At 51.6% G+C, this 70673-nt stretch overlaps 2 protein-coding genes, 1 long non-coding RNA gene and 1 pseudogene across 6 annotated transcripts; 3 read left to right on the plus strand and 1 right to left on the minus strand.

Moving 5' to 3' along the window:
- Window positions 1–2515: 2515 nt before the first annotated feature.
- LOC129198437 (uncharacterized) lies at window positions 2516–5518 on the minus strand. Of its 3 annotated transcripts, none has more exons than XR_008574477.1 (4): window positions 5445–5518; window positions 4792–4931; window positions 4424–4536; window positions 2516–3606 (listed from the first exon to the last, which is right to left on the minus strand). It is a non-coding gene; the product is annotated as an uncharacterized LOC129198437 (long non-coding RNA). The 3 variants fall into 3 exon arrangements; XR_008574476.1 differs by having other exon boundaries at window positions 4649–4931; XR_008574478.1 differs by having other exon boundaries at window positions 2516–4187; window positions 4649–4931.
- A 3211-nt stretch (window positions 5519–8729) lies between these two features.
- On the plus strand, window positions 8730–15363 carry LOC129198435 (ADP-ribosylhydrolase ARH1-like). 2 transcript variants are annotated; one of them, XM_054807747.1, is made up of 7 exons: window positions 8730–8777; window positions 8857–9080; window positions 9882–9980; window positions 10063–10168; window positions 11122–11201; window positions 11273–11456; window positions 12204–12920. In XM_054807747.1, exons 1-7 carry the CDS (start codon window positions 8767–8769, stop codon window positions 12574–12576), a joined length of 1077 nt encoding a protein of 358 aa, XP_054663722.1. In that variant the 5' UTR covers window positions 8730–8766; the 3' UTR covers window positions 12577–12920. The 2 variants fall into 2 exon arrangements, with proteins under 2 accessions (XP_054663722.1, XP_054663721.1); XM_054807746.1 differs by lacking the exon at window positions 11273–11456 and having other exon boundaries at window positions 12204–15363.
- Window positions 15364–37498: 22135 nt separating this feature from the next.
- Window positions 37499–38120, plus strand: LOC129198285 (class II histocompatibility antigen, M alpha chain-like). The gene is given in 4 exon segments (XM_054807433.1): window positions 37499–37736; window positions 37739–37804; window positions 37888–38013; window positions 38116–38120. Coding segments are annotated over 4 exon segments (435 nt in total).
- Window positions 38121–38872: 752 nt separating this feature from the next.
- Window positions 38873–40367, plus strand: LOC129198286 (class II histocompatibility antigen, M beta 1 chain-like; annotated as a pseudogene).
- Window positions 40368–70673: the final 30306 nt, after the last annotated feature.

The following is a 70673-nucleotide window of genomic DNA, read 5'->3' on the forward strand; positions in this document are numbered from 1 at the left end:
TATGGAAATGGCTTCTAAGAAATGATTATCATAGGACTGCCCTTTCTGAGATAAACGATGACTATGTATGTTTTGATCCTACATAACCTGTGTGTTGGTGATCACCTGGCATGCACGTTGGGTGGAGCTATCCCCCGTGCATCCAGCGCTGCAATAAAGAATGCCTGCCTTTTAACACTACATTGGTGTTACGAGCTTTAGTCCCAGCTTTCGGTGACAATAGGATATGTTCATTAAATGGCCCGTTTGACTATACAAGATTTACATGCGTAACTCCTCGAAGCAGGAGGTACGGTTAGTATAAAACAAGGTACGTAACACTGCTCACAGGAACCTGCAGAAAGGAAAGAGCTTTGAGGGATTTGAGGGAAAGTAACCGGATGGAAAATATTTTCCCCAACAACTAATAATAATCATTATAATTATAACTATAATTATAATTATGATTTTGATAACAAGGTGGAACCCCCATCTCCTCAGGCCATGGTCGGGGTTTTACTCCCCCTTTTCGGCAGCCCTTTAGCAATGTGCAGGACACCCCGTAAGCGTGGCTGAGACTGCTCGGGCTCCAGCAGCCGGGGACTCATTTACACCGAGGCCGGCAAACGCTGTCACCCACACACCCACAGACCCTCCAAGACCCTCCCTCATACCCACAGCTCCCCACAGCTCCCCACAGCTCCCCACAGCTCCCCACAGGCCCTGCCCTTCTCCCTCCCCACAGCCCCACGCTTTGGCTGCCGAGGGGAAAGGCCCTGTCGCATGGAGGCCGGAGCGATGCGGCCTGCCAACTCCGGAATGCGGCGCCGCTGCACGCAGCCGCTCGAGGGGCCAGGCCTGAAGCACGGCGGTCACTGCCTGCCTGCCCCCGCGTGCCCCCACCCCTTCCTCCTGCTGTCCCCCCGCCTGCGGCAGCCGCGGCTCTCTCAGCACGGGACAGACCGCCTTCCTCCTGGGACTCAGAGAATCATAGAATCTTTAAGCTTAGAAAAGACCTCTAAGATCATCGAGCCCACCTGTCAACCCAACACCACCATGTCTACTAAACCATGTCCCAAAGTGCCACGTCCACGTCTCTTTTGAACACCTCCAGGGATGGTGACTCCACCACCTCTCTGGGCAGCCTGTTCCAATGCCTGAACACTCTTTTGGTGAAGAAAGTTTTCCCAGCAGCCAATCTAAACCTCCCCTGACACAACTGGAGATCATTTCCTCTCAACCTTTTGCTAGTTACTTGGGAGAAGAGACCAATAGCCATCTCACTACAACCTCCTTTGAGGCAGCTGTAGAGAGTGATCAGGTCTCCCCGCAGCCTCCTCTTCTCCAGGCTAAACAACCCCAGTTCCCTCAGCCACTCCTCACAGGAGTTGTGCTCCAGACTCTTCACCAGCTTCGTTGCCCTTCTCTGGACTCGCTCCAGCACCTCAGTGTCCTTCTTGGAGTGAGGGGCCCAAAACTGAACACAGTAGTCCAGGCGCGGCCTCGCCACAGCAGAGTGCAGGGGCACAATCACCTCCCTGCTCCTGCTGGCCACACTATTCCTGATCCAAGCCAGGATGCTGTTGGCCGCCTCGGCCACCTGGGCACACTGCTGGCTCACGTTCAGCCGCTTGGCAACCAGCACCCCCAGGTCCTTTCCCTCCAGGCAGCTTTCACGCCACTCTGCCCCAAGGCTGTAGCCTTGCCTGCGGTTGGTGTGACCCAAGGGCAGGACCCGGCACTTGGCCTTCTTAAACCTCATCCAGCTGGCCTCGGCCCAGCCATCCAGCCTGTCCAGATCCCTCTGCAGAGCTTTCCTACCCTCGAGCAGATCGACACTCTCACCCAATATGGTGTCATCTGCAAACTTACTGAGGGCGCGCTCGATCCCCTCGTCCAGATCATTGATACAGATATTAAACAAGACTGGCCCCCAAGACGGAGCCCTGGGGAACACCGCTTGTGACCGCCCACCAACTGCATTGAACTCCGTTCACCACAACTCTCTGGGCTCGGCCTTCCAGCCAGTTTTTTCACCCAGCAAGACTCTGCAAGCACGCTGTCTGCAAGGCCTGGAGCTCTGTCGCCCCTCCCCGACTAGCCCCCTTCTATGCTCAGCATGACGTCATAGAATCAGAGAATCCCAGAATGGTTTGGGTTGGAAGGGACCTCACAGCCCATCTAGTTCCAACCCCCCTGCCATGGGCAGGGACACCCTCCACTAGCCCAGCTTGCCCAAAGCCCCATCCAACCTGGCCTTGAACACTGCCAGGGAGCCAGGGGCAGCCACAGCTTCTCTGGGCAACCTGTGCCAGGGCCTCAGCACCCTCACAGGGAAGAATTTCTGCCTCACATCTCATCTCCATCTCCCGTCCTGCAGCTCAAACCCATTCCCCCTTCTCCTGTCACCACGCCCCCTGATAAACAGTCCCTCCCCACCTCTCCTGTAGGCCCCTTCAGGTACTGGAAGGCCGCAATTAGGTCTCCCCGGAGCCTTTGTCACCAAACATGGGATAATGAAGACTCCAATACTCCGTTTTAGTATTAGAAAGCAGGCATTGCTTTATTAGGCACCGGATGCATGGGGTGTAGCTCCGCCTATCGTGCATACCCTAAAGCAAAAGTTCACCCTTTATATACCTTACGACATGAATTGTCATACATTTTCCGAGAAATCTCCACCTCTCTGCTCAGCTACTGCATTTACATAACGCTGGCCTTGCAAAACTACACTATGCATGCGCGGGGGTCTCGCGTGGTCGTCGGTGGTCATTTGGGGAGTTAGCCCCCCACTCCTTTTTCCCTTTTATGGTCTTGAGGACAATTTCTTGTCCTTGCATGTTCCCCAACTCTGTTGTCCGGCCAAGCTGTTCTTCCTCATCAACCCTGTTTGGGCAATCCTGCCAGGAGGTTTCTGTTCTCAAGGTTAGGATATCTTCTCCGTACACACTAATTACTCATAGGCCTTGTTACATTCAAAGCTAATCGTTGCCCAAAGCCCCATCCAACCTGGCCTTGAACACTGCCAGGGAGCCAGGGGCAGCCACAACCTCTCTGGGCAACCTGTGCCAGGGCCTCACCACCCTCACAGGGAAGAATTTCTGCCTCACATCTCATCTCCATCTCCCCTCCGTCAGCTTAAACCCATTCCCCCTTCTCCTGCCACCACGCCCCCTGATAAACAGCCCCTCCCCATCTTTCCTCTAGGCCCCTTCGGGTACTGGAAGGCCGCAATTAGGTCTCCCCGGAGCCTTCTCTTCTCCACGCTGAACAATCCCAACTCTCTCAGCCTGTCCTCATAGCACAGGTGCTCCAGCCCTCGGATCAACTTCGTGGCCTCCTCTGGACTTAATGTCTGTCTTGTACTGTTCACAGAACAACTGCACCATTACCTAAGCGATGTTCTCCGCTAACTGGCAGCCACTGACATCTGGAAAACAGCACAAGGTCTCTTGTTCATTGGTGCCGAGCATGGAGGTCGGAATTGGAGTTGGGAAGAAAACCATACACAGTCAGTCTGGTTTCATTCAAGTCCTTCAAGTCCATCAAGTCCAGTTCACATTCATAAGCAATTGCAGCAGGTCCCACCTGTCCCTGCAGATCCCAACACCATTTCTGTGCAGTGTACTGAGGGACAACAAGCATAACAGTACAGTAGGAGAGAGAAAGAAAAATAAGGGCAGGGGGCAGGGTAGAGACTGCAAAAAAAGCCTAGGGTGGGCAGCAAGGCGAGGGAGTAAAAAAGAATAGGGGCAGCAATAGGGACGGGGAGCAGGACAGAGGGATACTGCGAGAAACAATGGGGCAGGGAGCAGGACAAGAATAACACAGAGAAAAACAGGGACAGCGAACAGCACAGAGGGATGGGGGGAGAGAGAGAGAGAGACAGAGGTATCAGGACTCCTGCAGATAGATGGAGGAAGAGGTGAGTAACAGTCAGGGAGCAGCAGAGAGGGATAAAGAAGAGATGAACAGGAAGAAGAATAGGGACAGTGGGATACAGATTGAAAAAAACACAGTGACAGTTAACAGGACAGAGTGAGAGAGAAAGAGAAGCAGAAGGAAGGAGGGAGAGGGGAAGACAAGGATGGGGGGGGACACACATACAGGCAGAGAGAGACAAAGGAACAGGCCAGAGAGACTGTGAAAAACAGAGAGGGATGGAAATCAGGACAAAGAGATGGAGAAGAAAAAAAACCTGTGATGGGCTGCAGGACAGAGAGACACAGAAAAAAAGAGGCAGAGGGAGCAGGAAAGGAATGACAAGGAAAGTCAAGGGAGAGGTAGGAAGACAGAGAAAGAGAGGCTTGGAGAAAAGAGAAAGGGGGGACAGGGAGCAGAGGTCAATAATCAAGAGAGAAAGAGAGGTTCAGGGAAGTGAAAAAAATTACACAGAGGGAAAGGGGAGGGGGCAGGGAGGTACAGAGATGCAGAAGGGACTCACTGGAGCTCCAACTATCTGCGCTGCCAGGCAATTGTACAGTTCAGGCGCTTCTTTATCCATCTGTCTGTCCTTTCCTCCCTTCCTCTTCTGTAGCTCCAGTCGCTTGACTCCACCTAAAAGAATACATTGGCGTCTTACAGCTTTTGGAACATGAGATTTCCTAATACACAGCCACACACACACACCCTACATGGTCAGACTGTACTTTTCCTTACATATACAGACCCGATAGTGCATGTTGGAGATCTGGTCTGCTGAGGACGCGTCAGAGGGATCCTCTCTCGCCCAGAGAGGCCAGCTGCCTCTTGTCTGCAGCTGAGGGCAGCAGCTGGCAGAATCCCCTTCACTTCATCCTCCTCCTGCTTTACCTTTTTCTGGTGTCTTCAGCTGCGGCAGCTCCTCTCCAAAGCCAGTAAGTGTCTGCCTGCCCCTTCTCACCCATGCTGCCAGGAAAACGAGACCAGAGAGAGCCCACGCAAACCTAAGCTAGATGTAGTCAGTGACATCCCTGAGGGAGGAAACAGACCACGAGCTCTCAGCATGGCCTCCGGGAGAGGAAAAGCAACCGTGATCACCGCAGCCGGCCTCAGGCTGGAGCCCCTCCTGCTGCAGGAGCTCCTGCAGACACTGCTCCTTCCCTGCTGACACGCTGACGGAACCTGCATTAACAGAGGATCCAGCGTGCCTGAGGCCCAGCTGGCTGCTGCCAGGACAGGCCTCAGGGGAGGTGCTGGGGCCAGGGCAGCTGCAGGGTGTGACCAGGGCTGAGGTGGCTCAAGGGGGCTGTGGGAGTCGGGCTGCCCAGTGCCTGTGCCCAGGAAGGTCTGTCTGTGTCCCTATCTCTGTCTCCTTCCCCTCCCCAGCTCTGGGGTCCCCTGGGGCTACTCCAACCAGGCCCAACTCCAGCTGACCAGGAGCCCATTGCAACAGCTCCCTGCCACCACCCCGGGTGGCCAGCAGCAGGAGACACCCCCGAACCTGCCCAAGGGCCTCGCTCCTCGCGAGCAGCCCCAGCCCTCACCTCAGCCGAGCCGCAGATGGAGCAGAGACTGCGCCTGCCGAGACAACATGGCCGCCCGGCACCCTGTGCCCCAGGACTACAGCTCCCGGCATGCCCTGGGAACAACATGGCCGCCCGGCACACTGTGCCCCAGGACTACAGCTCCCGACATGCCCCGGGGCGCGCCTTCCTGCTGCCTGGCCCCGCGGGGACACCGTACCCTGCACGGCCCCACCCCCGCAGCCCGCATGGCCGCCCCGGCCCTGGAGCCCCGGTGGAGCTGGGGGGGGGGGGAGAGAAAGAGGAGGCGGGGGGGGCGGGGGGGGCAGGGCGGAAGGGTGGCCGGAGAGCGGCGGGAGGTGGCCAGAGGGACGAGCAGAACCGGGGGGGCGGGGTTGACCCTGACTGGAGGCCGGGTGCCCTCTGAGGCCGGTCCATCGGCTGAGCAGGGGGCAGAAAATCCAGCGAGAGGGTGGAGATAGGGACGGGGAGATCACTCCGCAGTTGCTGTCCCGGGCAAAACAGACTCGACTCGGGGAATTTAAGGTAATTTATTGCCAATCAAATCAGAGCAGGGTAATGGAAGATAAAACCAAATTTTTAAACCCCTCCCCACGCCCCTCCCTTCTTCCTGGGCCCAACTCCCCCCCCCCCCCCCGTTTCTCTCCCTCTGGGGAATGGGGGCTGTGGTCACTTCATCACCCCTTGTCTCTGCTGCTCCTTCCTCCTCAGGGCAGGACTCCTCACACTCCTCCCTGCTCCAGCGTGGGGTCCCCTCCCACGGGAGACAGTCCTCCACCAACTTCTCCAACGTGAGTCCTTCCCACGGGCTGCAGTTCTTCACCAACTGCTCCAGCGTGGATCCCCCACGGGGTCACAAGTCCTGCCAGCAAACCTGCTCTGGCGTGGGCTCCTCTCTCCATGGGGCCACAGGTCCTGCCAGGAGCCTGCTCCAGTGTGGGCTTCCCACGGGGTCGCAGCCTCCTTCAGGTGTCTCCACCTGCTCCAGAGTGGGGTCCTCCAGGGGCTGCAGGGGGAATCTCTGCTCCAACATCATCCTTCCTCCAGGGGCTGCAGGGGGAATCTCTGCTCCAACATCATCCTTCCTCCAGGGGCTGCAGGGGGACAGCCTGCCTCACCACGGGCTGCACCACAGGCTGCGGGGGAATCTCTGCTCCTGCGCCTCCATCGCCTCTTCCCCCTCCTTCTGCACTGACCTGGGTGCCTGCAGAGTTTCTCACATCTTCTCACTCCTCTCTCTGGCTGTTCTTGCACAGCAGGGTTTTCCCCTTCTGAAATACCTTAGAGGTGCTGCCACCATTGCTGATGGGCTCAGCCTTGGCCAGTGGTGGGTCCATCCTGGAGCCAGCTGGTGTTGGCTCTGGCGGACATGGGGGAAGCTCCTGGCACCTCCTGGCAGAAGCCACCCCCGTATCCCTCCCTGCTACGAAATCCTTGCCACGCAAACCCAAAGACCCTTTCAGCTCTTTCTGTCACAGAAAGTGACAGTCACAGACGTCAAACGCACCTGCACGGGTCAGGGGCCTGACCCCGCCATTGTCACCCGCTCAGCCACACGTGACGTCACACAGGCCAGGTTCTTGGTTCTGCCTTATCAACTGCACATGACATCACTACAACTTTACCAAGCCGGGGGCCTGACCCTGCCCTATCAGTTGCTCTAACTCAAGTGACATCAAAAGTACTACCAGATGTGAGGTGCTTGGTTCTGCCCTATCAGCCACTGAGCCTCGCGTGACATCGCACGCAAGTCAGGGGCCTCATCCTGCCTTATCAGTTACCCAGCCTCACGGACGTCACAAGCACCTGCAAAAATCAAGGTTCTGATCCTGCCAAAGCTGCGGCTCAGCCAGCACCAAAGTCACAAGTGCCTGCACAAGCCAGGGGCCCAATCCTGCAATATCAGCCACTCATGACATCACAAGCACCTGCAAACGTCCAAAGCCTGGTCCTGCTACATCACACACTAAACCACCAGTGACATCGAAAGGGTTGGTAGTGCCCTTCCTTGCTCTGGCTGGCACCCATGGGGTCTGGGGGCTCCTGCCCCTTCCCCTGTCCAGGGAATGACCTGCACAGTTTGGGGTTCTCCCACTCCTGCCCTGGCCCCAGGATCGGTGGGATTTGGCAGTTCCCTTCACCTGCCCTGGGGGTGATTTCTGGGGTTTGGGGGTGCCCTGCCCTGTGCCAGCCAAGAACCTCGGGGTTTGGAGGTGCCCTGGCCCTGACTCCTGGGGTTTTGGGGTGCCCTGGCCTTTCCTGTAGGGTTTGGGGGTTCCTTTTCCCTGCTGCCACCAAGACTCACTGGATTTGGGGTGCCCTGGCCCTGTCTGGTCTTGGACCCGCAGGGTTTGGGGGTGCCCTGACCCTTTCCTGACCCTGAACCACAGGGTCCGTAGCTTCTTGTTCAGGGCATGACCACGCTCTTTCAAGCGTGGCAGGATGAAACCTCAAGTTCTGTATGTCCAAAAAAAAAATTGTCCAAAAAATTGTGAGGTTTTGTGCCCCAATTGTATTTTTTTTAATTTTTCCAAATTGATGATGAATTTTAAACCTGATTATTCACCTATTTTACTACCACCCGCCCCCCGCACCCCTCACCCCAACATGATTTTTACCAACAGATCAAAGATTTGTGTCTTGTTTGGTGTAATTTGGCCCAAAAAAAGGATGAAAAGTGAGTGCTGGGGAGCCAAGAGTTCCACTTTTCTGGGACTGGCAGGGGGCCTGTGTGAGGCTTTGCTGCTTCGCTCCGTAATTAAGGCTCTGAAATTTAAGGACGATCTTCTAATTGCTCACTGCCGACAACCAAACATTAATTATACTAGGTCCCTCAGGCCCCTTTGGGTGCCCCCCATGTGCCTCCATGCCCCTTTGGGTGACCTCCAGCCCCTTTAGGTGCCCCCCATGTGCCTCCACACCCCCCTGGGTGCCCCCCATCTCCCTCTTGGGTGTCCCCCAGTTCCCTTTGGTTGCTCCCCAGGATCCTCCATGCCCCTTTGGGTACCCCCAGCCCTTTCTGGCTACAACCCCCTCCCTGCCCCTTTGGGTGCCCCTCTGGGTGCCCCCCGGAGCACCCCCAGTCCCCTCTCAGTGCGTTTTGGGGCCCCCCCTAGAGCCTTTCCCCACCCTGACACCCCACAGGGACAGAGGGCCTGGGGTCCCCCACCACTCATCCCCATTGCCGTGGGGGCAGTGCCCCTGTGCCCCCCCCCAATCCCCGGGATGTCTTCATCCTCCTCCTCCTCCTCCTCCTTAAGGGCCCCCGGCCAGCACTGGCCCCATGCCCGGATCCTGATGGGCATCCCCAGCTGCCACCGCAATGGAGGAGACGTGAGTGCCCCCAGGGTGGGGGGGGTCCCGCCATACCCCCCACTGCTGGCACCCCCCCGACCCCCACCATTTCCCCCAGGGCGCCCTCGGTGGAAGCCTACGAAGCGGCCATGGTGCTGAGTGGGGTGGGGGACGCGCTTGGCTACCGGGGGGGCCGCTGGGAGTACTGCACCTCGGGACCCCAGATCCACGCCGAGCTGGCCGAGCTGGGGGGGCTGGAAGCCATCACCCTGCAGCCCCCTGAGTGGCCCGTCAGCGATGACACCATCCTCCACCTTGCGACCGCCGAGGGCCTGGCCACAGGTCGGGGTGGGGGGGGCAGCAGGGGACCCCATTGCACCCCACAAACACAGGGGAGGGTCCCCAGGGGGTGGCATCCCCATTGTACACTCCAGTGTTGGGGGGGGTGGTCCCTGTTATACCCCTGGGCTGTATGGGGGGGTCCCTGGGGAGGTTGGGGGGTCCCCGTTATACCTCTGAGCTAGCTCTGAGGTTTGGGGGTCCCCACTATACCCCTGACCCAAACCAGAGGGTCCCTGGGGGGGGCTTTTGGGTGTCTCCAGCCACCCCCAGGGGGAGGGAGGACACTCCAGGGAGGCTCTATATTTCTCCCCCCAAAAAAAACCAGGGGGGTGTCCCCATTTCCCCTCGGGGGGGGGTCCTATTTTTCCCCACAGTTTGTGGGAATTTGTGTTCCCTTTCCTCCCATATTGGGTGCTGGGGGGGGGGGGCTCATTTGCCCCTCCCAGTTTGGGGGAGCCCACCCAATTTGTGGTACTCGGGACGATTCCCCATTTCTCCTGAGTTTTGGAGTGTTTGTGGATGTTGTCCCAGTTCCCCTCCCATTGCGGGGGGGTGCATGTGGAATGTTACCCTTCCCCTCCAGTTTGGGAGCCCGTTGGTGGTGTCCCCTTTTCCCTCCATTTTTGGGGGTCCATGGGGGGGGTCCTCCTTCTCCTTCAGTTTTGGGTTGTCTGTGGGGCAGTGTTCCCTCTCCCCGCCATGGGGGTCTTCCCCTTCAGTTCTGGGGGGTGTGTGGGGCCTCCTCCTCTCCTCCAGTTTGGGTGGCCCGGAGGGGTGGTCCTCACTGCCCCCCCCACCCAGGGCTGGAGGGGGAACCCCTCCTGCAGGAGCTGGCTCACCGCTATGTGGCTGCCATGAGTGACATGGAGGGCCGCAAGCCGGGGCCCACCAGCATCCTGGGTGAGTGGGGTCTGATGGTCTGGGGGACTCGGGGGGTGTCAGGGGGTGTCAGGGGGTCTCACACCCCCAACCTCCCTGCCAGGCACCTCGCAGCTGCGGCCTGGGGAGCCCGGGGGCTATCGCATCCCCTTCAACCCTACCGGCACCGGCTGCGGAGCCGCCATGCGCAGCCTGGCCATCGGCCTCAGGTAGGGATGGGGACACAGGAAAGGAGAGCAGCCGGGTTGGGGGGGGACATGGGGGGGGACATGGCAGGTACTGGGGTATCAGGGCTGGGGAGGGGGGCAAGGACAGGATGGGGACATGGGGGTGTCAGGGATGGGGCAATGGGGACACGGGGGTGTCAGAGCTGGGGGGCATGGGGCACGGCGAGGAGGGGGACACAGGGGGACAGGGACACTGGAGTGTCAGAGGTGGGGATGGGGACATGGGGCTGCTGGGTGACGGGGTGTCGGGGCCGTAGGGGAGTCAGGGACAGACACATGGGGGTGTCGGAGCTGGGGGGATGGGGACATGGGGGACAGGGACAAGGGGGTGTCAGGGCTGGGGCAATGGGGACATGAGGGTGTTGGGGCTGGGGACATGGGAGTGTCAGAGCTGGAAGGGACAGGGACACAGATAGGACGGGGTGGGGGACACACAAGGATGTCAGACCTGGGGGGGGGATTGGGACATGGGGGACGGGGACACATGGGGATGGGGGCACAGGGTGTCAGAGCTTGTGGAAGAGGGACGTGAGGGTGTCAGAGCTGGAGGGAAGGGAACATGAGGTGATGGGGACGGGGCACCAGGGACATGGGGGTGGAAAAGGTGGCGGGGAGGACACACAGAGGAGGATGGGAACGTGCGGGAAGACCAGGACCAGGGACTGGGGACATGGTGGTGCTGGAGCCGGGAGGCAGGGGACAGTGGGGATGGGGCGGGGAGCCCGAGGGGACAGAGAATGGGAGGACAGAGACAGGGAGGGGGGACAGAGGGGTCATGGAGCAGATGGGAGGGGGACATGGAGGTGGGGGCGTGGGGACAGCAGGGACAAGGACAGTGGGGACAAGGGGTGTGGGATGCAGATAGGGACAAGGCTGGGGATACAGGGACAGGGAGGGGACAGGGGAGGATGGGGACAGGGCTGATGCCAATGTAGGTACCCGCATGCCTGGGAGCTGCCAACACTGATCCGGGTGAGCATCGAGAGCGGGCGCATGACCCATCACCACCCCACAGGTGGGTGCCGGGCAGGAGGGGACAGGCGAGGAGGGGACACTGGAGCCCCTCTGAATCCCCTGTCCCCGCAGGGTACCTCGGGGCACTGGCAGTGGCCCTCTTTGGGGCGCTGGGGGCTCGGGGGGAGCCCCCAGAGCGCTGGGGGGCTGAGCTGCTGCGGGTCCTGCCCCTCGCGTGGGACTACGTGGAAGGTGCCGGGGTGGCCGTGGGGGACAACGCTGCCGCCTGGCCCTTCTTTGGGGATGCCTGGCACCGGTGAGGGGGTACTGGGAGGGTTCTGTGGGGTCACTGGGAGCACTGGAAGGGGTTGGGGAGGATACTGGGAGGTGCTCAGGGGGTCACTGATGTCACTGACATCCGCAAGGCTCTCTCCCAGTCCTGGCAGTGCAGCACACCAGTGTCACTGGTGTCGCTGCTCTGCGCCAGCGCCTCGATGTCCCCAAGTGTCCCTGCCCCACTGCTACTGGTGTCACGGCTGACCCCGGTGCCCAGTCTGCCCACAGGGTCACCATTGCCCATCCTGTCCCTGCTGCCCCCAGTGTCCCCATGTCCCCAGTGTCCCCACCAGTGCTGCCATCCTCAGCTGTAGAACTGTGGCCCAGGGCCACTGAACACCCTACTGACCTCAGGGTCCTTGATGTCCCTGCTGCTCTTGCTTTCCCTGGTGTTACTGGTGTCCCCACTGCATCCACTGCCATGGTGCCCACAGGTGTCCCAATTGTCCCCAGTGTCCCCACAGGTACCTGGTGTCACAGGGGCCACTGGAGAGCCACAGCCCAGTGACCCCCAGTGTCACCGGTTACCCCGTTGTCACTGGTGACACCAATGACCCCAATGTCCGCAGTGACACCAATGTCCCTGGTGACTCCAATGTACCCATGTCTCCAGCATCACTGATCCTGGTGTCCCTGCTGACCCCAATATTCCCAGTGACCCTAGTGTCCCCATGTCCTCAGTGACTCCAGTGTTCACAGTGACCTCAATGTCCCCATGTCCCTGCAGGTACCTGGAATCCCGGGGGCTTCTGGAGGGTCGTGGCCCACCACAGGTGCCATCCCTTCCATCACCGGCCGAGCGGGATGCAGCATACCTTGGCTGGGCACTGGAGGGGTGGCCAGGGCGCAGCGGCCATGATGCACCTATGGTGGCCTTGGAGGCCCTGCTGGCAGCCGGTGGATGCTGGGAGGACCTGTGTGCCAGGGGGGTCCTGCATGGCGGGGACAACGATTCGACAGGGACCATCGCCGCTGGGTGCTGGGGGCTGCGGGGGGGGCTGGCACCCGTCCCCCCCGGGCTGCACTGCTGCCTTGAGCACCGTGGGCGACTGCGCGATGCTGCCCACCGCCTCTATGCGCTGGCCTGGGGGAGATGCTGAGCCCCCCTGCACTGCATCCTGGGTGTCACCTGCTGTCCCCTTCCCAGGAACACCCCTGTGGGTCCCCAGGGTGAAGCAGAGACCTTCATGGGGTCCTGGAGGGGCTTGGGAAGGTCATTGGGGGTCAGCAGAGACCTTCATAGGGTGCTGGGGGGCTCAGGAGGGTCCCTGGGAGACCCTGGGGGGAGACAGGGCCCTTCAAGGGGTGCTGGGGGGCTCAGGCAAGCCCCAGGGAGACCACCACAGCCACATCCAGCTGGCCTTTTATCCTGTCACAGTTAGAGACCCCAAGACCTCCCCAAGGAGCCTCAGTCACACCCACAGTAAAAAAGTGTCTTCCAATATCACTCTGTATCTAGGTTTGTGCCATGCGCCTCTCGTCCTGTCACTGCCACTACTGAGGTTTCACCTGGGTGGACCCCCTACAGCCAAATCTTCTCCAGACTGAACAGTTCTGGCTCACACTGCCCCTCCAAGAAACTCCCAGCCATGGAGCATCTCAAGGGCCCTTTACTGGATTCTCTCACAGTCGCTCCATCTCTCTTGTACTGGTAGCCCAGGACTTGGACCCAGTGTTCAAAGGGTGGGCTCATCAGTGCTGAGTGGAGAAGAAGGAGCACAGAACCCCTCCGAGTGCCACCCAGGATGGTAACAGCCTTCTTCACATGTTGCTACTTATGGCCACCTTAGTGGGCACCACAGCCTCAAGGTCCTTCCAAGCAAAAAGTGATGGGCACCCAGGGTGATGGGCCCCCAGGGTCAACAACCCCAAGGGTGATTGGCCCTGGATGTGACAGGCCCAAAGGGTAAACCACCACAGCTCTGATGGGTCCAGAGTTAATCACCTCAGGGATGATGGGACCAAGGACTAATGGGCCCCAAGGGTAAAAAACACCAGGGGTGATGGGCCCCAGGGTTAACCATCCTGAGGGTGATGCACCCAAAGGGTGTTGGGCCTTGGCTTTAACCACCCCAAGGATGATAGGCCTCCAGGATTAACCGCCTCCAAGGTTAACCACTCCAAGGTTGGTGGGCCAAAGGTACAACGGGCGCTCAGGGTTAACAACTCCAAGGGTGATGTGCCCCTGCGGTTGGTGGGGGTTGACAACCCGAAGGGTGATAGGCCCAAGAGGTGATTGGAAAGCAAGTTTCACTACCCCTTGGGCAACAGGCCCCCACAGTGATGGGCATCCAAGGTTAAGAAAACTATGTGTGCTGTGCCCAATAGTAAACCACCCCAAGGGTGATGCGTGCCTTGGCTGATGGGCCCCAGGAGTTAACCACTCCAAGAGGTATGGGCCCTTGGGGTGATGGCCACCTGGGGTTTACCACCTTAAGGGTGATGGGGCTAAAGAGGTGATGGGAACCCCAGTGTTAACTAGCCCAGTGGTGATAGGTCCATGCACTGAGGGGTCCTCAAGTTTAATGACAACAAGAATGACAGACCCCCAGGGTTAACCACCCCAAGGGGGATGGTCACAAGGGTTCACCACTGAGAGAATAATGGGCCCTAGGCCTGATAAGCCGTCAGTATTAATCAACCCATGGGTGATGGGCCGCTGAGGTGGTGGGCCCATAGGGTTAACCACCCTAAAAGTGATAGGCTGAAATGGTGTTGGGTCCCTAGGGTTATCAACCCCAAGGGTGATATCCCCTGAGGTGAATCCCACCAGAGGTGATGGACCCCAGGGCAGTGGGACTCCAGGGTTAACAACGTAAAAGGTGATTAGCCCAAGGGTTGGTGGGCCCCCACGGTTAACCACCTCAAGAGGTGATGGGAAGCCAGGTTTCACCACCTCAAGTGTGATGAGTTCCCAGGCTGATGGGCCTCCAGGGTTAACCACCCCAAAAGTAATGTGCCCAAGAGGTGATGGGCCTCCAAGTGTTGAACCGTCCTAAGGGTGATAGGCCCAATAAGTGATGGCCACCCAGGGTTAAGTCACCGAGGATAACTGACCCAAGGGGTGACAGGTCCCCAGCCCACCGCAAGGGTGATGGGCCCCTGAGGTGATGGGTCCCCAGCATTAATCACCCCAAAATAGATTGGTCCAGGAGGAGATGTCTCACCATGCCTATCCCCCAAGGGTGATTGGGCTGTAGGGTACTGGGCTGTCAGAGTTAAGCACACCCCATGTGATGGCCCCCCTCCTCAATGTTGATAGCTATAAGGGTGATTGGCCAAAGGAGTGATGGACCCACAGGGTTAACCACCCCAAAGGTTATGGCCCTAAGGCACGAAGGACCCCAGGGTTAACCACCCCAAGGGTGACAGACCCCAGGGCTGATGGGCCCCCAGCATTAACCACTCCAAATGTGATGGGCCCCTGTGCTGATGGCCCCCCAGTGTTAACCACCCCAACAGTGTTGGGCCTAATGTTTGATGTGCTTTAACCACCCCAAGGGTGATGGGCCCCCGGAGTGATGGAGTCCCAGGGTTATCTACCCCAAGTTTGATGGGAACCCAGAGTTAAGTACCCCAAGATTGATGGGCCCAAGGAGTGATGGGCACCTGGGGTTAGCCACCCCAAAGAGTGACTGGCACAAGGGGTGATGGACCCCCATGGTTAATCACCCCAAAGGTGATGGATCCAAGGGGTTATGAGGTTCCAGGGTTAAGCACCCTCAGGGTCATGGGCCAAAAACATCATGGCCCAACACTGTTAAACACCCCAGGGGTGATGGGCCCCTCTGGAGACTGGATGCTGGGGTTTACCAACACATGGTTGCTTGATCCCCAGGTTTAACTACCCCAGGGGTGATGGGCCTAAGGGGTGATGGAAAACCAGAGTTGACCACCTGTACTGGTTTTGTCTGGGATAGAGTTAAATTTCTTCATAGTAGCTTGCATGGGGCTGTGTTTTGGATTTGTTCTGATGTGTTGATAACACACTGATGGTTTAGTTATCGCTGAGCAGTGCTTTCACAGCATTAAGGCCTTTTCTGCTCCTCACGCTGCCCTGCCAGTGAGTAGGTTAGGATCCACAAGAAGCTGGGAGGTGACACAGCTGGGACAGCTGACCCTAACTGATGAAAGGGATATCCATACCATATAACGTCATGCTCAGGAACTAGCTGGGCATTCGAGGGTGCCCGGCTGGGAATTGGAAGATCTTGTTGCAGAGCCAAAATGGAGAGATCTACCCAGAACCAGGAGCTCAGTGTTGAGGTGAGATGTGTCTCATCAGGGAATCTGTAGTGTCACCCTGTCCAGCTCAGCTTGTCAAATTGGGTCTTTCTACAGAGGGAAATTCTAAAATCATGGGATAATTCTGGTCAGAGGGGACATCATGAGGTCTCCAGCCCAATCCCATGCTCAGAGCAGGTCCAGTCAGGCTGCTCAAGGACATGCTCAACTGAGGTATAAACACCACCAAAGTCTTGCCCCTGCGGCTACAAGATCTGCGCATGCTTTTGGCAAAAAAGCCCTCCTTTTTAACATCCAACTCCTAATTTTTGAAGTCCCAACCCTCATGCTTAGATAAAAAAATCTCATTCTTGGAGTTGAAACCTAAATCTTAGTAATAAAAAAAAACTATTTAAAGGCCCAAAAGAAAAAAAATGTAGAGCCTACACCATAATTTACAAGGTCAAACCCCTGATTTTTAAGATCCAACCCTGAGTTTTTAAGGTGCAAACCATTACTTTATAATGCAAGACTCAATAGTAGGGCAAAAAGCATAGGTTTTAATTCATCAAAGCCAACTTTGAGGAGTCCAAATATGAATTATTAAAGACCACACCAACGTTTTTAGAGCACAAGACCTCATTTATAACTTCCAAGGCCCGCTTTTAAGATTCAAAGACTCATTTTTAAGGGTCCAGAAAATGATTTCAAAGAACCAAAGCCTGTTTTTGAAGGTCCAAAGCCTCACTGAAAGAGCCCAAAGGCTCATTTATAGGGTCCGAAGGCCGAATCTTGGAAAAAAATCCTTATTTTTATATTCCAAAGCCTCATTAATAGGGACCAAAGCATTGTTTTAAGAAACCATAGCTAAATTTTAGGATCCAGTCTCAAATTTTGAAGGACAAAGCCTCATTTTGACAGTTAGAATATGAATCTTGAGGGTACAAAGCCTGAATAAAGCATCCAAACTGCTCATTTAAGGATTAAAGTCTATATTTCCTACTGTCCAAAGACTCATTTTGAGCATTGAAGGACTCATTTTTAGGGTGCAAAGCCTTAGTTTTGGTATCAGAGTATTATTTTAAAGCACAATTTCAGGCTTCAAAACATTGGTTTTGTTTCCAAACCCCCATTTTAAGGGCCTAAAGATCCATGTTGAAGGCCCCAGCCTTCAGTTTCCAGGTCATAAACTCTCATTTCTATGGTCCAAACCCTCTTTTACAGCGCTAAGCCTCAACTGTACTGCCCAAAGCCCTGTATTAGGGACCAAAGCTTCATTTCTTGCATCCTGAGAGGTACCAATAGGTTCCCCTCTTTTTCAGGGTCCAAAGCCTCATTTTTAGCATCTAGCCCATCATTTCTAGGGCCCAAAGCCCTGCTGGTAGGGCCAAAATCCTCATTTTTAGGGTCCAAGCCTGTCTTTTAGTACTCATAGCATTTTTTCAGGACCCACTGTTTCATTGTTAGGGTCCAAACCCTCATCGTTAGTGTCCAAACCCTCATTTACAAGTTCCAAGGTTTATACTTTTAAGGTCCAAAGACTCATCTTCAGTGCCCAGAGTGTCATTTTTAAGGCCCAAAATCTGCCTTTGAAGGTTCAAAGCCTCATTTCTAGAGTCCAAGGCCTAATGTAAAGTGTCCAAAGTTTCATTTTTACTCCCCAAAGTCTTAGTTTTCACTTCTGAATCCTCATTTTAGGCTCCAAAGCCTCATTTTTAGGGTTCACAGGCTCAGTTTTCATGTACAAAGTCTCATTTTCAGGGTCCAAAGTATCATTTTTAGGATCCAGGCAGGCATTTTTAGGGTCCGAGCCACATCTTGAGTGTCCAAACCCTCATTTGGAGTGTCCAATGCCCTCTTTTAAGGTGCAAAGCCTCAGTTTCAGGTCCCAAAGCCTCAATTTTAGGGTCCAAATCTTTGATTCTAGGGTTGAAAGCCTCATTTGTAGGGTACAAACCCTCATGTTAGGCAACAAACTCCTCACTCGGGGCTCAAAGCCACATGTTCTTAATGTCCAAAGCCTCATTCTAAGCATCAAAAGACACACTTTTAGGGTCCCAAAGCCTGATTTCAAGGCCAAAATCCTCATTTTTAGGGTCCAAGCCTCTATTTTAGTACACATAGGCTTTTTCTAGGACCCACCGTTTCATTGTTAAGGTCCAAACCCTTATTTATAAGTTCCAAGGTTTAGGCTTTTAAGGTCCAAAGACTCATCTTAAGGGCTGTGTTGGGTTTGCGTGGCAAGGTTTTGGTAGTGGGGGGGCTACAGGGGTGGTTTCTGTGAGAAGCTGCTAGAAGCTCCCCCTGTGTCTGACAGAGCCAATGCCAGCCGGCTCCAAGACGGACCCGCCCCTGGGCAAGGCCAAGCCAATCAGCGCCTCTGTGATAACATATTTAAGAAGAAGAAAAACACTTAGAGAGAGAGAGCTTTTGCAGCCGGAGAGAGGAGTGAGGAGATGTAAGAAACTCTGCAGACACGCAGGTCAGTGCAGAAGGAGGGGCAGGAGGTGCTCCAGGCGCCGGAGCAGAGATACCCCTGCAGCCCGTGGTGAAGGCCATGGTGAAGCAGGCTGTCCCCCTGCAGCCCATGGAGGACGGATGAGGGGGTGTAGAGATTCCACCTGCAGCCCGTGGAGGATCCCACGCCGGAGCAGGGGGAGGCACCTGAAGGAGGCTGTGGCCCGTGGGAAGCCCACGCTGGAGCAAGCTCCTGGCCGGACCGGTGGAGCCGTGGAGAGGGGAGCCCACGCCAGGGCAGGTTTGCTGGCAGGACTTGTGACCCTGTGGGGGACCCACACTGGAGCAGTTTGCTCCTGAAGGTCTGCACCCCGTGGAAGAGACCACGCTGGGGCAGTTTGTGAAGGACTGTAGCCCGTGGGAGAGACTCCATGTTGGAGCAGGGGAAGGATGAGAGGAGTCCTCCCCCTGAGGATGAAGAAGCGGCAGAAACAACATGAGATGAACTGACCCTAACCCCCATTTCCTGTCCCCCTGTGCCGCTGAGGGGGGGGAAGGTTGAAGCCGGGAGTGAAGTTGAGCCTGGGAAGATGGGAGGGGTGGGGGGAGGTGTTTTAAGAGTTGATTTTATTTCTCATTCCTCTACTCTGTTTTGCCTAGTAATAAATTAGATGAATTCCCTCTCTAAGTTTGGTCTGTTTTGCTCGTGACAGCAATTAGTGAGTGATCTCTCCCTGTCCTTATCTTGACCTACAAGCATTTCGTTATGCCTTTTCTCCCCTTTTTAGTGAAGGAGGGGAGTGAGAGAGCGGCTCTGGTGGGCACCTGGCCTCCAGCCAGGGTCAACCCACCACAAGGGCCCAGAGCATCATTTTTAAGGCCCAAAGTCTGACTTTGAAGGTGCAAAGCCTCATTTCTAGAGTCCAAGGCCTAATTTTTAAGGTCCAAAATTTCATTTTTCAGATCGAGCTTGTCATCTTTAGGGTCCAAGCCCCATCTCGGCTGTCCAAAGACTCATTTTGAGCATCCAAAGACCTATTTTTAGGGTGCAAAGACTTAGTTTCGGTACCAAAGCATTATTTTGAGGCACAAACCCTGTTGCTTAAAAATAGGAACTGTGGTGGTCAAGGTTAATAAAATCCTCCCAGAAAGCCTGGGTGATATTTCCATTTGGTTAGATGCAGAAGAGGACCATTTGTCCTCACAGGCACTGCTTGTTTCACTTTCTTCAGGTAGAAACAAGAAATAAGACCTTAGTCTGGAGATCAAATCCAGCCTTCTAAATAGATAATCGCCAGTAACAGTGCCAAGTAAATGACTGCCACTGCACTTCAGGGAATTACTTTTGCAGCAAAATTTTTCTGACCTCCTTCCAAAGGCAGCATTGTGAGTTCACCAACGCAAGAATTAATCATTATTTCTCATATTTTATATTTTTTGGCATGGCATTACATGGTAGTAGTATTTGACCTGGAAGCCTTGAAAAGCCCTAAGATGAGGGACAAGACCACCAGTGGTTTTGTGGCATCAGCCACATCACAAAAGTCATGCTGAGGACCATGATCTTTCAGATGTAAAAAAATATTAGCTTAGCCTTTCTCTTTATATTTAATATCTTTATTTTGTACTAGATTATTTGAACAGCTTACTTTTCAATTGTCAAAAAGATTCATTACAAAAAAATCCCAAAATCCAGAACATCCATTTTACAGCAGACTCTTTAAAATATGGTGAATGATACTTGAGTATGCATTAATAATGATTTTTAATATTGAAATAAAATAATTCAAAATCCTAGTTTTGTTTTAAGACAGTTCAGTGAACCTACTCAGGACCTTCAAACCACGTGGGTTCAAACCCACGCGGACACGTCCATCAGATATGGTAATGAGCTAAAAGGAGTACATGCTAAACATATATAACTATAGTACTCGACTCTCCATCCAAATCATGTTAAATGCCACCCCAGGGAGGGGACAGCTGCGGCTGGGGTATAAAGGAAATGGAGGAAGTTACCTCCATGGGGGGGAGAAATTGCAGACCCTGAAGAGGCAATCAATGGGCTATGCTCCTTCTCCTCCTGAGATAGGGATGCCTTCTTGGTAAGCATTGCGCCTTCACCTTTTCGGTGAGAATACCCGGGATAGTATTTTTGCTGGCATTATAATTATAATCGTATATTAGCGCTTTTGCAGTAAGTGCATTTATCAACGGCAGTTCTGAACTCTTTCTATCTGTCACTTAACAAACTCTCTATTAGGTTCATCTTTGTGAAATTGCCTCAGTGAAAGTCCTTTGGGGGCTCTCACAGGCAAACATTGCCTCTCATATGTGGCTATATATAATCCTTTGGACATGGACCGTTGACCAAGTCTGGGACTATGTCGCGTGAAAGGGTACAAGTCTGATGTGTGGCTGAGGGAGGCCGTCCCGTTGAGTCACGAGGTTCAGAAAGGACCCCCTTGCTTTCTAAACTCCTTCTCAGAGAGGAGCCTCGGTGCGGCTAGGTCCAGTCTTAGTCCCAGACTTGGTCAACGGTTTATGTCTAAAGGATTATAAGTGTAGCCACTTATCAGAGTCAACGTTTGCCTGCCAGAGCCCCGCTAAGGACTTTCACTGAAACAGCTTCACAAAGTCGAAAAGAAAAATAGGTAATTTATTGAGGCGACAGATATAAAAAGTTCGGAATTGCCATTGAGAAATGCACTTGCTGCAACAATTTTGAGCTCAAGTTAATAGTTAATAGGTTTTACCCCAGCTGGAAGCTGAGCACCACGCAGCCTCTCGCTCACTCCCCCCCATCGGGATGGGGGAGAGAATTGGAAAAGTTAAAGTGAGAAAACTCACGGGTTGAGATAAAAACATTTTAATAGGTAAAGCAAAAGCCACGCGCACAAGCAAAGCAAAGCAAGGAATTCATTCACCACTTCCCATGGGCAGGCAGGTGTTCAGCCCTCTCCAGGAAAGCAGGGCTTTGTCACGCGCAACGGTTACTTGGGAAGACAAACGCCATTGCTCCGAACGCCGCCGCCCCCCCCCTCCTCTTCCCCCAAGCTCCTTATAAACTGAGCATGACGTCATATGGTATGGAATATCCCTTTGGTCAGTTTGGGTCACCTGTCCTGTCTGTGTCTCCTCCCAACTTCTTGTGCACCCCCAGCCATCCTGCTGGCAGGGCAGCGCAAGAAGCAGAAAAGGCCTTGGCCCCGTGTAAACACTGCTCAACAATAAGTCCATAGAACAAAAACTTCTCTGTATTATCAACACTGTCTCCAGCACAAATCCAAAACATATCCCCACACTAGCTACTATGAAGAAAATCAACCCTCTCAGCTAAAACCAGGACAAGCGCTTTTGTTAATGATAGTTTTCCCGGGGTAACATCCGACATAATCGGAGGCGCAAGTCTTACCAAAGAGGCGTCCCTGCTTGGGGAGGAGAGAGGTCCAGGCCCGTCAACCTGTCCGGATAGTTGGAGTTCTCGTCCTCAAAAAAGAGGCTTCTAAATGCCAGATTTATACTTTTGGTGAGGCGGGACTAAGTCAGGTATTGTGTGCCGATTGGCCCTTAACAAGGCTTGTTGCGCAGTTGATCGGGGCTGGGGGGGGCAGTGGCGGAGAACAAAGGCGTTCAGTACAGAGGAGCGGTGGTCTGTTTAGTTTTACCAAAGTAACGTCAAGCTGTGAAGGCTCCCCCTCACCCCAGGCGTCACTCAGCTGATTGAGGAGTAGACCCGTCAGGCGCTGCAGCTTGTTAAGATGAACAAATTGCTCATCTCCTGCCCCTGTTCAGGTCCGGTGCTTATCAGTGCAAGATAAGCAAGTTGCTCAATCCCTGCTCTCGCCCAAGCTGGACTCCCCCAGGGCCCCTTCTGCTGGCTCCTAATGGCCCTGTATTCGGCACCAACAAGCCTGGACTAGTCCGGCATCCAACACCGTGGAGGTCCGTAACTCGTCCAAGCAAGCCCTGTTGCCTGCAGCCAGCAGCAGAGGAAGAAGGAGGCAGAGGCGCCGGAGACTGTGCTGCCGGAGGTGGTGGAAGCACAGCTGGTAAGGGGCAGACGGGTCCGTGGAGGTCACAGCCACTCGTGGGTAGCGGACTGCTACGGTATGCAGTTTGTCTCGACATTGCCGTCGCACCACCATTTCCCTGCGTTGACGTCCTGCCTCGGGGGGCACTGCCCCCCCCGCGATCTGCGGTCGAGCACCACCGTGTGCATGCGCGAGAGCCAGGGCGTGAAAAGGCTTCCCGAGGAGGCAGCATGTACCACGCGACGGGTGCCGCCATGCGCATTCACAAAAGCCAGGGCGTGAAAAGGCTTCCCGAGGAGGCAGCATGTACCACGCGACGGGTGCCGCCATGCGCATTCACAAAAGCCAGGGCGTGAAAAGTCTTCCCGAGGAGGCAACACGTACCACACGTGCCGCACGAACGGCACGTACGCAGCCGCGATCTGCGCATGAGCGTGGGACCCTCTATAAAGGAGTGCACGTGCTCCGGTAAGTGGCGGGGCTTTTCTCCTTCTTCCTCTCCTCCTCGTGCACCTTCCGGGACCTGCTTCGATAAAACCTGCCACGCTTGGACAACACAGAGGGAGCCAACGGAACATCACTGGACTCGGAATGGTGGTAATTAGACTCGTCCCCGACTTGGTCCCTTCCCCTCTCTATCTCACTACCTCTCTATTTCTCTATCTCCCTCTCTCTCTCTCTCTCTCCCTCTCCTTTGCTCTCCCCCGTTCTCCCGGTTGTCCCTTTCTATACAGTCCTTATCCCCCTGTTCATACAAAATAAAACTAAAACGTTGTACCACATCTGACCTCGTTTCTGTCTTAATCTCGCTCTTGGGATCATATCGAAACCTCCCCGATATCGGATCGGGACATCTTAATTGGCGTCACGGACAGGATCCCTTGAGACGAGAGTGTCATACAACCTTGTTGTGGTGTGCTGTGCGAGTGTGTGTGAACGAGACGTACAAGCAAGTACGAAGCGAGTGCGGAGTTCCGATCCGCGGTTCTGCTCTCCCCCGAGGGAAGCAGCCGGAGACGAACGAAGCGTAAGGAAGGAGTGGATGTTGGTTCCTTTTTATTGATAACTTGCGTAGTAGCAGACAGCTTGGCGTCCCGGGGGTGTATAGGGGAAATTTGGACTTTAAGGCGTGACCCTCCCGGGACGATATCCCCTTTGTAGGATATGGCTGCCCAGAAGGCAGGAGATATTTGTGACTGTGCGCCCGAACAGACTGGGGAAATTGGTAAGTTAGATGATTTTTTGGAACTATACCGATCTCGTCCCTCGCTCCTGGGACAAGATTGGGCAAGGGACCATTGGTTCCAGTTGCGAAGTGTAATAGACAGAATGACAGTAGTGCAGAAGGAAGCTAAGGTTAAAAAGGGGAAGGGAAAAGCTATAATTTGCGCTGTGTTGGGAGCGTGTTTGGCAGCTGTGGTGGAGGAAAGGACGCGGAGGTCCTGTCAGGCTGAGGCTGTGGTAGCTTCTCTGCAGGCAGCAATAACAGCGCTGCAGGAACAGCTACAGGAAAATAAATGGGCGCTGGAGGAGGAGAAGCGCCAAAACCTGATCTTGAAGGAGGAGTTGAGAAACCAACTCCTAAGGGAGACAGACACCCTAGCAGAAGCAGAAGTACTGCTCGAGGAGAAAGGGATATGGCAAGTCTACCCCTGGGAAGACCTAAAGGGAGTAAAGGAGGCCGTAAAGAAACCCCCCCATATGTGCCCACTAGTTAAGACGGAACACGTATATGAAGACAATAACGACAATTGCCCCCAGGTTATTACCAAAGAAACTCCTTTCACGGCAACCGAATTGGCCAAGCTGCGAAAGGACTTTGCAAGGACTGTGAGAGAATCCGAAACTGAATATGTTTGGAGGGTGTCCCTGTCGGGGCGAGATGGGATTTTGCTGTCGGAGAAAGAGGTGGAAGGATATTGGGGCCCGGGCATGTTTTTAACCACTGGCGACCGCTGAGCCCCATGGTCATTAACTCAGAGGGTTGCATATTGGGCAGGAGGGTTGAACCCCCTGGAAAGGGGAGACCCCCTAGCCATAACAGGCTCGGTAGATCAGCTGTTGGAAAGTGTGCAGAAAGCGGCTTGTCTGCAAATGATGTATGATCGGGAACTCAAGCCCAACCTGAGCTCCCCAATGTTGTTGCCAGTAGATCCGGAACGAATGACGCCCCTGATACGGGGACTTCCCAATTCTTTAAAACCTATCGGGATCCAACTGCGGGGGAAAATTCAGAATATACCCAGGGAGGAGAGAATCACGGCTGCCCTGGAGGGAATGGTGACCCCCGAGCATCGGCGGCTAGGGAGGAAGGCGTGGACCTGGGGGGAGATAGCGCAAGAGTTAATTAACTATGGGAGAAAGTATGGCCCTGTTAGCCGATCATACCAGAAGGTTGAAACCAGAGCTGTGCGAGCGGCAGAACAGGGAAGCGGGCGGCTGCCATTCTCTGGGAGGAGCCCAGATCTAACTGGAAAAGGAAAGCCCCTAACCCAACAAGGGTTATGGCAGTTGGGGCTGCAAAAGGGCATTCCCCGGGATTTGATGGACGGACTCCAGACTAAGAAGTCAGAGTTGCTAGTGCAGAGATGGTCCGCACAGGGAACTACTCCTAGACCAAGTCGTAATACCTTACCAGTAGTGAACATGGGGGAGGAACAAAAAGGGGAGGAAAGAATGGCGGGAAACTAAAGCCTCCGCCCCCCCAGGGTGAGGGGGGAGGCGGAGGGTGGACGTTTATAAGGCAACTCACCTGCAACGAAAAAGGGGATTTATTGATTACGGTGGCGGTAGGGCCAAAGAAAAGGCCTATAACCTTTTTAATTGACACCGGAGCCCAAATTACAGCGCTAAGACAAACTGAGGCGGAACAATGCGGTATCTCGATCCCGTCCAAATGCCTCATAGTCCTAAATGCCCTGGGTAAAAGCCAAACCGTACCTATGACCCCGGTGACGTTGTGGCTACCGGGAGAAGAAGGTCCCGTTAACACTATGGCAGCAGTGGGGCCCTTCCAAATGAACCTCTTAGGTATAGACATCCTGAAGGGTAAACAGTGGCGGGATACCCAGAGGAATTCATGGTCTTTCGGTGTCCCTCAAATTAGGCAGTTAACCGGAACCTTCGGTGCGGCAGTGCGCCTGCTACAAGCGGCGCCTCCCCTCCCTCCTTCCCAGCTAACCAATGTAAAACCCTATCCGTTACCGTTGGGAGCAAGAGAAGGTATTGCGCCAGTACCGGAGGATTTGAAAAAACAAGGAGTTGTAGTCCCGGCACAATCTCCTTTTAACTCTCCTGTGTGGCCAGTACAAAAACCTGGTGGCACGTGGAGATTAACAGTAGATTATCGCAGGCTCAATGCAAATACGGGTCCATTGACAGCAGCGGTACCAAATATTGGCGAGTTGATAGCGACTATTCAGGAACAAGCCCACCCCATCATGGCAACAATTGATGTTAAAGATATGTTTTTTACGGTTCCCCTGCAACCTGAGGACCAAGATCGCTTTGCTTTTACGTGGGAAGGCCAACAATTCACCTTCACCCGACTCCCACAGGGATATAAGCACTCTCCCACTCTAGCCCACCATGCGTTGGCGCAGGAACTCGAGGTAGTCCAAGCAGAGAAGGAAGTCAGTGTTTACCAATATATCGACAACATTCTTGTGGGAGGGGATGAAACAGAGAAAGTGCGGATAACTCAGGACAATATAATTTCCCACTTAGAAAGTTTGGGGTTGAAAATTCCACCAGAGAAGGTACAAACACCCTCAAGCGAGGTAAAGTTTTTAGGAATCTGGTGGAAAGGAGGAATGACATGCATTCCACCGGACACCCTTTCCTCATTAGATCAGATTAAAATGCCAGAGTCGAAAAAGGATTTGCAACATGTATTAGGATTATTTGTGTTTTGGAGAAAGCATATTCCTGATTTTTCGATTATTGCAAGGCCACTGTATGACTTATTGCGAAAAAAAGGCCCAATGGGAGTGGACCCCGGTCCATGATGAGGCATTACGACTGCTAATATTTGAAGCAACTGCCCACCAAGCTCTCGGTCCCATTCACCCCACAGATGCTATCCAAATTGAGTGGGGGTTTGCCCGGACCGGGCTCTCGATTCATTTATGGCAAAAGGGGCCAGAGGGGCCCATTCGGCCTATGGGTTTTATTCGTGCAGTTTTAAAGACACTGAAAAAAGATACACAGTGTGGGAGAAGGGTCTATTTGTAGTTAGTCTAGCTTTGAGAGAGGCCGAACGAACCACTCGAAAGCAACGCATAATTCTTTGGGGCCCGTCTAAGGTGACTAAAGCAGTCCTAGTGGGAGCCCCACCCCCTGACGGGGTGGCTCAGAGAGCCTCTGTGCGAAAGTGGTATGCCCAAATAGAACATTATTGTGATATATTTACAGTGTCTGAGGGAGCCACAAAGAGGTTAACCATCCAAGAAGAGGTGGGCCCAGATAGAGAAACAGCTGAACTTCCCCCTGTGATACAGATAGCTCCCCCGTTTTCTGAACAAATGCACAACGTGTGGTTCACAGACGCCTCGTCAAGGCGAGAAGGAAAGGTCTGGAAATATCGAGCTGTAGCACTCCAAGTAAAAACCAAGGAACAAATCATTACGGAAGGGGAGGGTAGCGCACAAGTGGGAGAACTGGTCGCGGTATGGAGCGTGTTCCAACATGAAGCCCAAACCACTTCCCCTGTATACATTTATACTGACGCTTATGCAGTATTTAAAGGTTGCATAGAATGGCTACCATTCTGGGAGCAAAATGGATGGGAGGTTAACAGAGTACCGATATGGCAAAAGGAAAAATGGCAGGACATCCTTGCAATTGCTAGACGTGGGGAATTTGCAGTGGCGTGGGTGGCCTCCCACCAACAAAGTGACACCCCAGCGAGCCGGTGGAACACCGAAGTAGATGAGTTGGCCCGATTAGCTCCCCTTCAAAACACCCCAATAGCAGAAGACTGGGAGCAATTGTTGGAATGGTTGCATGTAAAGAGGAAACATTCAGGGATCAAAGACCTCTACTGTGAGGCCCAAGCTCGAGGTTGGCCTGTTACTAGAGAGAAATGTAAGACTTGTGTGTCCGCTTGCGAACAATGCCGTACCTGCTTAGAAAGACAACCCCTGGAAGACGATCCCCTACACTTGAGGGAGGGGAAGGGGCTGTGGGAAACCTGGCAAGTGGACTGTATTGGTCCTTTCCGGAAGTCGGAAGGAAAGCAGTATGTGTTGGTCGGAGTGGAGGTAGTGTCAGGGTTGGTCCAAGCCGTGGCATTTGCCAAAGCTACTGGAGAGAACACGGTGAAGGCATTGAAAGAGTGGTTTGGTACCTTCCCCAAACCACGGTCGATTCAGTCGGACAACGGTTCTCACTTTACAGTTAAGATAGTTCAGGAATGGGCAGCCCGGGAGGGAATTTCATGGGTGTTCCACACCCCCTACTACCCGCAAGCGAATGGAATCATGGAAAGAACAAACGGGCTACTCAAATGCTTCCTGAAACCACACAGACCAGCATGGGCTGAGCGGGTGGGAGACGCAGTGACCAGCGTAAATAGCCGCTGGGGAATGAATGGATGCCCAAAAAGTACGGCGTTTTGCCCACAAGCCCTGACAATCATACCCACCTCACATAGCCCTGATCACCCTGACAACCCATCCCACTTCCCCGGACAACCTGTTTTAGTTGAACTCCCCACCGTGGGAGCACTACCGTTAGTCTTAGACACCCCAATAAATAAATACACTTGGAAAGCAAAAGACGCCAGCGGGAAAATCCAGAAGATTCATGCTAAGTGGATTATTCCTTCCTTCTAACCCGAGGAGTGAGTTTGTTTCTGTTCTTGTTTTTCAGGACAAAGCAGTTGACCCAGACACACACTCCCAGAAGAAGCCAGACAGACATCGATTGCGGTTTGATCAGAATGCGCATGCTATTTTTGATTATTCTAATTCAGACGTGTGTTTATGAGAGCGATGGAAAACCAATTCCTCTACCTTCCCCCGACCCATATGATCCCTTTAAGGACAACGAATTTGTATTATTGGCTAAAGCAGTGAGCCGAACCTTCAATTTGTGTCATTGTTGGGTTTGTGGAGGACCTCTGGGGTTGTCGAGTTGGCCGTGGACGTCCACACCCCTCACCCCCGACCAGATCGTAAGCAACTATCGTGAAACCGCAGACGACACTTGGGGCGACAGTGGGACGTGGCCAATTCAATATCCAACTGTAGGGCAGTATTGTCTAAACCGTACTCAAAGGGGAGGGATTTACGTGGGGGAAAGTAAATGTCAATGGACACTCACTCGTAAGCTAGTTGATAAAGATAGGAGAGTCTACATATGGATGTGGCTTAATGAAACGGGGCGCACTCAGGGATTCAAGGGATATTGGTCAAACAAAAATGAAACCCTGTCTGTCCCACAAACCAATTATAAGCAAATTTGTGAGTGGAAAAATAATTCTGGCGCTTGGTATTGCACCGGCCGAACAATTAATTGCCCAACCATGTTTTTTAGCCCTCTGGGCGATGACAACACAACTTATTTTCAACTCCCAAAAGGGGCAGCTGGACCATTTGCTCATGGCGTTAAGGCTAAGAAAGGGCATTACTGGATCTGCAGACACACCGCATATAAACATTTACCTGCAGGATGGTCAGGAATCTCTAACATAGGGATTATCCAGCCCTTATTTTTTCTTTTGCCGGAGAGAGGCGGAGCTCGGTTAGGAATAAAACTATATGACAACCTCGGAGATAGAAGTATTGCCCGTAAGACGTGATCTATTGAGGTAAATTTAGGTGGGACGCAAAAATGGGGAAACAATGAGTGGCCTCCTGAGCGAATAATTCAACATTACGGACCTGCCACCTGGACCCCTAATGAACAAATATCAGGGGCAAGAGAACCAATTTGTAACTTAAATCAGATAATCAGATTGCAAGCGGCTCTAGAAATTATTGTAGCCAAAAAGAAAGGCCTGTAATGAAGGCCTGCTTCTATTATACATAATAAGAAAACGTAGCCGAGAAGAAAGGCCTGTAATGAAGGCCTAATTGTATTATATGTGATAAGAAACTGTTCATTATTACTTTAGGTAGAAGGCTAACGATTCTTAGAATAAGCACCTGCTACACATCATGAGAAAAAGGAGGAGCTACAAGACACTTCAAGGTCCTTATGTACATACTTGCAGAAAGGGAGGACATTAATTGCCTCCAGCAACATCCTTATCTTGCTGAGGCATATAGCGAACAATTCCCAACACGGAAGTACTGAGAAACTAGGGGAAAGGTAATTTGGGCCAGGGTCCCCATGACCAACGACCCATAAGCCCCCTACCCAAATTATCCCACCTACTCAAAAGACAGAGAGGCGGAGAAAGGAACTGAGCATGCGTTCTAGTTTGCATACTAGGCGAAGAAATATGAACCAATTATTGTAACGGGGAGTGTACCACTTTGTGATCTTTGTGACACATGTGTATAAATATGACAAGAGAACTAGCGCTAGGGGTGCCTGATTAGAGGAACTATCCTCCTGACACCCAGCGCTGCAATAAAGGAAATGCCTGCCTCTTAAGGCTAAATTGGTGTTAAGGAGTTTTCTTTATTCCCGAATTTCGGTGACAGGTCCAGCCCAGGCCCAGCCCAGACTCTGTACCACTTAACATCCCAGCCACTTCAAGGCTCCAGCCCACTTTCACTCAGCACCTGGCCCAGATGAGGTTCCGTTCCAGTTTAACGCCCTTTCCCACGTTCAGGCCAGCTCCCACTTCACGCCCTGCACTGGGTTGGGGCCGGCTCCCAGTTCAGGGCCCCCTCAGCTTACCGCCTCTTCCGCACCAGCCAATCAGCGCACGCAAGGCGGGGGCACGGCAGCCAATGGCGGTGCGTGGGGGGTGGGACGAGCGTTGCCAAGGGGATGGCACTCCGGCCTCGCGCGCGCGCAGCGGGGGCGCCGTGGCAACGGGTGACCATGGCAACGGCAGCGGGCGCCCCCCGGGTCCTCCTGACCGCCCGCAGGACCCTCCCGGCCTTTTTTGGGGACATCCCCCCCGCCCCCCCCCCCCAAGTGTCCCCGAGTGTCCCCCCCGGCAGGACACAGTGCCACTGCTGATCTCACCTCCATGAGCTTCAATGGGCCGAAACGGTGCACAAAAGGGGCAAAACTCTGAAAAAAGAAATAAAAGAAAGTGTTGGGACACTGGCATGTGAAGAACCAGTAAGTGACTGGGACAAAGTGGGATGGCACTGCCACCTGGATGGGGACGTGGGGTGCTGTGGGGGTCCCACCAGTGCACGACTGGGCCATACTGGGATGGTACTGTCAACCATGGGGTGACACGAGGTGCCATCACAGCCAGACTTGGCCAAACTGGGACGGTGCTGTCATCTACGGGCGGACACGTGGAGACATGGGGTCCCACCAGGGCCTAACCTGGGGCTGCGGGCTTGGCTAGACACCTACAGTGCGAGCATGGCTTACTGTCACTCTCGCTCGTCCAGCCTCCAAACTGTCAGCATCCAGCCCCTGCTCCCAGGCCAAAGGTGCCAGCCCCAAAATGGGTGCCTGGCCTCAAACCTCCCTCAGCGGCCCTCGCACGGCCCCACTCACACTGGGGCTGCGGGCTCGCCTAGACCCCGAAAGGGGCCAGACTGTGCCTTATGTCTCACTCGCTGTCTACCAGAGTCCATTTCAAAAGACAGCAGGGGCAGCAGAAGGGTGGCCCGCAAACCCCCCAGGGCAGTGCAGCGGGGGATCTCGGCCCCAGCCCCGGCCATCCTCCACCCGTTACCTACAGGGATGTGGCATCACCGGGAGCGGCTCCGAGCATCGGTACCGGCTCCGACCAGCCGGGCTGCCTGGGCTCTGCTTTGTTCTTGGGTCCCACAGCCCCAGCCCCCGCTTCCTGTGTCCCCCCCACCCCTTCCTGTGCCCTGCCAGGCTTGGCCACCCCCAGCCCCTGCTCCCAGCACCCTCCCATCCCATCCCATCCCATCCCGTCCCATCCCATCCCATCCCACAGTCCCCAGCTCTGCTGCAGCACCAAACCCCAGAGCAGCAGCAGCCACAGCAATCAATATTGCTAAATATCACTTTAAAAGAGCCCCAGGTTGGGAAATTCTTTCTCCACTCAGAAGGTTCCTCTGCTGCTGCACCTAAAGCCCCTCGGTTACCAAGATGCTTTTGCACACTCAGCCCAATCCCCAAAAGAAGCAACGAGCCACAGCCGCCTGTCCCGAGTGCCCAGCGAGGAAGGGGATTAGGGAAAGACAAATCACTCTTGCTCCCAACAGGACTGTGTGGTGTAGAAGGATGCTGAGAGAACAGGGGTATCCTGGGGACAGGGGGTGCTGGCAAAGTTTGGGGCTCCCCAGAAGGAAGACAAGGGGGTGCCTGAGTTGTGAGTGCCCCCCGCCTCTGACCCCCACTCCCCGTGCTCATCCTGCAGGGAGCTGCCCCCAGGCTCCTGCTCCAACCACTGCTCCAACTGCGCTGGCTGCAAATGCCCTTTGCGGGCAGGCAGGAATCAGGACAAAAAGCCCCCAGGAACCAGCACGGCCACACTCCATGGTCACCCACAAAGCTTTCTTGAAGGCCATGGTGCTGTGCCTGGGCAGGGTGGGCTTGGGCAGGGCAGAGAGGGACATGTGCTGCTGCGGGATGGAGGAGAGGAGAGCGGGCAGTGTCTGCAGCAGGGCAGGGGCTCTGCTCTGGACTTCTTCATGACCACAGGCGCTTTGGGGTGTCCTGCTCCCACGTGGACTCATCCACAGGTGCATCTCCACAGATAAGCACCGAGGCCGAGGAACACCACTGAAAGCACGAGAAGCACCCCCACACCAACCATCCAGGGACGGGCATTGTGGAAAAAGGGAGCTGAGAAACAAGAACATCAGCAGGAAAAGGCATGGTTTTACAGTCCCGTGTTTGAGCAGAAGACCAAAAAGACAAACGCCCCAAAGCTCTAGCTCACAAGCCCCTTGTCCTGGGAGCCCTGGCCTCAAGGGGACATAGTCCTCTCTCTCCCCTCCAAATACCAATGCTCACCTGAAGTGCACGAGGCTCCGGTTCTCTCGTGCACGAGAACCGCTGTGAAGGTGCACACCCCTCCCGTGCCCCCACACCCCACACCTTGCACCGGGAACCCCAGATCAAAGCTGCTCAAAGCACCTGAGATGTGCAGGGACGTCTCCTGCTCCTCATTGAGGCGGCTGTTCCTGACCACGCAGGACCATTTCTCATTTCCCTTCCCGGTCATAATGATGACATAATGATGATGTCAAACAGGCCCCTCTCATCCGAGAAATGTCTCTGGGAGACCGAGGGGAGACGCTGCCCGCTGGGATCTTTCCACAGCACCTCCGGCTGTGGGTACCAGCCGGCCGATCGACACACCACCCGGATGCCTCCGTCCTCGTAAGCCTCCAGGGAGAACTGAGGGACAGAGCCTGTGGCTGGGGAAGAGCCCGTGGTTGGGGTCAGTGTGGGATGGACTCAACTCAAAGGTGACGACCGAATCCGATAGCAGACGCATCACAGGTCCCACCAGGGCTACAGGGCCGGCCGCCAAAACCACCCCAACCTGTGCAGGAACTGCAGAGCATTGATGCCAAACAACCCCAGATCTCCCACAAAACAGCCCGGCACAGCAAGACCCAGCTGCCGAGCTTCAGCACCTCAAGGCAGCATCAGCACCGACCCGTGTTCAGGAAGCCCCAACGCTTCCAGACAACATGCCAGGTCTCCTACGCCACAAAGGGCAAAGCCAAAGCAAAGATCCAGCTGCTCAGAGCCACAAAGACATCTCTTCCCAACTCCACCCCTAACAGTGTCAGGTCCCAGCCTTGGCTTGGCTGGCAGCCCCAGCTCTGAGCACAACGAGCTGCTCAGCACCTCGTCCCCAGGGCCTTCACAACATCACCAGGGCACCCTTCACAGACACCACGCACACCCAGCAAAGCCACCACATCCATGCCGCTCTGCCCCAAAAACACCTCCAGCACCACCTGCGTGCTCCCTCCTGGGCAGGCACTGCAGGCAACAGCCCCCTCGCACCCCACCTCTTTCAACGGCTCCTGTCCTTCGGCACCTCATCCACACACCTGAGGATGGGACAGAGCTCTGGGAGGGACACACAAACTCAGGGACACCCGCACCAGCCCCTGCAAACACCGCACCAGACACAAACCTGCCACCTCCACATCCACCGTAGCTTCTCCATAAGAGGCACCATTTGTCACGGTGCAGACGTACTGACCATCATCAGAGGGTCTCAACCCAGAGATTCGCAAGTCCAGGCGTCCACTGGAGAGACCATCCCTGACCAACTCTGTCCTCCCACCGTACTCCTCCATCTGCTCCCTGTACAGGTCTTCTCCGTTTCGGTAGTGGTGCACCGTTTCGGAGAACTGGTGCCGGATCCACCTGAGGTCCAAGCTCCGAGCATCCATGCTGGGGGACAAGTGACATGGCAGCACGACGTCCTGCCCCACGGTGACCTGGAGAGGGAGGTCTGGTCCCACCACGCTGAAGTCAGCTTGGTGATGGAGAAGGACACAGAGACACGGAGATTGCGCCTATGTTAATTTAGGGGCGTTGCATGCTCCAGGGCAAGACGGAACCACACGTGGCTCCCCGGTGCAGCCCCCTGCTCCGCCCCACTCTCCCTCATTAGCATTTATTTCAAATCTGTTGCAAGACTCTGAAGGAAAGAAAATATTCTATATTTCCTGCGGAAGGAACAGTTACTCACCAGACGAGCACCGGAGGCATCAGGCTGCTCAGTTTCCAGGTCAGAATTACGGCTTGTGGTGTGACTTCAGAGCCCATCCCACGCAAAATGAGCTGAGGTTCTGCATCTGTCACCAAGTCATGAATCAAAATATAAACCTGCAAGGAGGAACCAAGCAGAAAACAGCAAAGGGAAACCGCAGCCTCCCCATTTCGGGGAACACCTCCTCCCTGTGTCATAGCCCTGGGGCAGGCAGGTGATAAAGGTGTGGGCACCCGCACGGGTGGCTGCCACTGTCACCTGCGCCCGGTTCCAGCTCTCCGGCCCGTAGGCGATGGTGCCCTGGAGTGAGCGGGAGAAGAGCGCCAGCTCCTGGGGGACGGCGGCCACCTGCGGCATAGGGGACGGCTGGGGACACGGTGGGGATGTGGGGGGGACATGGTGTGGCAGTGGGGGTAGATGGTGGGGACGTGGCTGGGGACGCTGCAGGGACCTGGTGGGGATGGTTGGGGACATAGAACCACAGCATCACAGACTGGTTTGGGTTGGAAGGGACCTCACAGCTCATCCAGTCCCACCCCCTGCCACGGGCAGGGACACCCTCCACTTTGAGCCGTTGACCACAATTCTTTGACTGTGACCGTCCAGCCAAATCCTTATCCACCGAGTGGTCCATCCGTCAAATCCATGTCTCTCCAATTTAGAGACAGGGATTGTCGTGTGGGACAGTGTCAAATGCTTTGCACAAGTCCAGGTAGATGACATCAGTCACTCTCCCTTGTCCACCAACAATCTAACCCCATCATGGAAGGCTGTCGTGGTTTAGGCCCAGCCGGCAGCTGAGCACCACGCGGCCGCTCACTCACCCCTCCCCCAGCATGATGGGGAGGAGAAGTATAACAACAGGCTTGGGTCGAGATAAGGACAGGGAGAGATCACTCACTAATTGTCGTCACGAGCAAAACAGACTGAACTTAGAGAGGAGATTCATCTAATTTATTGCTAAGCAAAACAGAGTAGAGGAATGAGAAATAAAATCAACTCTTAAAACACCTCCCCCCACCCCTCCCATCCTCCCCGGCTCAACTTCACTCCCGGCTTCAACCTCCACCCCCCTCAGCAGCACAGGGGGACGGGAAATGGGGGTTACGGTCAGTTCATCACAGGATGTTTCTGCCGCTTCTTCATCCTCAGGGGGAGGACTCCTCTCATCCTTCCCCTGCTCCAACATGGAGTCTCTCCCACGGGCTACAGTCCTTCACAAACTGCCCCAGCGTGGTCTCTCCCACGGGGTGCAGACCTTCGAGAGCAAACTGCTCCGATGTGGGTCCCCCACAGGGTCACAAGTCCTGCCAGCAAACCTGCCCTGGCGTGGGCTCCTCTCTCCACGGCTCCACTGGTCCGGCCAGGAACTTGCTCCAGCGAGGGCTTCCCACGGGCCACAGCCTCCTTCAGGTGCCTCCCCCTGCTCCGGCGTGGGATCCTCCACGGGCTGCAGGTGGAATCTCTACACCCCCTCATCCGTCCTCCATGGGCTGCAGGGGGACAGCCTGCTTCACCATGGCCTTCACCACGGGCTGCAGGGGGATCTCTGCTCCGGCACCTGGAGCACCTCCTGCCCCTCCTTCTGCACTGACCTGCGTGTCTGCAGAGTTTCTTACATCTTCTCACTCCTCTCTCCGGTTGCAAAAGCTCTCCCAACTGTTTTGTTTCCCTTCTTAAATATGTTATCACAGAGGCGCTGATTGGCTTGGCCTTGGCCAGGGGCGGGTCCGTCTTGGAGCTGGCTGGCATTGGCTCCATCAGACACAGGGGAAGCTTCTAGCAGCTTCTCACAGAAGCCACCCCTGTAGCCCCCCCTCGCTACCAAAACCTTGCCATGCAAACCCAACACAAAGGCCTGTAGCAGACCCCCCCCCCATGAAGAAGGTCTCCTGCTCTGAAGCCAACGTAGATGGTCACTGAGAAGAAGGGCTCCTGCTCTAGGCCATGCAGATGGTCACTGAGAAGAAGGGCTCCTGCTCTGTGGACACATAGATGATCACTGAGAAGAAGGGCTCCTGCTCTAGGCCACGGGGATGGTCGCATCTCTCATACCATCCTTGTGAGCAAGCTTAGGTAGTGTGGGTTGGATGAGTGGACAGTGAGGTGGGGTGAGAACTGGCTGAATGGCAGAGCCCAGGGGGTTGTGGTAAGCAGCACAGAGTCTAGTTGGAAGCCTGTAGCTAGTGGTGTGCCCCAAGGGTCAGTGCTTGGTCTGCTCTTATTCAACATATTCATCAATGGCCTGGATGAGGGGGCAGAGTGGACCCTCAGCAAGTTCGCTGATGATACACAACTGGGAGGAGCGGCCGACACAGCAGAAGGGCACACAGGAGGCTGCGCTGCCATTCAGCGAGGTCTGGACGGGTTGGAGAGTTGGGCAGAGAGGAACCAAATGAAGTTCAACCAGGGCAAGTGTAGGGTCCTGCACTCAGGGAGGAACAGCCCCAGGCACCAGAACAGGTGAGAGGTTGATCTGGTGGGAAGCAGCTCTGCAGAGAAGGACCTGGGAGTCCTGGTGGACCAGCAGCTCTCCATGAGCCAGTAATGTGCCTTCGTGGCCAAGAAGGCCACTGGTGTCCTGGGGTGCCTTGAGAAGAACGTGGCCAGCAGGTCCAGGGAGGTTCTCCTTCCCCTCTACTTTGCCCTGGTGAGGCCACATCTGGAGTTGCGTGTCCAGGTCTGGGCTCCCCAGTTCAAGACAGACAGGGAACTGCTGGAGAGAGTCCAGTGGAAGGCTGTGAGGATGCTGAGGGGACTGGAGCATCTCTGGTCTGAGGAAAGGCTGAGAGAGCTGGGGCTCTTTAGCCTGGAGAAGACTGAGAGGGGATCTCATCAATGCTAATAACTATCTAAAGGGCGGATGTCTAGAGGAAGGGGCCAGACTCTTCTCAGTGGTGCCCAGTGACAGGACAAGGGGCAACGGGCACAAACTGGGACACGGGAAGTTCCGTCTGAACATGAGGAGAAACTTCTTCACTCTGAGGGTGACCGAGCACTGGGACAGGCTGCCCAGAGAGGTTGTGGAGTTTCCTTCTCTGGAGAGATTCAAAACCTGCCTGGACGTGATCCTGTGCAACCTGCTCGAGGTGATCCTGCTCTAGCAGGGGGCTGGACTAGATGATCTCCAGAGGTCCCTTCCAACCCCCACCAGTCTGGGATTCTGGGATTCTGTCCTGCACCCGGGTCGGGGCAATCCCGAACAAGGAGACAGGCTGGGGGATGAAGGGCTGGAGAGTGGAGAAGGACTTGGTGGGAGAAAAAGTGTCGCTAGGACAAGGGGGAATCGTTTGAAGCTAAAAATGGTAGATTTGGGTTAGATGTAAGGAAGAAATTCTTTACGCTGAGGGTGGTGAGATGCTGTAGCGAGAATGTGGAAGATGCCCCATCCCTGGAACCACTCAAGGTCAGGCTGGACGGGGCTGTGAGCAACAGGAGCTGGTTGAAGATGCCCCTGCTGAGGGAGGCGATGACCTTCAGAGGTCCCTTCCCCCCCAAAATGGTCCTTTGATGGATTCTATCCCACCCCGTCCCCTCTCGACCGCTGCAGGCGTCCCGGTGGCCGACGTCTTCCCGGTGCGACCGCTGGTGTTGGGTGAACCCAACACGCTGGTGTGTATGGCGGGAAACATCTTCCCGCCGGCGGTGGAGATCAGTTGGCAGGTGGGCGGGGTCCCTGTCACCCAAGGGGTCACCCACACCCACTACACCCCCGCGGCCGACCTGGCCTTCGTCCGCTTCTCCTACCTGCCGGTGATGTCTACACCCGCATGGTCACCCTTGAAGGGGACAACGCCTCCGTCATTGCCTACTGAGGTGAGCATGGGGACGGGGACGGGGCTGCTGGGGAGACATCGGGGCTGGTGGTGACCCCCCCCCCCCCCCATGTCCCCCCATAGTGCCCCAAACCCCCGACCCCTCCGAGGTGCTGGAGACGGTGCTGTGTGGCGCCATCATGGCTCTGGGCATCCTCCTGGGGCTGCTCGGCATCGCCATGATCCTGGCGGCGCGCCGGAGCGCCCACGGTACAGCCCGGATGCTGGGGTGTCCCCCCGGTGATGGGGGTGTGATGGGGGGGGGGTGAGGAGGAGACTGTCACCAAATCCCCTCTTGTGTCCCCCGCCCAGGTTGAGCACAGGACGGTGCAGAGTCCGGCACCGCTCGGTGCAGGAGTGGAGATGGTGGCGGGGGGAGGGGAAGGTGGGAATAAGCCCCCTCCTGCCCCCCCGCAACCCCCAGCGATTAAACTCCTCGTCCGTCCCCCAGCCCGCGCTGTGGTGGCTTCTCCACTGTCTGATATTGGGGTTCAGCTGCATCGCGCCCCCCAAAAAGCCATCCCAGAGGAGCGTGCCTCAGTTTCCCCACTGGGGAAGGGCAGGAGATGGCTGAAGCCGTGACTTCTCCGCTGCCTGCTATTGAGGTTGGGCTGGTTCGTGCCCCATCCCCAAAGAGCCATTCCCCAGAGGCGTGCCTCAGTTTCCCCACTGCCAAAGGATGGAAGGGCAGCAGCTGGCCACAGGGAGGACGTGGTGGTGGCTTTTCTGCTCTCTGCTATTGGGGTGCAGCAGGATTGCACTCCCCAGAGAGCCACACCCAAGAGGCGTGCCTCAGTTTCTCCACTGGGAAGGGACAGGCGGGATTCCCGCGGTGCCAAGCCCAGCCCTGGGGCACAGTCCCCTCGGGGCGAAGCCCTGCGCTGCCCATCGCCGGTGACGTGGGATCCCGGGGCCAAATCCCTGGGGATAAGCCCTGAGGAGGAGCAGGAGGAGGAACAGGAGGGGGAGGAGGAGGGAGCGGGCCGGTGGCAGGAATGAAGGTCAGGCGCTGCAGGGAGAGGCCGGAGCTCGCCCGCCGTGCCGGACGCACCAGCACCCACAGCCGCCCATGTGGGTGCTCGGGGTGCTGGGGCTGGTGCTGAGCTGCCGGGGGGCAGGTAGGATGTGGGGGGACAGGGGCGTGCAGCAGGTTTGGGGGGGGTCCGACCCCTGGGGACCCTGCCCACCCCCGCGTCCCCCTCGTAGGCGCCTTCTTGGTGCACGTGGCCAGCTCCTGCCCGCTGGCGGCCAACGGCTCCATGCTGGATTTCAACTCGGCCCTCGTCTTCAACAAGAACCCGCTGGTCTGCTACGACCCCGACGCCCAGCGCTTCGTCCCCTGCGACTGGGGGCTGCTCCGCCCTGTCGCCACCCAACTCGCTGCCATCCTCAACAACGGCACCGCCTGGGTGCAGCGCGCCGAAGCCCGGCGTTGGGCTTGTGACGACCTGACCCCCCCCAATTCTGGACCCAGACAGTGATGTGGAGGAGTGAGGCCTGCAGCGCACGGGGGCTTTGCACAGGGGCATCGTGCACAGGGGCTTTGCACGGGGACGTGGCGTGGGGTGTGGCGTGGGGTGTTGCACGGGGATGTTGCATGGGGGTTGCATACGGGTGTTGCACGGAGCATTGCATGGGGATGGTGCATTGCACGTTGCACGAGGACCGTGCACGGAGCATTGCAGAGGGATGTTGCACGGGGACATCGCATGGGGACATCGCATGGGTGGGGAGGGGGCTCACTGACCGTCCCCCCTCCCCGCTCCAGCACCACCCCAAGCCCGCATCATCCCCTCCAAGACGGGCAACGCCCGGGCGCCCGTCCTCCTCACCTGCCACGTCTGGGGCTTCTATCCCCCCGAGGTGACCATCATCTGGCTGCACAACAGGGACATCGTGAGCACCGGTGAGCACCCCCCCATCTCCGCCATCCCCAACGGTGACTGGACCTACCAGGCGCAGGTCACCTTGATGGTGGCCCCGTTGGCCGGAGACACCTTCACGTGCTCAGTGCAACACGCCAGCCTGGACCGGCCCCTCCTGGAGGACTGGGGTGAGTCGGGGGGGGACGGGACACCCACCCAGACCCCTGGGTCCTCACCACGTCGTTGCTCACCCCCACCGTGTCCCCACAGGTCCCACCTTGTCGCCAGGGCTGATGGGGAAGGTGGCTGCGGCCACTGTGCTGATGGTGTTGGGGCTCAGCACCTTCATCGCCGGCCTCTACCAGTACCGGGCCAGGCCACCGGCACCGGGTGAGCGGTCGGGGGGGACGGCGATGGGGACAGTGGCCGGGGGGGGACAGGGACTGTGGCCTGGGGTGACACAGAGCCTCCTCACCCCCTCTACTCCCTCTTGCAGGTTACACTCCCCTCCCCGGAGACAACTCCCCTGCAGGTAACGGCACATCCAGCCCGTCCCTGCCCCCTGTCCCCAAGGGGCCTGTCACCCCTTCTGCACCCCGTGTCCCCCCCAGGCAGCATCTGAGGACCCCCAGGACCGTGACCTCCTGGCCCCAATGGCCTCCCCGTGTCACCGTCACCCCGGGGGTGACCCCGCAGTGCCCACAATAAAGATGCTGCGTGGCAACGGGGTGGCTTTGTACGGGGGAACCCGTGGTGTCCCACTGAGGGGACACACACACACCCCCACACACACACACCCCCACACACACACACCCCCCCGTGGCACGAGTGGGGCCGGGTACGAGCGGTGACGTGTGCATTGGGCACAAGTGATGCCGGGCATGAGGGACATGTGGCACAGGCAGTGCTGGGCACAAGCGATGTTGGGCACGAAGGACACGGGGCACAATTGATGCTGGGCAAAAGCGATGCCGGGCACGAGGGACACCGGGCATGAGGACACCGGGCACGGGGCACGCTGGGCACAGGCAGTGCCTGGCAAAAGCAATGTCGGGCATGAGGGACACCAGGCGCAGGCAAGGCCAGGCACAAGCGGTGTCGGGCTGTGGTGGGTTGACCCTGGCTGGTTGACCCCAGAGCTGCTCCATCACCCCCCTCCTGTACTAGACAGGGCAGAAAAGTGCAACGAAAGGCTGGTGGGTCGAGAGAAGGACAGGGAAGAGATCACTCACCAATTACCATCATGGGCAAAACAGACTCAGAGGAAAAAAATCATTTAATTTATTACCAAGCAAAAGAGAGTAGAGCAATGCGAAATAAAACCAAATCTTAAAACACCTCCCCCCACCCCTCCCTTCTTCCCTGGCTCAACTTCACTCTCCAATTCTACCTACTGCCCCCCAGCACCACAGGGGGATGGGGAATGGGGGCTGTGGTCACTTCATCACCCCTTGTCTCTGCTGCTCCTTCCTCCTCAGGGCAGGACTCCTCACACTCCTCCCTGCTCCAGCGTGGGGTCCCCTCCCACGGGAGACAGTCCTCCACCAACTTCTCCAACGTGAGTCCTTCCCACGGGCTGCAGTTCTTCACCAACTGCTCCAGCGTGGGTCCCTTCCATGGGGTCACAAGTCCTGCCAGCAAACCTGCTCTGGCGTGGGCTCCTCTCTCCATGGGGCCACAGGTCCTGCCAGGAGCTTGCTCCAGTGTGGGCTTCCCCATGGGGTCACAGCCTCCTTCAGGTGTCTCCACCTGCTCCAGAGTGGGGTCCTCCAGGGGCTGCAGGGGGAATCTCTGCTCCAACATCATCCTTCCTCCAGGGGCTGCAGGGGGAATCTCTGCTCCAACATCATCCTTCCTCCAGGGGCTGCAGGGGGACAGCCTGCCTCACCACGGGCTGCACCACTGTCACTGATGGGCTCATCCTTGGCCAGCAGCGGGTCCGTCTTGCAGCTGGCTGGCGTTGGCTCTGTCGGACGTGGGGGCGGCTTCTGGCAGCTTCTCGCAGAAGCCACTGCTGAACCACCCCCCCAATACCAAACTCTTCCCACACAAAGCCAAAACAGATTGGCAAGTGCTCCAGGAAACTGAAACCAGGGGTGCGGAGAGTGAGACCTCAGGGGTGTTTCTTCCAAGCTGAGAACGGCAGCGAGCAAAACAAAATCCCAGGCAGCAGTAACACGGAGCAGTCTCTAAGAGAAGATGGACAATCTAGTGCTTCACAGTCCTGCACAGGTTAAATCAGACTAAAAGGGAAAACAAGGTTTAGCGCCTATTTTCATGCATTTGACCATCACCTAAGAAGAGAGCACAAAATGACAGGATCTTTTTCTTTTTAAACTCCAAACATGGCAAAGGCGTTTTACGCAACAAAATACTAAACTGATGATTTTGGGCTACATGCAACAAGCACCTTGTGTTAGTGATGCTACCGACACTGCTGCATCTGACATTTGTACCACCACCCGGAATAACAAAATTACTTAGAAGCTAAAACAAAAAAGGTTTTGAAGACACTGAGGGTTGTGAAGTGCCAGAAATCCTTATTACAAAAACCACCCTCAATCACCTAACAGCATGACTATAAGTAGTTAAGGGTGCCACAAGCCTAAAACTGCGCAAATCATGTACCAAAACATCCGTTTAGGGGTGCTTATGAGGAGCAGTGCAAGAAACAGTCACAACTTCTGAAATCAAAATACAAAGAAATTAGTGTTCAAAACCAACAACCTTATGCGAATTAACACGGAGCTTGGCTGCGCTATTCCTATGAGCCACAAATGTGTTCATCAAACCTCATCCTGTAAAGGAATTGTATCACATAGTGTAACCGTGGGCTAGGGGCCCTGAAACAGAAGCTATAGAATCAGGTTGAGATAGTTTGTAACCAAGCTAATAGGTAATGACGCCAGCTGACCATGGCAATGTACAATGCTGCTATGTCCCACGTACAGTCCCTACCCAACCAGACAATAGGTTCGGGAATATTAATCTTGTAAAGTAAGTTGCTGCGGACAGGTGCACCTACAACAAGGATACCGCGCATGCCTGCAAGAAGAGGGTCATCCAGCGGACACGGGTGCGTGACCACTGATGACCACCAGAGACCCTTGAGGACCACCGACTCAAACCACTGAGCGTGCGTGACGGGGAGGAGAATATGGAAATGGCTTCTAAGAAATGATTGTCATAGCACTCCCTTTTCTTGGAAAAATACCGAATAGGTATATTTTGATCCTACGTAACCTGTCTGTTGGTGATCGCCAGGCATGCACGTTAGGTGGAGCTATCCCCCGTGCATCCAGCGCTGCAATAAAGAATGCCTGCCTTTTAACACTACATTGGTGTTACGAGCTTTAGTCCCAGCTTTCGGTGACAATAGGATATGTTCATTAAATGGCCCGTTTGACTATACAAGATTTACATGCGTAACTCCTCGAAGCAGGAGGTACGGTTAGTATAAAACAAGGTACGTAACACTGCTCACAGGAACCTGCAGAAAGGAAAGAGCTTTGAGGGATTTGAGGGAAAGTAACCGGATGGAAAATATTTTCCCCAACAACTAATAATAATCATTATAATTATAATTTTTGATAACAAGTTGGAAACCCGTCTCCTCAGGCCATGGTCGGGGTTTTACTCCCCCTTTTCGGCAGCCCTTTAGCAATGTGCAGGACACCCCGTAAGCGTGGCTGAGACTGCTCAGGCTCCAGCAGCCGGGGACTCATTTACACCGAGGCCAGCAAACGCTGTCACCCACACACCCACAGACCCTCCGAGACCCTCCCTCATACCCACAGCTCCCCACAGGCCCTGCCCTTCTCCCTCCCCACAGCCCCACGCTTTGGCTGCCGAGGGGAAAGGCCCTGTCGCATGGAGGCCGGAGCGATGCGGCCTGCCAACTCCGGAATGCGGCGCTGCTGCACGCAGCCGCTCGAGGGGCCAGGCCTGAAGCACGGCGGTCACTGCCTGCCTTCTGCCACGTGCCCCCACCCCTTCCTCCTGCTGTCCCCCCGCCTGCGGCAGCCGCGGCGCTCTCAGCACGGGACAGACCGCCTTCCTCCTGGGACTCAGAGAATCATAGAATCTTTAAGCTTAGAAAAGACCTCTAAGATCATTGAGCCCACCTGTCAACCCAACACCACCATGTCTACTAAACCATGTCCCAAAGTGCCACGTCCACGTCTCTTTTGAACACCTCCAGGGATGGTGACTCCACCACCTCTCTGGGCAGCCTGTTCCAATGCCTGAACACTCTTTTGGTGAAGAAAGTTTTCCCAGCAGCCAATCTAAACCTCCCCCGACACAACTGGAGATCATTTCCTCTCAACCTTTCGCTAGTTCCTTGGGAGAAGAGACCAATAGCCATCTCACTACAACCTCCTTTGAGGCAGCTGTAGAGAGTGATCAGGTCTCCCCGCAGCCTCCTCTTCTCCAGGCTAAACAACCCCAGTTCCCTCAGCCACTCCTCACAGGAGTTGTGCTCCAGACTCTTCACCAGCTTCGTTGCCCTTCTCTGGACTCGCTCCAGCACCTCAGTGTCCTTCTTGGAGTGAGGGGCCCAAAACTGAACACAGTAGTCCAGGCACAGCCTCGCCACAGCAGAGTGCAGGGGCACAATCACCTCCCTGCTCCTGCTGGCCACACTATTCCTGATCCAAGCCAGGATGCTGTTGGCCGCCTCGGCCACCTGGGCACACTGCTGGCTCACGTTCAGCCGCTTGGCAACCAGCACCCCCAGGTCCTTTCCCTCCAGGCAGCTTTCACGCCACTCTGCCCCAAGCCTGTAGCCTTGCCTGCGGTTGGTGTGACCCGAGGGCAGGACCCGGCACCTGGCCTTCTTAAACCTCATCCAGCTGGCCTCGGCCCAGCCATCCAGCCTGTCCAGATCCCTCTGCAGAGCTTTCCTACCCTCGAGCGGATCGACACTCTCACCCAATATGGTGTCATCTGCAAACTTACTGAGGGCGTACTCGATCCCCTCGTCCAGATCATTGATACAGATATTAAACAAGACTGGCCCCCAAGACGGAGCCCTGGGGAACACCGCTTGTGACCGCCCACCAACTGCATTGAACTCCGTTCACCACAACTCTCTGGGCTCGGCCTTCCAGCCAGTTTTTTCACCCAGCAAGACTCTGCAAGCACGCTGTCTGCAAGGCCTGGAGCTGTGTCGCCCCTCCCCGACTAGCCCCCTTCTATGCTCAGCATGACGTCATAGAATCAGAGAATCCCAGAATGGTTTGGGTTGGAAGGGACCTCACAGCCCATCTAGTTCCAACCCCCCTGCCATGGGCAGGGACACCCTCCACTAGCCCAGCTTGCCCAAAGCCCCATCCAACCTGGCCTTGAAAATGCATTTCTCTTACTTTTAATTCTGATTTCACATTTTGGGTTAGAGGCCTCCTTAGCCTTCAGGTAAGCCGTGGTGTGAGCTACGCGAGGGGCTATTGTAGTGCAATTTAAGAATTTTGTAAGAACTTTTGAAAGATATTGATCAATCAAGAATTTGTGGTTTAATTGTTTTGTGTTACTTTTGTCACTTTTGTCACTTGTCAATTTTTGTTTTGTGGTTTTTTTGTCGTATTTGTGTTACGATGGGTAACAAACCTTCGGTGGATGGGGGAATAGTAAAGAAATCTCCCCTAGGGTGTATTTTAAAACTCTGGAAACACATAGGAGGGGACCCTCTTATAAAAAGACAACTGATTGAATATTATAATCACCGGTGGCTGATATATAAATTGGATGATCAGGAAAAATGGCCCAAGAATAAGAATTTGGAATATAATACAACGTTACAGTTGACGTTGTTTTGCAGAAGGGAGAAGAAATGGGGTGAGGTACCTTATGTTGATTTGTTTTTTTCACCTTGCGAAATCATCCTGAGTGGCTGAAGGACTGTGGGGTTTACCCCGCAAGACCCCCTGGCATTGGCATCAGCATTAGAAAAGCAGGAAAAGGCAGCGGGAGGCTGTGAAGGTGTTGCTCTGCTTGTAGTACAGGGCAAAGGTGTTTGAAGTGCGAGCGTGATGAGGAGGATGATTTGGAATTAATGGAAGATGTTGGAGATTGCATGGATGGTTTTTGATAACAGGCAGAAAGGGAAGGAAGTTAGAGAAGAGCAACGAGAAAACAAAAGAGAGGGGAGACAGGCACGGAGAGACAGGGAAAGAGAGGGTAACCTGAGAGCTGCACTGCAGGGAGAGTCAGCAAACAGTAACTTCAGGGGAGGACGGCAATACTATGGGGGGAGAGGCGAGGCCCCTCCAGCACAAAAAAACCCAGCAGTACCTTAGGAGATAATCAGTGTGCACATTGTAAAGAATTGGGACATTGGAAATGGGATTGTCAGAAATTTAAGGACCGTTTTAGGGGGTCCTATGCCTATCAGTCCAGAGGTTCTGGAGGAGGCACAATACAATCAAGAAGCAGCTCCCTTGCCACATCAGTTCCCCTTAACTAAGTCCTGAAGGGGACTGGGGGAAACCTCCCCAGCGGAACCCCTGGCTACACTAGAGCTGGGAAAAAGGAAAATAGATTTTCTTGTAGCTACTGGGGCGACTTACTCTCTTAAATACTTGTCAAAGAAAATTGAGCAATGCTACAGTAAACATTGTGAGTGCCACAGGGAAAGCAGAACAGCGTGCCTTTTTCCATCCTCCAAATGTTAAGCTCGGAAAACAAAGGGTAACTCACCAATTTTTATATAGGCCTGAATGTCCTATACCACTCTTGGGACGGCACCTATTGAGTAAATTGGAAATGCAGATCACTCTTAAAGATGGGGAAGTTCAATTATTAATGCCTGCATCTAAAGCCATCAAGGCAAGAGTTTTTATGTTGCAGGAACAACCTCAGACTAACAAAGGAATTCCCGAGGAGGTGGAGAATGCAGTGACACCTTTGGTACGGGCTAGTGAGGTTCCAGGTAGATCCAGAAGACCGGAACCAGTAAGAATTATCCTTAAACCTGGAACAAATCCGGTAAGACAAAAACAATACCCATTGAGGATAGAGGCCAAAAAGGGATTAGAAAAGTTACTACTCAACTTTATAGAATATGAGTTGCTCATACAATGCGAATCAGAATTTAACACCCCAGTCTTACTTGTTAAAAAGCCAGGGGGGTGAGGAATACAGGTTAGTGCAAGACTTACAAGCTGTGAACCAAATAGCACAGGACATTCACCCAGTGGTGGCAAACCCCTATACATTACTTACAGCCCTCAGAGAGAAACATGAACGGTTCACCGTCCTAGATTTAAAGGATGCCTTCTTTTGCATACCTCTCGAAAAACAGAGTCAGGCTGGTTTTGCCTTTGAATGGGAGAGCCCCACCACGGGATGAAAAACTCAACTAACCTGGACTGTGTTGCCTCAAGGATTCAAAATAGTCCAACAGTCTTTGGAAACCAGTTAGTTAAAGACTTAGAAATATGGAGAAGAGACCATCCTGGAAGAGTTATGCTACAATATGTGGATGATATTCTATTAGCAGCAGAAACCTGGGAGGAGTGTATACAAATGACTGTTGAACTTCTTAGGACAAGAAGGATGCCAAGTGTCCAAGAAGGCGGCACAGATGGCAAAACCAATGGTCACTTACCTGGGACTTGAGATTTTACAGGGCCGGTAGAGATTGGGAACGGATCGGCAAGAGGCCATTTGTCAGATCCCAGAACCGAAGACAGCAAGAGTTGTGAGGGCTTTCCTGGGAACGGCCGCATGGTGTCGTGTGTGGATATCCAGCTGTGGACTGCTGGTAAGACCTCTTTACAACATCTTGAAGGAGGCACAGGGAGAATACCTGCCTTGGAACCCTGAATGCGGCATAAGAAAATATGGCACAGCGCACTAAAAAAAAGGCTTTGATGATGGCGCCTGCACTAGGGCTGCCGGACTTATCTAAGCCCTTCGAACTATTTGTATATGAAAGGCAACATCTCGCTTTGGGAGTACTGGCCCAGAAGATTGGGGACTGGAAAAGACCAGTCGGGTACTTCTCTAAGCAACTGGACCCTGTAAGTAAGGGATGGCCGGGATGTTTGCGAGCCGTAGCGGCCACCGTCCTATTAATACAGAAAGCCAGGAAATTAACCATGGGGGGGGGAAGAAAAAAAAAAGAAAAAAATTGTATATGCACCCCAAATGGCTACCACAGTTCTAGAACAAAAGGGGGGACATTGGTTATCCCCCAGCAGAATGCTTAAATATCGAGTGATACCATTAAAACAAGATGATGTAGAGCTCAAAGTCACCTCTGCTGTCAATCCGGCTAGTTTTTTTTTAATCTTGAATGAGGAAAGGGAGGACCCTTTGAGCCACGACTGTCTGCAAACAAGTACTGGTAATATATCTACTGATTTAGATATGGCTCTGATTGATAGAAAATGGTGAAGGTGAAACTTATAAGAATCTGAAAGGATCTGACAAGTTTCAAAAGGGGGAGTTGTAGCCAAAAAGAAAGGCCTGTAATGAAGGCCTGCTTCTGTTATACATAAGAAGAAAACGTAGCCGAGAAGAAAGGCCTGTAATGAAGGCCTACTTGTATTATAGGTGGTAAGAAACTGTTCATTATTACTTTAGGTAGAAGGCTAACGATTCTTAGAATAAGCACCTGCTGCACATCATGAGAAAAAGGAGGAGCTGCAAGACACTTCAAGGTCCTTATGTACAGACTTGCCGAAAGGGAGGACATTAATTGCCTCCAGCAACATCCTTATCTTGCTGAGGCATATAGCGAACAGTTCCCAACACGGAAGTACTGAGAAACTAGGGGAAAGGTAATTTGGGCCAGGGTCCCCACGACCAACGACCCATAAGCCCCCTACCCAAATTATCCCACCTACTCAAAAGAGAGAGGCAGAGAAAGGAACTGAGCATGCGTTCTAGTTTGCATGCTAGGCGAAGAAATATGAACCAATTATTGTAACGGGGAGTGTACCACTTTGTGATCTTTGTGACACATGTGTATAAATATGACAAGAGAACTAGCGCTAGGGGTGCCTGATTAGAGGAACTATCCTCCTGACACCCAGCGCTGCAATAAAGGAAATGCCTGCCTCTTAAGGCTAAATTGGTGTTAAGGAGTTTTCTTTCATTCCCGAATTTCGGTGACAGTTTTGGCGAGCCAGATGGGACGAGGCTTTTGAATCTCGAAGGATCCGTGGGATCATAGGACCTCCAGCCGGCACCGAGGGATTCTCGGGGAGACCCTTCGATCCCCCGGACGGAAGAGTTCTGAGCACGTTCCCTGGGACAGGTAAAAGGCATTTCTCTTACTTTTAATTCTGATTTCACATTCTGGGTTAGAGGCCCCCTTAGCCTTCAGGTAAGCCGTGGTGTGAGCTACGCGAGAGGCTATTGTACTGTAATTTAAGAATTTTGTAAGAACTTTTGAAAGATATTGATCAATCAAGAATTTGTGGTTTAATTGTTTTGTGTTACTTTTGTCACTTTTGTCACTTGTCAATTTTTGTTTTGTGGTTTTTTTTTGTGGTATTTGTGTTACGATGGGTAACAAACCTTCGGTGGATGGGGGAATAGTAAAGAAATCTCCCCTAGGGTGTATTTTACAACTTTGGAAACAAAGAGGAGGGGACCCTCTTGTAAAAAGACAACTGATTGAATATTATAATCACCGGTGGCCGCCATATAAATTGGATGATCAGGAAAAATGGCCCAAGAATAAGAATTTGGAATATAATACACCATTACAGTTGACGTTGTTTTGCAGAAGGGAGAAGAAATGGGGTGAGGTACCTTATGTTGATTTGTTTTTTTCACCTTGCGAAATCATCCTGAGTGGCTGAAGGACTGTGGGTTTACCCCGCAAGACCCCCTGGCATTGGCATCAGCATTAGAAAAGCAGGAAAAGGCAGCGGGAGGCTGTGAAGGTGTTGCTCTGCTTGTAGTACAGGGCAAAGGTGTTTGAAGTGCGAGCGTGATGAGGAGGATGATTTGGAATTAATGGAAGATGTTGGAGGTTGCATGGATGGTTTTTGATAACAGGCAGAAAGGGAAGGAAGTTAGAGAAGAGCAACGAGAAAACAAAAGAGAGGGGAGACAGGCACGGAGAGACAGGGAAAGAGAGGGTAACCTGAGAGCTGCACTGCAGGGAGAGTCAGCAAACAGTAACTTCAGGGGAGGACGGCAATACTATGGGGGGAGAGGCGAGGCCCCTCCAGCACAAAAAAACCCAGCAGTACCTTAGGAGATAATCAGTGTGCACATTGTAAAGAATTGGGACATTGGAAATGGGATTGTCAGAAATTTAAGGACCGTTTTAGGGGGTCCTATGCCTATCAGTCCAGAGGTTCTGGAGGAGGCACAATACAATCAAGAAGCAGCTCCCTTGCCACATCAGTTCCCCTTAACTAAGTCCTGAAGGGGACTGGGGGAAACCTCCCCAGCGGAACCCCTGGCTACACTAGAGCTGGGAAAAAGGAAAATAGATTTTCTTGTAGCTACTGGGGCGACTTACTCTCTTAAATACTTGTCAAAGAAAATTGAGCAATGCTACAGTAAACATTGTGAGTGCCACAGGGAAAGCAGAACAGCGTGCCTTTTTCCATCCTCCAAATGTTAAGCTCGGAAAACAAAGGGTAACTCACCAATTTTTATATAGGCCTGAATGTCCTATACCACTCTTGGGACGGCACCTATTGAGTAAATTGGAAATGCAGATCACTCTTAAAGATGGGGAAGTTCAATTATTAATGCCTGCATCTAAAGCCATCGAGGCAAGAGTTTTTATGTTGCAGGAACAACCTCAGACTAACAAAGGAATTCCCGAGGAGGTGGAGAATGCAGTGACACCTTTGGTACGGGCTAGTGAGGTTCCAGGTAGATCCAGAAGACCGGAACCAGTAAGAATTATCCTTAAACCTGGAACAAATCCGGTAAGACAAAAACAATACCCATTGAGGATAGAGGCCAAAAAGGGATTAGAAAAGTTACTACTCAACTTTATAGAATATGAGTTGCTCATACAATGCGAATCAGAATTTAACACCCCAGTCTTACTTGTTAAAAAGCCAGGGGGTGAGGAATACAGGTTAGTGCAAGACTTACAAGCTGTGAACAGGACATTCACCCAGTGGTGGCAAACCCCTATACATTACTTACAGCCCTCAGAGAGAAACATGAACGGTTCACCGTCCTAGATTTAAAGGATGCCTTCTTTTGCATACCTCTCGAAAAACAGAGTCAGGCTGGTTTTGCCTTTGAATGGGAGAGCCCCACCACGGGATGAAAAACTCAACTAACCTGGACTGTGTTGCCTCAAGGATTCAAAATAGTCCAACAGTCTTTGGAAACCAGTTAGTTAAAGACTTAGAAATATGGAGAAGAGACCATCCTGGAAGAGTTATGCTACAATATGTGGATGATATTCTATTAGCAGCAGAAACCTGGGAGGAGTGTATACAAATGACTGTTGAACTTCTTAGGACAAGAAGGATGCCAAGTGTCCAAGAAGGCGGCACAGATGGCAAAACCAATGGTCACTTACCTGGGACTTGAGATTTTACAGGGCCGGTAGAGATTGGGAACGGATCGGCAAGAGGCCATTTGTCAGATCCCAGAACCGAAGACAGCAAGAGTTGTGAGGGCTTTCCTGGGAACGGCCGCATGGTGTCTCGTGTGTGGATATCCAGCTGTGGACTGCTGGTAAGACCTCTTTACAACATCTTGAAGGAGGCACAGGGAGAATACCTGCCTTGGAACCCTGAATGCGGCATAAGAAAATATGGCACAGCGCACTAAAAAAAAGGCTTTGATGATGGCGCCTGCACTAGGGCTGCCGGACTTATCTAAGCCCTTCGAACTATTTGTATATGAAAGGCAACATCTCGCTTTGGGAGTACTGGCCCAGAAGATTGGGGACTGGAAAAGACCAGTCGGGTACTTCTCTAAGCAACTGGACCCTGTAAGTAAGGGATGGCCGGGATGTTTGCGAGCCGTAGCGGCCACCGTCCTATTAATACAGAAAGCCAGGAAATTAACCATGGGGGGGGGAAGAAAAAAAAAAGAAAAAAATTGTATATGCACCCCAAATGGCTACCACAGTTCTAGAACAAAAGGGGGGACATTGGTTATCCCCCAGCAGAATGCTTAAATATCGAGTGATACCATTAAAACAAGATGATGTAGAGCTCAAAGTCACCTCTGCTGTCAATCCGGCTAGTTTTTTTTTAATCTTGAATGAGGAAAGGGAGGACCCTTTGAGCCACGACTGTCTGCAAACAAGTACTGGTAATATATCTACTGATTTAGATATGGCTCTGATTGATAGAAAATGGTGAAGGTGAAACTTATAAGAATCTGAAAGGATCTGACAAGTTTCAAAAGGGGGAGTTGTAGCCAAAAAGAAAGGCCTGTAATGAAGGCCTGCTTCTATTATACATAAGAAGAAAACGTAGCCGAGAAGAAAGGCCTGTAATGAAGGCCTACTTGTATTATAGGTGGTAAGAAACTGTTCATTATTACTTTAGGTAGAAGGCTAACGATTCTTAGAATAAGCACCTGCTGCACATCATGAGAAAAAGGAGGAGCTGCAAGACACTTCAAGGTCCTTATGTACAGACTTGCCGAAAGGGAGGACATTAATTGCCTCCAGCAACATCCTTATCTTGCTGAGGCATATAGCGAACAGTTCCCAACACGGAAGTACTGAGAAACTAGGGGAAAGGTAATTTGGGCCAGGGTCCCCACGACCAACGACCCATAAGCCCCCTACCCAAATTATCCCACCTACTCAAAAGAGAGAGGCAGAGAAAGGAACTGAGCATGCGTTCTAGTTTGCATGCTAGGCGAAGAAATATGAACCAATTATTGTAACGGGGAGTGTACCACTTTGTGATCTTTGTGACACATGTGTATAAATATGACAAGAGAACTAGCGCTAGGGGTGCCTGATTAGAGGAACTATCCTCCTGACACCCAGCGCTGCAATAAAGGAAATGCCTGCCTCTTAAGGCTAAATTGGTGTTAAGGAGTTTTCTTTCATTCCCGAATTTCGGTGACAGTTTTGGCGAGCCAGATGGGACGAGGCTTTTGAATCTCGAAGGATCCGTGGGATCATAGGACCTCCAGCCGGCACCGAGGGATTCTCGGGGAGACCCTTCGATCCCCCGGACGGAAGAGTTCTGAGCACGTTCCCTGGGACAGGTAAAAGGCATTTCTCTTACTTTTAATTCTGATTTCACATTCTGGGTTAGAGGCCCCCTTAGCCTTCAGGTAAGCCGTGGTGTGAGCTACGCGAGAGGCTATTGTACTGTAATTTAAGAATTTTGTAAGAACTTTTGAAAGATATTGATCAATCAAGAATTTGTGGTTTAATTGTTTTGTGTTACTTTTGTCACTTTTGTCACTTGTCAATTTTTGTTTTGTGGTTTTTTTTTGTGGTATTTGTGTTACGATGGGTAACAAACCTTCGGTGGATGGGGGAATAGTAAAGAAATCTCCCCTAGGGTGTATTTTACAACTTTGGAAACAAAGAGGAGGGGACCCTCTTGTAAAAAGACAACTGATTGAATATTATAATCACCGGTGGCCGCCATATAAATTGGATGATCAGGAAAAATGGCCCAAGAATAAGAATTTGGAATATAATACACCATTACAGTTGACGTTGTTTTGCAGAAGGGAGAAGAAATGGGGTGAGGTACCTTATGTTGATTTGTTTTTTTCACCTTGCGAAATCATCCTGAGTGGCTGAAGGACTGTGGGTTTACCCCGCAAGACCCCCTGGCATTGGCATCAGCATTAGAAAAGCAGGAAAAGGCAGCGGGAGGCTGTGAAGGTGTTGCTCTGCTTGTAGTACAGGGCAAAGGTGTTTGAAGTGCGAGCGTGATGAGGAGGATGATTTGGAATTAATGGAAGATGTTGGAGGTTGCATGGATGGTTTTTGATAACAGGCAGAAAGGGAAGGAAGTTAGAGAAGAGCAACGAGAAAACAAAAGAGAGGGGAGACAGGCACGGAGAGACAGGGAAAGAGAGGGTAACCTGAGAGCTGCACTGCAGGGAGAGTCAGCAAACAGTAACTTCAGGGGAGGACGGCAATACTATGGGGGGAGAGGCGAGGCCCCTCCAGCACAAAAAAACCCAGCAGTACCTTAGGAGATAATCAGTGTGCACATTGTAAAGCATTGGGACATTGGAAATGGGATTGTCAGAAATTTAAGGACCGTTTTAGGGGGTCCTATGCCTATCAGTCCAGAGGTTCTGGAGGAGGCACAATACAATCAAGAAGCAGCTCCCTTGCCACATCAGTTCCCCTTAACTAAGTCCTGAAGGGGACTGGGGGAAACCTCCCCAGCGGAACCCCTGGCTACACTAGAGCTGGGAAAAAGGAAAATAGATTTTCTTGTAGCTACTGGGGCGACTTACTCTCTTAAATACTTGTCAAAGAAAATTGAGCAATGCTACAGTAAACATTGTGAGTGCCACAGGGAAAGCAGAACAGCGTGCCTTTTTCCATCCTCCAAATGTTAAGCTCGGAAAACAAAGGGTAACTCACCAATTTTTATATAGGCCTGAATGTCCTATACCACTCTTGGGACGGCACCTATTGAGTAAATTGGAAATGCAGATCACTCTTAAAGATGGGGAAGTTCAATTATTAATGCCTGCATCTAAAGCCATCGAGGCAAGAGTTTTTATGTTGCAGGAACAACCTCAGACTAACAAAGGAATTCCCGAGGAGGTGGAGAATGCAGTGACACCTTTGGTACGGGCTAGTGAGGTTCCAGGTAGATCCAGAAGACCGGAACCAGTAAGAATTATCCTTAAACCTGGAACAAATCCGGTAAGACAAAAACAATACCCATTGAGGATAGAGGCCAAAAAGGGATTAGAAAAGTTACTACTCAACTTTATAGAATATGAGTTGCTCATACAATGCGAATCAGAATTTAACACCCCAGTCTTACTTGTTAAAAAGCCAGGGGGTGAGGAATACAGGTTAGTGCAAGACTTACAAGCTGTGAACAGGACATTCACCCAGTGGTGGCAAACCCCTATACATTACTTACAGCCCTCAGAGAGAAACATGAACGGTTCACCGTCCTAGATTTAAAGGATGCCTTCTTTTGCATACCTCTCGAAAAACAGAGTCAGGCTGGTTTTGCCTTTGAATGGGAGAGCCCCACCACGGGATGAAAAACTCAACTAACCTGGACTGTGTTGCCTCAAGGATTCAAAATAGTCCAACAGTCTTTGGAAACCAGTTAGTTAAAGACTTAGAAATATGGAGAAGAGACCATCCTGGAAGAGTTATGCTACAATATGTGGATGATATTCTATTAGCAGCAGAAACCTGGGAGGAGTGTATACAAATGACTGTTGAACTTCTTAGGACAAGAAGGATGCCAAGTGTCCAAGAAGGCAGCACAGATGGCAAAACCAATGGTCACTTACCTGGGACTTGAGATTTTACAGGGCCGGTAGAGATTGGGAACGGATCGGCAAGAGGCCATTTGTCAGATCCCAGAACCGAAGACAGCAAGAGTTGTGAGGGCTTTCCTGGGAACGGCCGCATGGTGTCGTGTGTGGATATCCAGCTGTGGACTGCTGGTAAGACCTCTTTACAACATCTTGAAGGAGGCACAGGGAGAATACCTGCCTTGGAACCCTGAATGCGGCATAAGAAAATATGGCACAGCGCACTAAAAAAAAAGGCTTTGATGATGGCGCCTGCACTAGGGCTGCCGGACTTATCTAAGCCCTTCGAACTATTTGTATATGAAAGGCAACATCTCGCTTTGGGAGTACTGGCCCAGAAGATTGGGGACTGGAAAAGACCAGTCGGGTACTTCTCTAAGCAACTGGACCCTGTAAGTAAGGGATGGCCGGGATGTTTGCGAGCCGTAGCGGCCACCGTCCTATTAATACAGAAAGCCAGGAAATTAACCATGGGGGAAAAAAAAAGAAAAAAAAGAAAAAAAATTTGTATATGCACCCCAAATGGCTACCACAGTTCTAGAACAAAAGGGGGGACATTGGTTATCCCCCAGCAGAATGCTTAAATATCGAGTGATACTATTAAAACAAGATGATGTAGAGCTCAAAGTCACCTCTGCTGTCAATCCGGCTAGTTTTTTTTTAATCTTCAATGAGGAAAGGGAGGACCCTTTGAGCCACGACTGTCTGCAAACAAGTACTGGTAATATATCTACTGATTTATATATGGCTCTGATTGATAGAAAATGGTGAAGGTGAAACTTATAAGAATCTGAAAGGATCTGACAAGTTTCAAAAGGGGGGGTTGTAGCCAAAAAGAAAGGCCTGTAATGAAGGCCTACTTGTATTATAGGTGGTAAGAAACTGTTCATTATTACTTTAGGTAGAAGGCTAACGATTCTTAGAATAAGCACCTGCTGCACATCATGAGAAAAAGGAGGAGCTGCAAGACACTTCAAGGTCCTTATGTACATACTTGCAGAAAGGGAGGACATTAATTGCCTCCAGCAGCATCCTTATCTTGCTGAGGCGTATAGCGAACAATTCCCAACACGGAAGTACTGAGAAACTAGGGGAAAGGTAATTTGGGCCAGGGTCCCCACGACCAACGACCCATAAGCCCCCTACCCAAATTATCCCACCTACTCAAAAGAGAGAGGCGGAGAAAGGAACTGAGCATGCGTTCTAGTTTGCATGCTAGGCGAAGAAATATGAACCAATTATTGTAACGGGGAGTGTACCACTTTGTGATCTTTGTGACACATGTGTATAAATATGACAAGAGAACTAGCGCTAGGGGTGCCTGATTAGAGGAACTATCCTCCTGACACCCAGCGCTGCAATAAAGGAAATGCCTGCCTCTTAAGGCTAAATTGGTGTTAAGGAGTTTTCTTTCATTCCCGAATTTCGGTGACAGTTTTGGCGAGCCAGATGGGACGAGGCTTTTGAATCTCGAAGGATCCGTGGGATCATAGGACCTCCAGCCGGCACCGAGGGATTCTCGGGGAGACCCTTCGATCCCCCGGACGGAAGAGTTCTGAGCACGTTCCCTGGGACAGGTAAAAGGCATTTCTCTTACTTTTAATTCTGATTTCACATTCTGGGTTAGAGGCCCCCTTAGCCTTCAGGTAAGCCGTGGTGTGAGCTACGCGAGAGGCTATTGTACTGTAATTTAAGAATTTTGTAAGAACTTTTGAAAGATATTGATCAATCAAGAATTTGTGGTTTAATTGTTTTGTGTTACTTTTGTCACTTTTGTCACTTGTCAATTTTTGTTTTGTGGTTTTTTTTTTGTGGTATTTGTGTTACGATGGGTAACAAACCTTCGGTGGATGGGGGAATAGTAAAGAAATCTCCCCTAGGGTGTATTTTACAACTTTGGAAACAAAGAGGAGGGGACTCTCTTGTAAAAAGACAACTGATTGAATATTATAATCACCGGTGGCTGATATATAAATTGGATGATCAGGAAAAATGGCCCAAGAATAAGAATTTGGAATATAATACACCATTACAGTTGACGTTGTTTTGCAGAAGGGAGAAGAAATGGGGTGAGGTACCTTATGTTGATTTGTTTTTTTCACCTTGCGAAATCATCCTGAGTGGCTGAAGGACTGTGGGTTTACCCCGCAAGACCCCCTGGCATTGGCATCAGCATTAGAAAAGCAGGAAAAGGCAGCGGGAGGCTGTGAAGGTGTTGCTCTGCTTGTAGTACAGGGCAAAGGTGTTTGAAGTGCGAGCGTGATGAGGAGGATGATTTGGAATTAATGGAAGATGTTGGAGGTTGCATGGATGGTTTTTGATAACAGGCAGAAAGGGAAGGAAGTTAGAGAAGAGCAACGAGAAAACAAAAGAGAGGGGAGACAGGCACGGAGAGACAGGGAAAGAGAGGGTAACCTGAGAGCTGCACTGCAGGGAGAGTCAGCAAACAGTAACTTCAGGGGAGGACGGCAATACTATGGGGGGAGAGGCGAGGCCCCTCCAGCACAAAAAAACCCAGCAGTACCTTAGGAGATAATCAGTGTGCACATTGTAAAGCATTGGGACATTGGAAATGGGATTGTCAGAAATTTAAGGACCGTTTTAGGGGGTCCTATGCCTATCAGTCCAGAGGTTCTGGAGGAGGCACAATACAATCAAGAAGCAGCTCCCTTGCCACATCAGTTCCCCTTAACTAAGTCCTGAAGGGGACTGGGGGAAACCTCCCCAGCGGAACCCCTGGCTACACTAGAGCTGGGAAAAAGGAAAATAGATTTTCTTGTAGCTACTGGGGCGACTTACTCTCTTAAATACTTGTCAAAGAAAATTGAGCAATGCTACAGTAAACATTGTGAGTGCCACAGGGAAAGCAGAACAGCGTGCCTTTTTCCATCCTCCAAATGTTAAGCTCGGAAAACAAAGGGTAACTCACCAATTTTTATATAGGCCTGAATGTCCTATACCACTCTTGGGACGGCACCTATTGAGTAAATTGGAAATGCAGATCACTCTTAAAGATGGGGAAGTTCAATTATTAATGCCTGCATCTAAAGCCATCGAGGCAAGAGTTTTTATGTTGCAGGAACAACCTCAGACTAACAAAGGAATTCCCGAGGAGGTGGAGAATGCAGTGACACCTTTGGTACGGGCTAGTGAGGTTCCAGGTAGATCCAGAAGACCGGAACCAGTAAGAATTATCCTTAAACCTGGAACAAATCCGGTAAGACAAAAACAATACCCATTGAGGATAGAGGCCAAAAAGGGATTAGAAAAGTTACTACTCAACTTTATAGAATATGAGTTGCTCATACAATGCGAATCAGAATTTAACACCCCAGTCTTACTTGTTAAAAAGCCAGGGGGTGAGGAATACAGGTTAGTGCAAGACTTACAAGCTGTGAACAGGACATTCACCCAGTGGTGGCAAACCCCTATACATTACTTACAGCCCTCAGAGAGAAACATGAACGGTTCACCGTCCTAGATTTAAAGGATGCCTTCTTTTGCATACCTCTCGAAAAACAGAGTCAGGCTGGTTTTGCCTTTGAATGGGAGAGCCCCACCACGGGATGAAAAACTCAACTAACCTGGACTGTGTTGCCTCAAGGATTCAAAATAGTCCAACAGTCTTTGGAAACCAGTTAGTTAAAGATTTAGAAATATGGAGAAGAGACCATCCTGGAGGAGTTATGCTGCAATATGTGGATGATATTCTATTAGCAGCAGAAACCTGGGAGGAGTGTATACAAATGACTGTTGAACTTCTTAGGACAAGAAGGATGCCAAGTGTCCAAGAAGGCGGCACAGATGGCAAAACCAATGGTCACTTACCTGGGACTTGAGATTTTACAGGGCCGGTAGAGATTGGGAACGGATCGGCAAGAGGCCATTTGTCAGATCCCAGAACCGAAGACAGCAAGAGTTGTGAGGGCTTTCCTGGGAACGGCCGCATGGTGTCGTGTGTGGATATCCAGCTGTGGACTGCTGGTAAGACCTCTTTACAACATCTTGAAGGAGGCACAGGGAGAATACCTGCCTTGGAACCCTGAATGCGGCGTAAGAAAATATGGCACAGCGCACTAAAAAAAAAGGCTTTGATGATGGCGCCTGCACTAGGGCTGCCGGACTTATCTAAGCCCTTCGAACTATTTGTATATGAAAGGCAACATCTCGCTTTGGGAGTACTGGCCCAGAAGATTGGGGACTGGAAAAGACCAGTCGGGTACTTCTCTAAGCAACTGGACCCTGTAAGTAAGGGATGGCCGGGATGTTTGCGAGCCGTAGCGGCCACCGTCCTATTAATACAGAAAGCCAGGAAATTAACCATGGGGGAAAAAAAAAGAAAAAAAAAGAAAAAAAATTTGTATATGCACCCCAAATGGCTACCACAGTTCTAGAACAAAAGGGGGGACATTGGTTATCCCCCAGCAGAATGCTTAAATATCGAGTGATACTATTAAAACAAGATGATGTAGAGCTCAAAGTCACCTCTGCTGTCAATCCGGCTAGTTTTTTTTAATCTTCAATGAGGAAAGGGAGGACCCTTTGAGCCACGACTGTCTGCAAACAAGTACTGGTAATATATCTACTGATTTATATATGGCTCTGATTGATAGAAAATGGTGAAGGTGAAACTTATAAGAATCTGAAAGGATCTGACAAGTTTCAAAAGGGGGGGTTGTAGCCAAAAAGAAAGGCCTGTAATGAAGGCCTACTTGTATTATAGGTGGTAAGAAACTGTTCATTATTACTTTAGGTAGAAGGCTAACGATTCTTAGAATAAGCACCTGCTGCACATCATGAGAAAAAGGAGGAGCTGCAAGACACTTCAAGGTCCTTATGTACATACTTGCAGAAAGGGAGGACATTAATTGCCTCCAGCAGCATCCTTATCTTGCTGAGGCGTATAGCGAACAATTCCCAACACGGAAGTACTGAGAAACTAGGGGAAAGGTAATTTGGGCCAGGGTCCCCACGACCAACGACCCATAAGCCCCCTACCCAAATTATCCCACCTACTCAAAAGAGAGAGGCGGAGAAAGGAACTGAGCATGCGTTCTAGTTTGCATGCTAGGCGAAGAAATATGAACCAATTATTGTAACGGGGAGTGTACCACTTTGTGATCTTTGTGACACATGTGTATAAATATGACAAGAGAACTAGCGCTAGGGGTGCCTGATTAGAGGAACTATCCTCCTGACACCCAGCGCTGCAATAAAGGAAATGCCTGCCTCTTAAGGCTAAATTGGTGTTAAGGAGTTTTCTTTCATTCCCGAATTTCGGTGACAGTTTTGGCGAGCCAGATGGGACGAGGCTTTTGAATCTCGAAGGATCCGTGGGATCATAGGACCTCCAGCCGGCACCGAGGGATTCTCGGGGAGACCCTTCGATCCCCCGGACGGAAGAGTTCTGAGCACGTTCCCTGGGACAGGTAAAAGGCATTTCTCTTACTTTTAATTCTGATTTCACATTCTGGGTTAGAGGCCCCCTTAGCCTTCAGGTAAGCCGTGGTGTGAGCTACGCGAGAGGCTATTGTACTGTAATTTAAGAATTTTGTAAGAACTTTTGAAAGATATTGATCAATCAAGAATTTGTGGTTTAATTGTTTTGTGTTACTTTTGTCACTTTTGTCACTTGTCAATTTTTGTTTTGTGGTTTTTTTTTTTGTGGTATTTGTGTTACGATGGGTAACAAACCTTCGGTGGATGGGGGAATAGTAAAGAAATCTCCCCTAGGGTGTATTTTACAACTTTGGAAACAAAGAGGAGGGGACTCTCTTGTAAAAAGACAACTGATTGAATATTATAATCACCGGTGGCCGCCATATAAATTGGATGATCAGGAAAAATGGCCCAAGAATAAGAATTTGGAATATAATACACCATTACAGTTGACGTTGTTTTGCAGAAGGGAGAAGAAATGGGGTGAGGTACCTTATGTTGATTTGTTTTTTTCACCTTGCGAAATCATCCTGAGTGGCTGAAGGACTGTGGGTTTACCCCGCAAGACCCCCTGGCATTGGCATCAGCATTAGAAAAGCAGGAAAAGGCAGCGGGAGGCTGTGAAGGTGTTGCTCTGCTTGTAGTACAGGGCAAAGGTGTTTGAAGTGCGAGCGTGATGAGGAGGATGATTTGGAATTAATGGAAGATGTTGGAGGTTGCATGGATGGTTTTTGATAACAGGCAGAAAGGGAAGGAAGTTAGAGAAGAGCAACGAGAAAACAAAAGAGAGGGGAGACAGGCACGGAGAGACAGGGAAAGAGAGGGTAACCTGAGAGCTGCACTGCAGGGAGAGTCAGCAAACAGTAACTTCAGGGGAGGACGGCAATACTATGGGGGGAGAGGCGAGGCCCCTCCAGCACAAAAAAACCCAGCAGTACCTTAGGAGATAATCAGTGTGCACATTGTAAAGCATTGGGACATTGGAAATGGGATTGTCAGAAATTTAAGGACCGTTTTAGGGGGTCCTATGCCTATCAGTCCAGAGGTTCTGGAGGAGGCACAATACAATCAAGAAGCAGCTCCCTTGCCACATCAGTTCCCCTTAACTAAGTCCTGAAGGGGACTGGGGGAAACCTCCCCAGCGGAACCCCTGGCTACACTAGAGCTGGGAAAAAGGAAAATAGATTTTCTTGTAGCTACTGGGGCGACTTACTCTCTTAAATACTTGTCAAAGAAAATTGAGCAATGCTACAGTAAACATTGTGAGTGCCACAGGGAAAGCAGAACAGCGTGCCTTTTTCCATCCTCCAAATGTTAAGCTCGGAAAACAAAGGGTAACTCACCAATTTTTATATAGGCCTGAATGTCCTATACCACTCTTGGGACGGCACCTATTGAGTAAATTGGAAATGCAGATCACTCTTAAAGATGGGGAAGTTCAATTATTAATGCCTGCATCTAAAGCCATCGAGGCAAGAGTTTTTATGTTGCAGGAACAACCTCAGACTAACAAAGGAATTCCCGAGGAGGTGGAGAATGCAGTGACACCTTTGGTACGGGCTAGTGAGGTTCCAGGTAGATCCAGAAGACCGGAACCAGTAAGAATTATCCTTAAACCTGGAACAAATCCGGTAAGACAAAAACAATACCCATTGAGGATAGAGGCCAAAAAGGGATTAGAAAAGTTACTACTCAACTTTATAGAATATGAGTTGCTCATACAATGCGAATCAGAATTTAACACCCCAGTCTTACTTGTTAAAAAGCCAGGGGGTGAGGAATACAGGTTAGTGCAAGACTTACAAGCTGTGAACCAAATAGCACAGGACATTCACCCAGTGGTGGCAAACCCCTATACATTACTTACAGCCCTCAGAGAGAAACATGAACGGTTCACCGTCCTAGATTTAAAGGATGCCTTCTTTTGCATACCTCTCGAAAAACAGAGTCAGGCTGGTTTTGCCTTTGAATGGGAGAGCCCCACCACGGGATGAAAAACTCAACTAACCTGGACTGTGTTGCCTCAAGGATTCAAAATAGTCCAACAGTCTTTGGAAACCAGTTAGTTAAAGACTTAGAAATATGGAGAAGAGACCATCCTGGAAGAGTTATGCTACAATATGTGGATGATATTCTATTAGCAGCAGAAACCTGGGAGGAGTGTATACAAATGACTGTTGAACTTCTTAGGACAAGAAGGATGCCAAGTGTCCAAGAAGGCGGCACAGATGGCAAAACCAATGGTCTCTTTTACCTGGGACTTGAGATTTTACAGGGCCGGTAGAGATTGGGAACGGATCGGCAAGAGGCCATTTGTCAGATCCCAGAACCGAAGACAGCAAGAGTTGTGAGGGCTTTCCTGGGAACGGCCGCATGGTGTCGTGTGTGGATATCCAGCTGTGGACTGCTGGTAAGACCTCTTTACAACATCTTGAAGGAGGCACAGGGAGAATACCTGCCTTGGAACCCTGAATGCGGCGTAAGAAAATATGGCACAGCGCACTAAAAAAAAAGGCTTTGATGATGGCGCCTGCACTAGGGCTGCCGGACTTATCTAAGCCCTTCGAACTATTTGTATATGAAAGGCAACATCTCGCTTTGGGAGTACTGGCCCAGAAGATTGGGGACTGGAAAAGACCAGTCGGGTACTTCTCTAAGCAACTGGACCCTGTAAGTAAGGGATGGCCGGGATGTTTGCGAGCCGTAGCGGCCACCGTCCTATTAATACAGAAAGCCAGGAAATTAACCAAAAAAAAAGAAAAAAAAAGAAAAAAATTTGTATATGCACCCCAAATGGCTACCACAGTTCTAGAACAAAAGGGGGGACATTGGTTATCCCCCAGCAGAATGCTTAAATATCGAGTGATACTATTAAAACAAGATGATGTAGAGCTCAAAGTCACCTCTGCTGTCAATCCGGCTAGTTTTTTTTAATCTTCAATGAGGAAAGGGAGGACCCTTTGAGCCACGACTGTCTGCAAACAAGTACTGGTAATATATCTACTGATTTAGATATGGCTCTGATTGATAGAAAATGGTGAAGGTGAAACTTATAAGAATCTGAAAGGATCTGACAAGTTTCAAAAGGGGGGGTTGTAGCCAAAAAGAAAGGCCTGTAATGAAGGCCTACTTGTATTATAGGTGGTAAGAAACTGTTCATTATTACTTTAGGTAGAAGGCTAACGATTCTTAGAATAAGCACCTGCTGCACATCATGAGAAAAAGGAGGAGCTGCAAGACACTTCAAGGTCCTTATGTACATACTTGCAGAAAGGGAGGACATTAATTGCCTCCAGCAGCATCCTTATCTTGCTGAGGCGTATAGCGAACAATTCCCAACACGGAAGTACTGAGAAACTAGGGGAAAGGTAATTTGGGCCAGGGTCCCCACGACCAACGACCCATAAGCCCCCTACCCAAATTATCCCACCTACTCAAAAGAGAGAGGCGGAGAAAGGAACTGAGCATGCGTTCTAGTTTGCATGCTAGGCGAAGAAATATGAACCAATTATTGTAACGGGGAGTGTACCACTTTGTGATCTTTGTGACACATGTGTATAAATATGACAAGAGAACTAGCGCTAGGGGTGCCTGATTAGAGGAACTATCCTCCTGACACCCAGCGCTGCAATAAAGGAAATGCCTGCCTCTTAAGGCTAAATTGGTGTTAAGGAGTTTTCTTTCATTCCCGAATTTCGGTGACAGTTTTGGCGAGCCAGATGGGACGAGGCTTTTGAATCTCGAAGGATCCGTGGGATCATAGGACCTCCAGCCGGCACCGAGGGATTCTCGGGGAGACCCTTCGATCCCCCGGACGGAAGAGTTCTGAGCACGTTCCCTGGGACAGGTAAAAGGCATTTCTCTTACTTTTAATTCTGATTTCACATTCTGGGTTAGAGGCCCCCTTAGCCTTCAGGTAAGCCGTGGTGTGAGCTACGCGAGAGGCTATTGTACTGTAATTTAAGAATTTTGTAAGAACTTTTGAAAGATATTGATCAATCAAGAATTTGTGGTTTAATTGTTTTGTGTTACTTTTGTCACTTTTGTCACTTGTCAATTTTTGTTTTGTGGTTTTTTTTTTTGTGGTATTTGTGTTACGATGGGTAACAAACCTTCGGTGGATGGGGGAATAGTAAAGAAATCTCCCCTAGGGTGTATTTTACAACTTTGGAAACAAAGAGGAGGGGACCCTCTTGTAAAAAGAAAACTGATTGAATATTATAATCACCGGTGGCCGCCATATAAATTGGATGATCAGGAAAAATGGCCCAAGAATAAGAATTTGGAATATAATACACCATTACAGTTGACGTTGTTTTGCAGAAGGGAGAAGAAATGGGGTGAGGTACCTTATGTTGATTTGTTTTTTTCACCTTGCGAAATCATCCTGAGTGGCTGAAGGACTGTGGGTTTACCCCGCAAGACCCCCTGGCATTGGCATCAGCATTAGAAAAGCAGGAAAAGGCAGCGGGAGGCTGTGAAGGTGTTGCTCTGCTTGTAGTACAGGGCAAAGGTGTTTGAAGTGCGAGCGTGATGAGGAGGATGATTTGGAATTAATGGAAGATGTTGGAGGTTGCATGGATGGTTTTTGATAACAGGCAGAAAGGGAAGGAAGTTAGAGAAGAGCAACGAGAAAACAAAAGAGAGGGGAGACAGGCACGGAGAGACAGGGAAAGAGAGGGTAACCTGAGAGCTGCACTGCAGGGAGAGTCAGCAAACAGTAACTTCAGGGGAGGACGGCAATACTATGGGGGGAGAGGCGAGGCCCCTCCAGCACAAAAAAACCCAGCAGTACCTTAGGAGATAATCAGTGTGCACATTGTAAAGCATTGGGACATTGGAAATGGGATTGTCAGAAATTTAAGGACCGTTTTAGGGGGTCCTATGCCTATCAGTCCAGAGGTTCTGGAGGAGGCACAATACAATCAAGAAGCAGCTCCCTTGCCACATCAGTTCCCCTTAACTAAGTCCTGAAGGGGACTGGGGGAAACCTCCCCAGCGGAACCCCTGGCTACACTAGAGCTGGGAAAAAGGAAAATAGATTTTCTTGTAGCTACTGGGGCGACTTACTCTCTTAAATACTTGTCAAAGAAAATTGAGCAATGCTACAGTAAACATTGTGAGTGCCACAGGGAAAGCAGAACAGCGTGCCTTTTTCCATCCTCCAAATGTTAAGCTCGGAAAACAAAGGGTAACTCACCAATTTTTATATAGGCCTGAATGTCCTATACCACTCTTGGGACGGCACCTATTGAGTAAATTGGAAATGCAGATCACTCTTAAAGATGGGGAAGTTCAATTATTAATGCCTGCATCTAAAGCCATCGAGGCAAGAGTTTTTATGTTGCAGGAACAACCTCAGACTAACAAAGGAATTCCCGAGGAGGTGGAGAATGCAGTGACACCTTTGGTACGGGCTAGTGAGGTTCCAGGTAGATCCAGAAGACCGGAACCAGTAAGAATTATCCTTAAACCTGGAACAAATCCGGTAAGACAAAAACAATACCCATTGAGGATAGAGGCCAAAAAGGGATTAGAAAAGTTACTACTCAACTTTATAGAATATGAGTTGCTCATACAATGCGAATCAGAATTTAACACCCCAGTCTTACTTGTTAAAAAGCCAGGGGGTGAGGAATACAGGTTAGTGCAAGACTTACAAGCTGTGAACCAAATAGCACAGGACATTCACCCAGTGGTGGCAAACCCCTATACATTACTTACAGCCCTCAGAGAGAAACATGAACGGTTCACCGTCCTAGATTTAAAGGATGCCTTCTTTTGCATACCTCTCGAAAAACAGAGTCAGGCTGGTTTTGCCTTTGAATGGGAGAGCCCCACCACGGGATGAAAAACTCAACTAACCTGGACTGTGTTGCCTCAAGGATTCAAAATAGTCCAACAGTCTTTGGAAACCAGTTAGTTAAAGACTTAGAAATATGGAGAAGAGACCATCCTGGAAGAGTTATGCTACAATATGTGGATGATATTCTATTAGCAGCAGAAACCTGGGAGGAGTGTATACAAATGACTGTTGAACTTCTTAGGACAAGAAGGATGCCAAGTGTCCAAGAAGGCGGCACAGATGGCAAAACCAATGGTCTCTTTTACCTGGGACTTGAGATTTTACAGGGCCGGTAGAGATTGGGAACGGATCGGCAAGAGGCCATTTGTCAGATCCCAGAACCGAAGACAGCAAGAGTTGTGAGGGCTTTCCTGGGAACGGCCGCATGGTGTCGTGTGTGGATATCCAGCTGTGGACTGCTGGTAAGACCTCTTTACAACATCTTGAAGGAGGCACAGGGAGAATACCTGCCTTGGAACCCTGAATGCGGCGTAAGAAAATATGGCACAGCGCACTAAAAAAAAAGGCTTTGATGATGGCGCCTGCACTAGGGCTGCCGGACTTATCTAAGCCCTTCGAACTATTTGTATATGAAAGGCAACATCTCGCTTTGGGAGTACTGGCCCAGAAGATTGGGGACTGGAAAAGACCAGTCGGGTACTTCTCTAAGCAACTGGACCCTGTAAGTAAGGGATGGCCGGGATGTTTGCGAGCCGTAGCGGCCACCGTCCTATTAATACAGAAAGCCAGGAAATTAACCAAAAAAAAAGAAAAAAAAAGAAAAAAATTTGTATATGCACCCCAAATGGCTACCACAGTTCTAGAACAAAAGGGGGGACATTGGTTATCCCCCAGCAGAATGCTTAAATATCGAGTGATACTATTAAAACAAGATGATGTAGAGCTCAAAGTCACCTCTGCTGTCAATCCGGCTAGTTTTTTTTAATCTTCAATGAGGAAAGGGAGGACCCTTTGAGCCACGACTGTCTGCAAACAAGTACTGGTAATATATCTACTGATTTAGATATGGCTCTGATTGATAGAAAATGGTGAAGGTGAAACTTATAAGAATCTGAAAGGATCTGACAAGTTTCAAAAGGGGGGGTTGTAGCCAAAAAGAAAGGCCTGTAATGAAGGCCTACTTGTATTATAGGTGGTAAGAAACTGTTCATTATTACTTTAGGTAGAAGGCTAACGATTCTTAGAATAAGCACCTGCTGCACATCATGAGAAAAAGGAGGAGCTGCAAGACACTTCAAGGTCCTTATGTACAGACTTGCCGAAAGGGAGGACATTAATTGCCTCCAGCAACATCCTTATCTTGCTGAGGCGTATAGCGAACAATTACCAACACGGAAGTACTGAGAAACTAGGGGAAAGGTAATTTGGGCCAGGGTCCCCACGACCAACGACCCATAAGCCCCCTACCCAAATTATCCCACCTACTCAAAAGAGAGAGGCGGAGAAAGGAACTGAGCATGCGTTCTAGTTTGCATGCTAGGCGAAGAAATATGAACCAATTATTGTAACGGGGAGTGTACCACTTTGTGATCTTTGTGACACATGTGTATAAATATGACAAGAGAACTAGCGCTAGGGGTGCCTGATTAGAGGAACTATCCTCCTGACACCCAGCGCTGCAATAAAGGAAATGCCTGCCTCTTAAGGCTAAATTGGTGTTAAGGAGTTTTCTTTCATTCCCGAATTTCGGTGACAGTTTTGGCGAGCCAGATGGGACGAGGCTTTTGAATCTCGAAGGATCCGTGGGATCATAGGACCTCCAGCCGGCACCGAGGGATTCTCGGGGAGACCCTTCGATCCCCCGGACGGAAGAGTTCTGAGCACGTTCCCTGGGACAGGTAAAAGGCATTTCTCTTACTTTTAATTCTGATTTCACATTCTGGGTTAGAGGCCCCCTTAGCCTTCAGGTAAGCCGTGGTGTGAGCTACGCGAGAGGCTATTGTACTGTAATTTAAGAATTTTGTAAGAACTTTTGAAAGATATTGATCAATCAAGAATTTGTGGTTTAATTGTTTTGTGTTACTTTTGTCACTTTTGTCACTTGTCAATTTTTGTTTTGTGGTTTTTTTTTTGTGGTATTTGTGTTACGATGGGTAACAAACCTTCGGTGGATGGGGGAATAGTAAAGAAATCTCCCCTAGGGTGTATTTTACAACTTTGGAAACAAAGAGGAGGGGACCCTCTTGTAAAAAGACAACTGATTGAATATTATAATCACCGGTGGCCGCCATATAAATTGGATGATCAGGAAAAATGGCCCAAGAATAAGAATTTGGAATATAATACACCATTACAGTTGACGTTGTTTTGCAGAAGGGAGAAGAAATGGGGTGAGGTACCTTATGTTGATTTGTTTTTTTCACCTTGCGAAATCATCCTGAGTGGCTGAAGGACTGTGGGTTTACCCCGCAAGACCCCCTGGCATTGGCATCAGCATTAGAAAAGCAGGAAAAGGCAGCGGGAGGCTGTGAAGGTGTTGCTCTGCTTGTAGTACAGGGCAAAGGTGTTTGAAGTGCGAGCGTGATGAGGAGGATGATTTGGAATTAATGGAAGATGTTGGAGGTTGCATGGATGGTTTTTGATAACAGGCAGAAAGGGAAGGAAGTTAGAGAAGAGCAACGAGAAACCAAAAGAGAGGGGAGACAGGCACGGAGAGACAGGGAAAGAGAGGGTAACCTGAGAGCTGCACTGCAGGGAGAGTCAGCAAACAGTAACTTCAGGGGAGGACGGCAATACTATGGGGGGAGAGGCGAGGCCCCTCCAGCACAAAAAAACCCAGCAGTACCTTAGGAGATAATCAGTGTGCACATTGTAAAGCATTGGGACATTGGAAATGGGATTGTCAGAAATTTAAGGACCGTTTTAGGGGGTCCTATGCCTATCAGTCCAGAGGTTCTGGAGGAGGCACAATACAATCAAGAAGCAGCTCCCTTGCCACATCAGTTCCCCTTAACTAAGTCCTGAAGGGGACTGGGGGAAACCTCCCCAGCGGAACCCCTGGCTACACTAGAGCTGGGAAAAAGGAAAATAGATTTTCTTGTAGCTACTGGGGCGACTTACTCTCTTAAATACTTGTCAAAGAAAATTGAGCAATGCTACAGTAAACATTGTGAGTGCCACAGGGAAAGCAGAACAGCGTGCCTTTTTCCATCCTCCAAATGTTAAGCTCGGAAAACAAAGGGTAACTCACCAATTTTTATATAGGCCTGAATGTCCTATACCACTCTTGGGACGGCACCTATTGAGTAAATTGGAAATGCAGATCACTCTTAAAGATGGGGAAGTTCAATTATTAACGCCTGCATCTAAAGCCATCGAGGCAAGAGTTTTTATGTTGCAGGAACAACCTCAGACTAACAAAGGAATTCCCGAGGAGGTGGAGAATGCAGTGACACCTTTGGTACGGGCTAGTGAGGTTCCAGGTAGATCCAGAAGACCGGAACCAGTAAGAATTATCCTTAAACCTGGAACAAATCCGGTAAGACAAAAACAATACCCATTGAGGATAGAGGCCAAAAAGGGATTAGAAAAGTTACTACTCAACTTTATAGAATATGAGTTGCTCATACAATGCGAATCAGAATTTAACACCCCAGTCTTACTTGTTAAAAAGCCAGGGGGGTGAGGAATACAGGTTAGTGCAAGACTTACAAGCTGTGAACAGGACATTCACCCAGTGGTGGCAAACCCCTATACATTACTTACAGCCCTCAGAGAGAAACATGAACGGTTCACCGTCCTAGATTTAAAGGATGCCTTCTTTTGCATACCTCTCGAAAAACAGAGTCAGGCTGGTTTTGCCTTTGAATGGGAGAGCCCCACCACGGGATGAAAAACTCAACTAACCTGGACTGTGTTGCCTCAAGGATTCAAAATAGTCCAACAGTCTTTGGAAACCAGTTAGTTAAAGATTTAGAAATATGGAGAAGAGACCATCCTGGAGGAGTTATGCTGCAATATGTGGATGATATTCTATTAGCAGCAGAAACCTGGGAGGAGTGTATACAAATGACTGTTGAACTTCTTAGGACAAGAAGGATGCCAAGTGTCCAAGAAGGCGGCACAGATGGCAAAACCAATGGTCACTTACCTGGGACTTGAGATTTTACAGGGCCGGTAGAGATTGGGAACGGATCGGCAAGAGGCCATTTGTCAGATCCCAGAACCGAAGACAGCAAGAGTTGTGAGGGCTTTCCTGGGAACGGCCGCATGGTGTCGTGTGTGGATATCCAGCTGTGGACTGCTGGTAAGACCTC

Source organism: Grus americana, chromosome 32 (genome assembly GCF_028858705.1).
Source record: "Grus americana isolate bGruAme1 chromosome 32, bGruAme1.mat, whole genome shotgun sequence".
NCBI lineage: Eukaryota > Metazoa > Chordata > Aves > Gruiformes > Gruidae > Grus > Grus americana.

Excerpts from the sequence above, each read along its gene's own strand:
- LOC129198435 (XM_054807746.1), top strand. Across the intron at positions 9,981-10,062 it reads GGGGCCCACCAGCATCCTGG|GCACCTCGCAGCTGCGGCCT; the intron begins GTGAGTGGGGTC and ends CCTCCCTGCCAG. Across the intron at positions 11,202-12,203 it reads GACCCATCACCACCCCACAG|GTACCTGGAATCCCGGGGGC; the intron begins GTGGGTGCCGGG and ends ATGTCCCTGCAG.